This window comes from Urocitellus parryii, chromosome 5 (assembly GCF_045843805.1).
Source record: "Urocitellus parryii isolate mUroPar1 chromosome 5, mUroPar1.hap1, whole genome shotgun sequence".
NCBI lineage: Eukaryota > Metazoa > Chordata > Mammalia > Rodentia > Sciuridae > Urocitellus > Urocitellus parryii.
In genome coordinates this window covers 189,159,058-189,231,146 of record NC_135535.1, presented here as the reverse complement: position 1 = coordinate 189,231,146, position 72,089 = coordinate 189,159,058, and the positions used below count along the sequence as shown (strand labels likewise).

Genomic DNA, 72,089 nt, shown 5'->3' with positions numbered 1-72,089 from the left:
TGAAATAATAACTACATAACAGAATAAGGTATAATAATTTCCAAAATAAGAAAATAGAGAAGGAAAGAAAACAAAGCAAACCTCACAAATTTAGAGGCGTCTTATAATTCTTGTCTAACTGGCCCACTATACATACATATGGATTGTTTTGAGCCCTCCATGAATGAAACTGTCTTTCCTGCTAATATTATGTGTATTTATTATAGGTATCAATAATTCACAGAAATCAACATGGAGAGAGAACTTAAAAGGGCAAGCTTAAGCAACAGTTGGGCTCTATTTTTATTGGGTGGTATCTGGTCTAAAGAGATTTCTTTCCTCCTCTATCATTTAATCTTTTGCCATGGCCATCCACTTCTCAGTTCCATTTTTATTTTTATCTCTATAAGAACGTTGAGGGTTTCTTTGACACCAAGAAGATGGCCAAAGGACTGGATATGTTTATTCACCCACCACTGTTCAGCCCCAGGGTTATACACTTCACTGTCAAAAACCACTTGCTCCTTTTGTGTCTGAGCTCTCCTCTGTGCAAACTGCTCCTCTGAACCTCTCAGAGGAAAAAGAAGAAAGGGCAATGAGAAGTATCATTCTGTGTATGAATTGCAATTTTTTTTTTTATTTCTTGCAACACACCAATGGGGAATATTGGCTCTTTGGTGTCCCAGAGGAGCCAGATTGAATCAGGAATACCTTCCAACATGAGGAAGGAAATAAGCTCTCAGTGGTTGGGGAAAGTTATTCCAGAGTGCTGACCTGAACTCACAAGAGTGTGTCCAATCCCACCCATGACATGCTGAAGCTGCTGTCTGAAAATTAGTATGGACATAAACAAAGCTTTTTTTTTTTTTTTTAAACAGTACTCAGTTGAACACCCTATTGCCTTTCCTTCCATGTGGCTTAATTGCAAATGGCATAGAATCATAATCATTTAAGTATTTTTCTGAGCAGTTCCTAGATGAAAATGTAAAGCAGTATGCTAGTGTCTCTAAGAGACACATTAAAGCTGAGTTTATGAGAAATGGATACTCTACATTGCTTGAGTCTCCTCTTCTTTTGTTCCCACTCTTGGCTCAAAAGGACATTTTATTTATTTTATTTTTTAAGTCTGTGTGCAACTGTGTCTCAATGTGCTTCCTTATAAATATCAAAGGCTGAGCACTATGTCTCATGTGCCAGACAGTATAATGCAGTTGGAAAACTGTGACTATGTCCAAACTGGTTTGGGTCATCTCCAAATGTTATGAAATTGAGTCTCAGATTGGCATTCCCTATCCTGGATGATGCACATTTTTTTAGAAAAACAATGCTCTCCCTGGACTTCTGGGCAGCAGACTGGCCTCCCCAGTGAGATGGACGATGTGACTGCCATAACTGAGTCTGTGGACACCCAGAGGATCATTCTGTTAGAAGGCAACGGCTTCTCATATTTCTATGCCTGGCTGCTTCTCTAAGGCAGCTACTTTGTCAAATTATCTCATTGTACTTCTTGGTTAGGTTTATGAGATGCATTCATTGTGATTGAAGAAGAATGCTATGGGAATTCACAGAAATCAACATGGAGAGAGAACTTACAAGGGCAAGCTTAGGCAACAGTTGGACTCTGTTTTTATTGGGTGGTATCTGATCTAAAGAGATTTCTTTCCTCCTCTATCATTTAATCTTCTGCCATGGCCATCCACTTCTCAGTTCATCTTCAATTTAGAAAGAAAAAAATCTCTGCTCTTTAGGATTGAAAAAGTTGTCAGGTATGGATACCACATTGTATTTTTCTGGGAATTGAAAATATCTTCTGAGACTCAACAGACAACAGATATTATTCAAGAAACTGTAGTTCAATTGATTTAGGAAGGATGGGTAAACTGTGACCTATGGGCCAGATCTAGCTTTCTACTTATTTTTGTAAATAAAATTTTATTGGGACATATCTTTGCCCAGCTGATTCTGTGTTGTCACTACTTTTGCACTATAACCAGAGACTTCACACTCTATTGCCCATAAATCCAAACTATTTAATGTCTGCTCCCTTTCAGAAGAAGTTTGCAGACCCTTGATTTAGGAATGTGATTCAAATTTGAAATTTCATAATTGTCTAAACGTGGAGAAATGTGATTAAAGCAGTTTGGCATGGTATATGAAAGGACAGTAGACAGTTTGTGGAAGTTGTAAAGTTTGTGTTCAGGATGTATCAAACAGTATATTTCTGTTTTCTCTCTTCTCCTCCTTGTGCTATAAGACTGACCTTGGAAATCTGCTTTTTCAGGGATTTAGAATTTCTTATCTCCTCTGTACAGTCTATGCTATAAACTGTACTTAGTTCTTTTGGGACTTCGATGATTTATTTTTTAGAAGAAAGATGCATAAGTAACTTCAATGTAAATCAAAAGCAATGGAGGCTAGAAAGACAGAATGTATTTCAGTAGAGATGAGTAAATAGTTGTAATACAGAGGGAGGTGTAACACAATGATTAAGAAACAATGGTTAAAAGAAAACGTGTTTTCTTGCTGCTATAACATAGAAAAATAAAATAAAAATAACCATTTGAAAATACCTCCAAGAACAGTTAAAGATCCCACTAGACTAGATACAGAAGTTTCTCAGAATCAGAATTCCAATCTCAAGAAGATCCCAGTAAACAAATCCACTTTGAGAAAGCTGAATACTATTCTGAAGTTCTTACCCTTTTCACCCCAAATGAAAGTGGTGTTCTTAACCAGTCCAGCAACAATTATCCCTTCGACCATGGCTTAATTTTGGAAGTAGTAGAAGCAGATTTGTCCTCTTCCATAAAGGAGCGGGAGATAGAATAGGAATCAGGAGTTAACAAAGCCATTTGATCAGTCCTAATATTTGCCATTGCATAGAAGCTCCACAGTAATTTTGGATGATGACAACACTCAGTTTAGAACAGAAGAGACCCTTGGAGACCATCTGTTTTCTAACCTTTCATAGATGAAATTATCATAGTATAACCTTTGGATTCCAATTTACCTGAATTAAAGTTGCCACTTATTTCACATAATCTTGGGGAAATGATACAGTCTTTCTGAACCCCAATCTTTTGATGTATAAGATATAGAAAATAATATAGCATTAAAGGCTAAGTAACAGAGACTTTTGGCATAACATCTTTCACAAAATAGTTTGTTAATGCATAGCAGCAATTTAATCCCATTCTTCTCCATCACTGTGTACATAATGGCAAGAGACCTGATGACACAGGCTAAGTAACTCACACCAGCAAATGAAGCTCATTAGTGACAGAACTAGAATCATAAACCAGGCTTTCTGATGCCAAGATGGCATTTTTTCTCCTCCAACATGATCCTTCTCTGGACCAAATCTTCAACAAAGTGCTCCTGTTCAACATATGAAAACATAAAAGAAATCAGGAATGTTTCAGAGAACATTAGGAATAAGGCATCTTTGCCTGTGACATCCAAATAAAGGGCAAGTCAGCAGAGGAGTTTTCATTATTTAAAATAAAGGTAAAACCAGAGTGATCTAATTCTCATGCCATAATTCAAGTACTTTTAGTGATGCTTGATAATTAAACATGAATATGAAAAGGACACATCTCTGTGTGGACGTACTTTACCCTTGATCAGATTCCTTCCATTTCATTTGCAAGTTCAGATGGAAAGCACTGTGCCTGATGTCTGATGTCTGTCTGTTTGTTTGTTTGTTTGTTTGTTTATTTATTTATTTCAGATTCTGCTTTAAGTGCCAATCTCAGGCACAAAGGCAGACTGCAAAGATCCACAAGGAACAAGGATAACCAGGGTTAACAGCAATTCATAGCATCCATCACTTTTATTGCCCCCAAGGCAGAGTTTCCATTATTTATGCTGCTGGGTGATCTGCTGTATTTATGATACAGCTAGTTGTCATGACTTTAAAAATATGATGGATTCCTAAATTAATCCTATATTCCTTGTCTTAGGCTTGAAGCATGGGCAGTCACAAAGCATACAGAGGTATCTATAATCACAAAGTTAATTGCCCATGGGTCATGATGAAGAAAAGACTCACCATGATGTCCTCAATGGGCTTATGTCAACAATGCTAAAAGCAGTGTACTTATGCTTACAGACCAGCACCATAAATTATTTTATGGATATTTTTTAGTGCATATACCCAAGTTCTTTGGGGGAATTTAAACCATGAATAACACATATTTCTCCCCATCTGTTTTGAGTTATAATTAATATTTGATAGCATAGGATCTGTCTTACAAAAAGCAAAAAATAGAACGCTGAGAATTTTGAAAAAGCAAGAGGTCATTTATTGCTAAGATCAAGAGTCACGGAAAAGATTGAGGCATTTGGGGCTATTTGAAGAATGGATAGGGTGTTGAAAGAAGATGGGGGAAAAATCATGTTTGGGAATGGTAGAAGCAAAGACATAGAATTTGGAGAAAACAATTGAAAGGACTATAGGAAATAAATAAGTTGAAAAGGACCTAGAAGCCAGGACCTAGAAGATTAAAAGTCTTACAAGGAAAACTCCTAGGTAAGGAAATTTGCCCTCAGAGTTAGTATGAAGTAGAATGAACAGGATATAAATCAGGGAGTTATTGCAAGGATGTAAGAAGGAGTAGGGCACACTGGAAGGTTTTAAGTCCTGGTAAAAGGAATGAAAATGGGAAGTGTAGAGAGAATGGACAGTAAAATTTCATCCAAATTTGACCAGATATCAGGTAGCCCAACTCCCTACTACAGCCCACAATGGCCTACATGATCGGGGTTTCTATTATTTTAACAAAGCCGGCACCCTAAGCTTTTCCCACCTGCACACTCCACACTAGATGCATATTTACAATTCTTTCAATGTGGCAAGCACACTTCACCTCAAGGCTTTGCACAAGAAAGGAGAAAGCTCATCCCCAAGATAAACATATTATTCATTCCCAGATCGCTTCTGAGTCATTGCTAAAATGTCTCCTCTCAGAGAAGGTTACCTGACATCCTACATAATATTGCAACCCACCCGACTCGTCTCCCACCTCATAATCAGCACTCTGCATCCTCCTACTTTATAGCATCTCTCATTTTCTTATGTGCAAATGATAAAGTAGATTTATTTATTTGCTACCTCTTTACAAATGAACTCTGTGAGGACAATAATTGTCTTGCACTGTGTATACTGTTGTGTGCAAAGTGCCTAGAAACGTACCTAACATGAAATAGGAAATTAGTAAATGCTTGTTGAAACTGACAAACCAGCATAGCTTATTTGCAACAGTATTCTTCCCCCTTGGGTATTCTTACATTCCAAGGACCCTCAGCAGTTAACTTTGACACAACGTGTGGGGCCTTATTGGCTTTCTGAATTTTGACAGCATTTCCAAATTTGACTTTGGTGGAATCGCAGATGGCATGAAGGCATCTGAGACCATTTTTTTTTAAAAAGACCTCTTTTTCCATTCTCTTGGAATCTTACTTTTTCCTCAATACCTCATGGGCTGTTCCAAAGGAATTCTGTGATACCTCACCATTCAAGTCTTACATTATATTTAGGATATTTTGAAATTTTAATTAGGAAATCCCTTTGAATTTAGTCCTTTGTAATTAACAGCTGTGATTAGAAATTGTTTTTCATTTTCATGATATTTGCTTTAAATCAAGTTGAACATATTGGCAGAATTTTGGCAGAAACAAAGGAAGTGATATTTAATGTGATTTGCAGCTGCCCTGAATAATTTCCATCTTTCCTCTGGGGTCTTCTCTAGAAGTGCGAGCACCATTTAACTTGTCATCCAAGAACCTACTCAGTGCCAGCACATCAATAACCTAGACCAGTCAGAATTATGGTCATTTCTAAGTGGGCAGACGGTTGAGTTAAGAAATGAAAAAAAGTTGTGAATTATAGCCACTAAATACTTCAATGTGGACTTCCATTGATACCTAGCTGTGCATTTTTCTCTGGGCATGTACTAAGCCATAGGTCTGTGTCTGTGTTTGAGACATAAACTTCTGTAAGTATATAAAATCAAATAAGCAAACCATATATGTTGCTGATTTCCAGTGGATACATGGTGTGCTTAACTTCCTTTCATATAACCTGTGTGGAAATTCACTGAAGACAAAATCAATCAACCTGTGGGTCATGTACTCAGGTACCCTTCATGTTCCTAAAAAAAGATGCTAAGCAGTGTGGTCTTATAAAATGTCCCTCTAATAAGTACTTCTAGAGATATAAGCAAAATGTGACCAAAAAACAAGCAAATAAAGATTACAAAATCAGGCAAAAAGGCCAAATTTGGGGTATCTTTCATAATCTCATGAGTTGATTAATCCATTTGATGAGATAATAAAATTTGATTGCACTACTGAGATTAACTGTAGGCAGGTTGTATATGGCAGGAGAAAGTAGGTTCCTAGAGGCATAAACTTGAAGATTATATCTTGTCCCTTTTCCTCGCTCCTTCTCTGTCTCTCTGACTCTCTCTCTCTCTCTCTCTCTCTCTCTCTCTCTCTCTCTCTCTCTCTCTCTCTCTCTCTCCCCTTCATGGCTTCCAAGAGCTGAGCAACTTTCCTGGATCACATCCTTCCACCATGATGTTCTGACTCACTTCCGGCCTAGGAGCCCAAAATATAAGTTTATTCCTCTAAATTGTCCCCTCGCCCAGGTATTTTGGTCACAATGAAGGAATTAGACCCACACAGATGCTTTCTTCTGATTGGATTTTAGATATAAAGATTGTTTTAATGACTATAGAGCTGATGTTAAGAATACTATCATTATTTCATCATTACCAGTGAGAGTTTGCAGAGGATATCTCCACACTCATAGGAAATATACAGCTGAACATGTATAGTACACTTCTGGATACATCATCAGTAACAGTGTGTACCACTTAATGAGACCCTAATTCCCCTAGGGTTCACATTAGCCGCACTGGTCACATGCCTGGAAGCACATAAGAAATGAGAAAATTCAGGAAGAACTTTAGATTATTTGAGCAAGAATCTGAATTTTTATCAAGATCTATAGATGATTTCTTTGCACATAAAGTTTGATATATCAAGACTATTCATTAGAGGGAATGTTCAATAAGCCAGGGAGGTTTGAGAAGCTAAGAAAACCTCTCAGCATACCACAAAGCATTTCAATGCCAACAGTAAGCAAGTAGTAACTTCAAAGTGCAACACAACCAAAACAGGCTCATAGAGTACCTATTCACACTTTTGGAGACAACCTGTAAACATAAGCTTCAGAAAGAGGCCAATCGTTTACATATAAATTATGGATGACAAGATTAAATTTGAAAAGTCTACCCATTAATGTATTTTTTTTCCTGTGCCATTTGGGGAAATGTAGTCTAAAAACAAATTTAGACATTACTAAACAAAGATCTTCATTTGATGTTAGTTCATGTCAAGGCTGAAAAGTTGTTGGACTTCATGTTGAACACTTTAAAATTATGTACCAACTAGTATTAATTTCTATCAGAAGGAGAGAAAGAGAGAGAGAGAGAGAGAGAGAGAGAGAGAGAGAGAGAGAGAGAGAGAGAAAGAGTCAGTCCAATGGTTCAAAATCAAGTTAGAGAAACAAAGCTACTAGGGACAATCGTGAATATAATTCTTTATGATTTATGGGGTATGTAGGAAGAAAATATTGCAACTGTAGTTATTTTATCATATTTTGCATTTATGTTATTGTTTCTCCTGCATACGATGTATAATATTGGTAAAATGTATTTCTATAGTTGATAATAAACATAAGTACATTATTGAGAGGTTCATAATAGAAATGTTTTACTGATACCTGGGGATACACTGATCAAAAAATAATATTCACCAATTTAATACATTTATTATGTAATTATACATAATATGTTTGCATCACAGGCTTCCCCCAAAAGTTTGCCAATGCTTTACCACTTGATTAAGCTTATAAAATAGGACTGAATGATCTTTTTGTTTGCATTTGCATTTAGGATAAGCTGAATATCCTGGTGTGAGCAACTGTTTTTTCAAGAGATTCTTTTAGCAATTTTCACTAGTATATTATACCAATCAGCCTTGTTCTTATACAATATCACTTATAAGAACTCAGAATTACAATTTCACCAGACAAGAGATCGCACCCCAGCAAGTGAGAGCTCATACCAGCTATATTTGCATACTGTTTAGGCATAGTTGTCCCTAAATAAATATTAATTGATGGTCATTACTTAGGTAATTACTTGCCTCCCCAACATAATGAATAGTAGTAGAATTTTAATCAGTGTTTCTCAAAGTATGTTCTGCTGTTTGAGTGCATCAGATCCAACTGTATAAACCAAGGTGGGCCCAAGACTGTGCCTCCTTGATCAGAATCTCTGTAGATGAAATCCAGCAATTCATGAATGTACTCAGGTGATTCTCATGCTTAGTTTGAAAACCAATGAGATTTTCTTTGGAACTGAAAGTACAGCACAAAATTATTGCAAACTGTATTTTCTGGCTTTTTCGTGTTTTTCTAATGAAACTCTTATGGAAGGATACAGTGCACACACTGATCATTGACAGCTTGTTTGGGCAGTTTTCCAGTTAGCAAGATGTATTATAGAATGGGGTAAATATTGACCTCAGTATAGGCCCATCATTTATCCATTAACTGTGCTCATCTTCTTTGCTTCAGCAGGGGCCATCCCATGTGTCTTTAACTGTGGCCACACTTTAACCATTTACCTGATACACGTTAGAAGAATTGAAAAGCCACAGTATTGATGAGGAGACGAGTAGAAAAATATTGATTTATGTAACAAGATAAATGGTTAGCATTTTAAAACTCAAATGGCACCTACGAATTGGAAAACAGCTTGAATCACAAAACTCAGATGCAAAATAAAAAATAAAAAAATACTCCAAAATGAAAAACAAAACTTGCAAAAAATTATGAATGTAGGCACACTGTCTTTATAATGGAAATCTACTGATCTTCATGACAGAGGTCAGAGAATCTTATGGAGTGGGTGAATCCATTTTCAGAGGAAACGATATATGTTCATATTTTTACCAAATACAGGTTTTCTGGGAGGCAATGCTATAAGAAGAAACTTTAAAATAAAGAAAGGAAAACAATCATGGGTGATGGATGCCATGGCCTGCTGGCAGAGTTTCCCAGGGGGGAAAAATGGTTCTTTATTTCAAGAAAATCTAGGCAGAATGGCAGAAGGCTTCATGTGAGAACTAATCTAATGCTGGCTCTGAGGACTGAGTGGGACTGGAGTTGAAAAGGAGAGAGGTTGGATTTGTTGAGTGCAAAGCCCCAGATGTTCCTTACCCACCTGCAGACAAGGCCATTCCATCAGTTGTACGTAGCCCTCCATTCTGAAGACACAAAACCTACAGAGGTAATTTTTGTTTGCTTTTTGTTTTTGGTTTGTCTTTTGTTTTGCACTTTCTCCGCTGGTGATGTACGCAAGCCCTTTCTATATTACAGTGGGCAAGGCAGCCTTGGACAATCTATGAAAACTTCCTTTAACAGAGCATGCTCAAAAGCATATCCAAAATCCTACAAGGAGGGGTATTCCTTTTCATTTTTTGAAATAATGTCCCAATATCCAGTTGTGACAGCATGATTCAGCCTAATGGTTCCTGAGAGGCATTTGGGAAATCTGACTTCATCTCTGTGTGTAATTCCTACTAAGAAAGTTACCTGTATGTGACGTGGCAGAAAGACATTGGGCTCGAGGAAAGACTCCAGCTTCCGTGTCCTTCTGAGAGTTTCCCCAGTGGCATCTGGCTAGCTTTGGGTGAGCTGTTCCCAATTGTCGGCTTTTAAGAAGTATGTTCTTGGCTGTCAAGCCCCAACACTGCCTAACTTACACAGATAGGGAGTTCTAATAAGATACTTTAGAAAGTCACTTATGCCATAAGGTATTCACATTATCTCAAGACATTTCTATTCAGCTAATAGGAAATGAAAGTGTGGATTAATGCCTTTTGCATGCCATTAGAAGACTGAGAGGGAGAAGTCTCCTTTTGGCCACCAGAGGCCTCCTCCTTATTTCTGCTCTCTGCTGTCTCAGCTAATCATGTTCAGAGGTTTTAAAAGCAAAATATCAGTTTTGACTTTATAGAAAATGAGTTTAAACCAGGAGGTCCATGTGGCCTCCAAGCTTTGGATGATTGCCACGGCACGCTGCACTTCACCTTTGATTTAAAGATAGAGAACATGTGGCTTCCTAAAAATGAGAAACTCTTTTGCTTGATTCCCAAAAGGCTAATGCAAGCATCTGTTAAAGGAGAAATAAAAAGATACCAGAATTCCAAATAAGTAAAGCTTAGTAAAATTGGGTCACCAATCACCTCTCTGTAACCCTGAGGAGCCAGGATGGCAAAAACATCATTACTTGGCCCACAACCAGATGTATAATCATTGCGTTTTATTACAAGTATAAATTATAGAGAAATGTGAGCTTATTGAAATAATTAAAATAAAAATATTTATATTCTCAATAGCTAACACTTTTGAGTGATTAAGAACCAAGAATTGGGGCTGGGATTGTGGCTCAGCAGTAGAGCGCTTGCCTAGAATGTGTGAGGACCTGGGTTTGATCCTCAGCACCACATAAAAAATAAAATAAAATAATGATATTGTGTCCAGCATTGTGCAGTGTCTTAGATGAAATCCTGTCACACTCATGAGATAATAATTTGTACCATTATATATACAACTATAATGCACCAATAAAAAGTAGAAAATAAAAGAATTGGAAAATTGTTACTAATTTAAGTTTCCATTGCTATCAAAACAAGAGTAATTGGGGAAAAAACTTCTGATTCTTTAAGGCACACCTTCAATAATAAATAAATGTGATCAATAATTAATTTTCTTCAAGAGGTAATTCCTACCTGAGACAAATACTTCAAAATATTCTCAAATAAAGGATATCACAAATGCCCACCAAGGGACCTTAACTTTCTGGAGATAAACCTGTGAGTCCTAAGAAGCACTTTCTGTAAAGCAGATGGTCATGAAACAGCCCCCCTCTCAGCAGACCCCAGCTACCTGGAGATGAAGACAGAAAGTCTGTTTAATGACAGTAACACGCTCCTGCATGGTTATACATCATGTGGGTATGGGAAGTAAGAAGGAAGCCATTTATAGATGCCTGGGGGTGCGACTGTGCTACTCTTTTATGGGGGGTAGGGGTGGATTATTTCAGTTAACATGCAAGTCTTAACCTTCTTTTGCAACATAGCTTCTCTATTGATGGACTCCAGAGGCAAGTTTCACCATGTGAAAACTCATCCTGCTCCTCCCAGAACTTAAATTAATGCCTACTCCTTCCCACAGCCTTGTTTTATATACTCCAAAGGACTAGAGATTTGTAGACCATCTGCCATCGGGGAATTTATATTCCGCCAAGATCCACTTTCTTCAATTTCCCCTCCCCGGAGCCCTGTCTCCTTTCTGCAGCCATCCCCAACAAGATGGTACTGTCACAAGACTTCTCAGTGAAAGGGGAAGGGCTTGGAGTTAGGCTTTGAGGAGAAGCATGCCATAAAGTTACCAGCTTAATTAAGCCATTAGAGTTTTTAGGGGTTTTTAAATACAGGCAATTTGAATGTATAATTGAGTCTGAGCACAGTCTCATCCTGTGTTTCCCTTGGTCTGCTCAGAACCAGATTGTGAACGGAAAAACAGCTGGGATGACATCCTGTGGCGGCAGAGCCAGTCCCTTATTTTCCTTGCAGTCCCCACAGTGAGTTTGTGAATCACTTCTTCTCTTGGTGCAGCCCGTGAGTGAAGGGCTTGGGCCCTTGAAACGCCAGCTTCAGAGGCCACCTCCAGCGAGAGTGCTCTGTTTGACTGTGGGCCTGTCCCTGATGATCCCACAAATGATTAGCCCACACATTTCTTCCATAGAAAAGGCTACAGAATGTGCTCGGGGAATGTTCTCTTTGGAAAAATGATTCTGAACTTCAGCCCTGAGGTTAGAGAGTGAAAACGAGGAGGGAGATTGCAAGTCAATGTTCTTCAAGTTTGACTAGCAGAGGATAAGGTCAATTTCAATCTCCCCTGGGGGGAAAGCGTCCATTTGGGGAAAGGACCAAAAGCCAAGTACTACATATGCTGTGAACATAACTCAGCACTTTGTGGAATAGGCAATTTTACTAGTTGCTTTCTCCAACAGGGTTTAGTATTTCTCATTTAGAACACTGAGCACATGAATGTTTTGTATCTCAGACTAACTGTATTCCACAATACCCCCCACATACACACATGCAAACAAATATGCATATACACTGAGCTGCTAAAAGATATTTTGTTAGGTATGAAATGGTAATAACACAATTTGTGATGAGTCCCATGCCCATAATTTCAGCTATGGGCAATTGTATTTCCTCTCCTTAAAACCAGTTCAATGGGAAAGAAGTGATGTAGGGTGGGGGAAAAGGTTTGAAATGAGTTACAAGGAAAATGTCAGAATCAGTGTTGTAAGGATGATTTCTTTCAGTTCTAGTAATTTTTTTTATACAAGTACTGAGCCAGATCCCCAGTCCTATTTGGTATTTTATTTAGAGAGAGGGTCTAACCGAGTTGCTTAGCACCTTGATGTTGCTGAGGCTGCTTTGAACTCGCAATCCTCCTGTCTCAACCTCCTGAGCCACTGGGATTCCAAGTGTGCACCACCGTGCCTGGTTCTAGTAATTCTTTACATTAGTAGACTTTTTTTTAATGGTACTAGAGATTGAACCCAGGAGCACTCCACCACTGAGTTACATCCCCAAATCTTTTTATGTTTTATTTATGTTTTGGCTTTGAACTTATAATCCCTGTCTCAGTGTATGGAGTTGCTGGGATTCCAGGTAAGTGACTCCCTACCCAGCTATGTTGGCATACTTTTATAGTGAGGAAAGAATTTGGCATCGATAGAGCATCCTAATAATTCCAGGCTTGACTTGGAATTATGTGTCTAATTTATTGATGAAGAAATAAATCCAGAAAAGGAAACATTTATTGCTGTATTTACATACAATATTGTTTTATTTATATATAAATTACCTCATAGGTTATTCTTGTAATTAGAACACAAGTCCTCTACTTCCTATTACATGGCTAGGTTAACTTGAAATTAAACTTTACTTGTGTTTGCAGATAGGATTATGTGCTGGCTTTTCAAACTGTATTCTCCCAGAAAATGTCTCTGTAAACCCAAAACCATCTGCCCATCTGCCCTATCTCATTGCTTGTAAATGTCAACTTGAGTAACTCCTGCTTTATGTTATTTTGTCTGTATGAAAACTTAGATTTGTTAAACTGAAATGAAACATACACCATAAGTACTTTTCAAAAAGACTCTGAAATTTTTCTTTGAAGACTGAGTTCCTCTAATGAGTTTAAATGCTTGGATTAAAAGAAAACTAAGAAGAATGGCACAGTTTTCCAAGTAAATGCAGAATCCTGAATTATGAGTTGATAACTATGCAGGACCATGTAGTTGTTGCAGTAGGAATAGCGCCAAGTGCAGATGTTCATTCTTGCAAAGGAGGTTGACTTTCAGAATCCTTCCCTGAATGTATAGATATGCCATAGGTAAGTTCTTGGTGGTGTGTCTTAAAATTAAGCTAGTGCAGTTCTTTCTTTTTTCTTTTTGTATTTTTTTTGAGGTAGCTTGATTTATGTATGCCTTGTCCATAATTCCTTGCTTGTTTAGGAGAATTCTGAAAAGCAAAATCTGTGATAGAATGACACAAGTATCAGCTGAGTAGGGACTCTCAAATTTAAGAGGATGATGACTTCTGTGAAGCCCATTTCATCTTTTATCAGTCCCAGATTTGATCAATTCACATTCAGAAACTGTTAATTTCTCCATCTTCCTCAGGTCACATGGGCAGTGTGTATTTCAGTATGTTCAGAGACAGCTACCCAGGTCACTTCAAAGCTCAGTATCACTCTTTTGACATGAGGTCACCAAATCTCACAACTCCTGGGACCAGATTGAGGTTAGTGATTTGCTTCTTACTATTATATATTACTCCATGGTTTAAAGCCAGGGTGATTGATTCAATTACAAAGATTCAAACTCTAGAGACTCTCAGAATCACCCAAAGGGCTTGTTTAAAACACAGCTTGTTGGGCCCACCCACTGAGTTTCTGATTAAAGTCTCAGATAGCACCCAATAAAATCATTTCTAAAAAATTCCCAGGGAATACTGAATGTGAGGCTGCAAATCTAATTTAAGGACCACACATTGAGGATCTCTGACTTAGAGAGTCCAATTGCCTGTGACATGTACAGTGGCCATTCTAAACAAGTTTGTCAGCAAATGTCCCTGGTACTTCCCAACCTCAATGAGGATTTGAGTGGGTATAATAAGAAACATAGGTTATAAGCAAGAGGCAACAAGGTCAAGTGCATTAGATTTCTACTCCATCCATCTTCAAGCTCTAGGGCTGCACACTAGAGGTATTCTAGGTGCTTCGTGGGTTTCCAGGTTATTAAGCTTTTAAAGGGTGAACTCTGCCAGCTTGCAGTTTGAAGGCAAACAGCCAAAAACCTGTGAGAGGGAAAAAAAAAGAAAAAGATATGGCCTTAAGGTGCCTGCCCAGAAGCTTCGAATTTATCTGATATAACAAGGTCATGATTTGAGCAGGAAGAAATTCGCCTTGTTAAAATGATCAGTTACATTTCTCAACATTTGGGGAGAAGACCCTGGGGAAATCTGGTTTTCTTTAAACTCTACAGATTGGTATGTTGCTTCCCCTTATAAGTGTAGTCCTTGGAGACAGGATAATGATAATAAAAAATAATAATGGAAAAGTTTAGAAACATCTGCATAAGGAATTGGGATGATTGGAATGGGTCACACATCTGTCATGGAAGAACTGATGTTAGACATATGCAATCATAGCTTGATTTCCAAACTATCATGAATAGAAATAGAAATGGAACTAGAATATATTTAAAGAGTGATTTCTTGGCTGAGGTTGAAGGGCAGATGGAATGCAGGTGTTCCCAAATAGAGCTTTGCTGTTGCATTTATCTTGATACTCAAGTAATTTGGGAAAAAAAAAGCATTTCTCATAATATAGCCTCTCAGGAGGAATCAATTTTGTTATTCTTGTTGTTCTTCTCCTCCCATCCTCTTTGGATTTTGCAGATATAACCTGAGTCCCTACTATATGCAAGGCAGTGTAGTAGGCCCTTGGATACAAAAATAAGTGGAAGAAAGTCTCTACTCTCAAGAAGGAGGCTATAGTGCCTATCAAATTGCAAAGTATAGTGAAATGCCATACACATGGAGGAATGTATGTCGGTATCATCTAAGGGATCCAGGGAAGGTGCTATCCTGTTTTCCTCTTCAAATATCCTCAATTAACAGAATTACTTGGACTCCCCAAGGCCTTCAAAGAGGCTAGAACTATGTTGGTATCAATTTCATTAATGATGGACTTTTCATGTTGGCTCTATAATTAGTAGAAAAGCCAGGTTTGACCATGATTTATAAATAGAGAACTGGTTATTATTTGTACATTCCATTCCTTAAAATTAATCCCAATGACTTGGAACTTTAATTCACATAGGCATCCTAATGCCTTGGCAAACTTCTTCAGGGTACAGCCTGTTAGACTGCAATCTAATTCCTTAATACAGGTATCTGGGCTATGTGTATCCATTTAACTTGTTTTTGTCCTTCTGGTGAATGCAGAATCTCTTTATTGCTTTGTGCTCCCTGGCCAGGACATCTTCTCTACATTTTTTTCTTTGCAAAGGCCAGCTAATTATGTAGATTTTCTTTCTCTCAGAAACATAACTTTATTTTAATTGCTTGTTCATGAGAACTCAAATGTGCAATCCTAAATAAAGATGTTAGGGGATAATTGGAGTCCCCTTTCAATTTGGGACTATCTGGAGTCCCTGATGAGACAAGGATAGAGAATGCAAGTGATCACTTCAGCAAGCCTTGTAATTGTGTGTTCAAGGGAACTTAGAATTTTAAAAGATTTCAAGTGATTGGTGATATTTGAGATAGATTTAAAACAAATAGGAAATTAAATATTTGCATATGCAAATAGAATTGTGTGTAATGTTGAATGGAGGTTTCTGAAAGTTGAGAGTATTGTAATTAACTACTCTTATGTCATTGGCTACTTTAAGTGAACTGCCACCTCCTTCTAAGCCCCATGTTTCTGGCCTTGCTGCTTGAGATATTCACATTAACTCTTTGATCAATTTATTCTGTTTCCATTTCTCAATTAAAAAATAAAAAGGTCTCACTTTCTAGCATATTACATGTGTTTTTTGTTGGGTGCAGAGCAGGCTGAACTGTGTTGTCTGCAGGGCAGGCTGAACAGATGTTGGCTGCAAGATAGCCCATGCACTCAAACCCCCCCTCTATCTGGTCCTTTATCACCTGTTTGTGTCAAGTCCCGCTCAAGGCTGAGCACTCAACCCCCCTTGGGCCAACAAGGCAGCTTGCAGACCCAGAGGCCCCATTAGATTTGGGCTATAAAAACTCCCTCCTGCCAGGCCCCCCTCTCTCTTGCTCTCTTTCTCTTGCTCTTTCTCTCTTGCTCTCTCTCTCTCTTGCTCTTTATCTTTCTTGCGTGCGCTCTCTGTCTCTCTCTTGCTCTTGCTCTCTCCCTGTTCATCTCTTCTCTTTTCTCTCTCTTTCCTTCCTTCTTTTCTCTTTGTTGCACTGCTGCAATAAAGATCTTTTGGTCACTCCTGGTGTTGTGGTCACTTTCCTTTCATTTTTCATTTTCTTGCATTATGATGGGAATTGGACTAAATCATAGTTGATGGTTCATCTTTGTTTGGAATGGAGTTGGGATATCTAAAAAAGTCTTCTTCAGGAAAAGGATGGTAGAGAATGAGTGTACTCCTCAATTACATTGTTGTATTTGAGAAAAGAGGTCAATCCATTTTCATTAGTTGACTTGGTGACTCTGTTAGACGGCTGGGCAATTTATAGTAATTAAGGTTGTTGCCCGGGTATATCCTGATAATTAGCCACAAACATATCATCGGTGATCTCTCCAGTGAACATTTTGTTAGGGAATAATTGAAGATAGTCCCTGATCTTAGAATTAAACACATTAAATAACTTCTGTCCACCACTTAATATGTTACAGCATATTCTTATGTGACAAAGTATGTCATCCAATGGGCATAGTTATTGCAAGTTATGTGCCCTGGGTATGACCTTGAGAAATAAAGTTGAGGAGTAGGGACCCATATCCAGGAGGCCATCATCCCTGTCCCAGGCATACTCAGAGAATTTCATTTTGAGTTCTATCACACTCCATCCCTAGGATTCAAGAGCAAACCCCACTATTCACAGTAAGATTCTCCCTACCATCCCTAGACTCCAAGCTTCCATATGTACTAGTGGAAAGCTGGGACTCACATCTGGACCTCCCCACACCTGGGTAAACCTCCCCACAACACTCACCCTCACAGTGACTATCTGTCTTGAAAGGATCAAGTTAATCTCATCATTCCCCTTATCTCCATTCAAATCACTCATAAAGAACCCAACCTCCCTAGTTCCCACTGGGGTCCAAGCCAGTATCATTTCACCTGGCAGGGGTTTCTAATTGTTCTTCCTGTTTTCACCTTATACTCAGCATCCAGCATCCAGAGTGATCCTTTAAAAACTTCATAAGCTCTCCTCAAAACCTCCTGTGATTTTTCCTCTACTTGAATGTGTGATCCATAAAGCATGGATTTGTTTTTTTTTTTTTTTTCTTTGTTCATTGCTAGCTCCACAATGCCTAGATCAGCCCCTGGCACATAGTGAGCATTCAGAAAATGTTTACGAGATAAATGAATAAATGGATAGGTATGAGGAAAACCTCTTCTCAAGGCCTTCATTCTTTGTATCATACTTGGCTTATTTTTCTATTTTTAGCATTACACAGAGTGCATACACATTATTCTATAAAAACTGGAAAATATATATAAAGAGGAAAATAAAAACTTTCAAAGTGAATTTTTTAAAAAAGTAAGTTTTCAAAGTTAATTTACTGCCTCAACAAGTTATCACAACCTGATGACTTAAAACAGAAATTCATTCCCTCAAAATCTGAAGTACAGAACTCTGGAAGCAAGGTATTGGAATGCCCCAATCTCTCTGGGGTTCTAGGGGAGACTCTGTTATGGCTTGGATGTGAGCTATTTCCCAAAGGCTCAGGTGTGAGATAACGCAAGAAGGTTCAGAGAAGAAATGATTGGGTTAGGAGAGCCTTAACCTAGTCAGTGAATCAGTCCCCTGATAAGGATTAATTTAGTAGTAACCACAGGCAGGTGAGGTGAAGCTGGAGCAGGTTGGACAGACACCCAGGCCCGGGCCTGGCTTCCTTTCTGGTAAGTGGAGTCTGTCTGTCTTTCTGTCTGTCTGTCTCTCTCTCTCTCTCTCTCTCTCTCTCTCTCTCTCTCTCTCTCCTGATGATCATGTGAGCTGCTTCTCTCTGCCACACTCTTCTCCCATGTACAGCCTCATCTTGAGTGTGGAGGAATGTAGTCTACTGTCTATGGATTGAGACCTCTGAAACCATGAGCCCCCAAATAATCTTTTCTGCCTCTACAGTTGTTCTGGTTGGGTTTTTTGAGTCACATCAGGGGGAAAAAAAAAAAACCTGACTAAAACAGACTCCCTCCTCTGAATTTGTACTTTCTGTGGTTTCTTGCTCTCTGCTATGTCTTCAGATCAACTTTGTGTATGTGTGTGTTTGTGTCAGTTCTCCTCTGTGCATCTCTTTTTCCCCAGGTTTCCTGAGGTAGAATGACAAATACAATAGCATATACCTAAGGTACACAATACAATGATTTCATAAACCCATGCATTATGAAACAGTTTCTACAATCAAGTTAATTTATGTACCCACAATTTCACATAGTTACTGTCATTTTGTTTGTAGTGAAAACATTAAAATCAACTGTCTTGACAAATGTCAAATACACAATACAATATTATAATAATTATTATAAACATTAGGTTCTCAGAACTTAATGATTTTAGAACTGAAAGTCTAAACCCTTGTCTGTGTCTTACAATGGTAATTTTCATGGTATTTAGGTACCACCCTGATATTTTAGGATAAAATCTATCATCCTTAACAGTATCTGCAAAGACTCCAAATAAGATCACAGATTCCAGGAATTTAATGTAGATATATTTTTCTGGGGTCCTCATTCAATTCACTGCACTAGTTTTAATTCTGGAGATATGTCTGAGATATTGCCAGAGTGGAAACCCTTCAGGGGTTTCCTGTTGCCTAAGTAATCCAGACTCTCATGTGACCAAAAGAAAGTACGATCTGATCCTTGCCTAATCATCCAGGAAAACAGGATTTATAATGTGGACAATCCACCAAGGCCCCTTTATCCCTGTGATTTCTGAGAGAAGAGTTGGGGAGGAAGAATCCTTGGGAAAATGGTTTCCTGTTCATCAAGCAAGCACAGGCTCAGAATACTGGGTGAAAGTAACCATATAGATTCAGCAGTGGATCACAGAAATGTTTGTACCTGTGCATTTCATAATGGGAGACAATGCTTGGCACTAACAAGTGACAAATATGCTTCAATGAAAGGAGTGAATGGATACAAGAATTGAATTTATAGCTCAAAATCTCAAGCTCTCCTTTTCCCATTCAGTGTTTGCCTTTCTTGCTGTCCCTCTTGCAGAAGTCCTTTTCCATACAGCTGCTTTTGAAACTCCCTCTTAGAAGAATTGTGCTTGCTTATGTCACATTCAATTAGTTTCCCTGAAAAGAAGCCCACGCCATACCTGCCTCTGTGCATTATTCAGAGGTTGTATCAGTGTACAATAAAACCATGCTTAGTGACAAAATGGGAGGTGTAAAATTTACACGCTATTTAGTCCTTTTCCTTTTCTCTGTCTCTTTTTCCTATTGCATTAACAATAATTATCTGAATTAAGCCTCTGCATTTGTTTACTCCTTTCTGATAGAACGAGCTGGGACAATTCAATCTCTGATTTATTGTTAATCTCATCACTTTCAGGTACACTTTTTTTTTCTTTTATTTACTTAAAAACTTTAAAATTGCTTACAGTCCTCCTCCATGGTTATTTGGTTTGACAAATTTACCAGGAAATGTAGAGAATGGCTTTGGAGTAGATCATATTAGTCCTGCTGTATTCATGACACTAGAACATCAAGTTTAAGTGGAATTGTTCTCCACCGGTGAGAGAGGAAGCCCTAGAAAGAAAGGAGCAGGGGTTAGGTAACTAAAAGTGAGTGAGTGGCGCAGTGTCTTCCCAGTGTAGACAGTAAGGGAGGCTGGAGAATTAAAAACAATAATAATGTCTGGAGATATGGCATTTTCCTAGCACGCCCAAGGCCCTGCATGCAGAATGATAACATTAAAAAGTAAATAATGTCATTCTACATTTGATTATCACTCTAAGCCAATAATTTCAAACACTGTCAGTGATAAAATACTCCCACTTAGAGAAAAAAAAGTCATCATTTTTATCTGAATTCTGAATAATTGCTACAGTTATTGCTATATTTAAAAATAAATGTATGATGCCCAAATTAGCTTTAAATACTTTAAGTTTATTAAAGTAAATATGGTGTTCTCTACATGGAAGGTAACTAGTGTAACCTATATATATGAGTTCTGTGGTTCTAATTTATCAGAACTACTTAACCGTGGTATAGGCATAATATATTTCTCACCCCTCTGGCACTAGAAATTCTTGAATTTAAAAAGTAGATTGAAAATAATGATAATGGAGTGTTTGTAAAGACTAAGAAAGAAGTTGAGTTATGTAATTCTACCATTTGAGAATTTTTTTGTTTGTGTTTAAAATTCTTTTCAGCAGAAAAAATATTTTAAGACTGACAAAACTGGCTAAGAAGAAAAAGACATGGAAATTATGGCAATTTCTAGAATTTATCATAAAATGGATTTTTTTATAATTCAAACATACTCATCCTGAAGTTTAAGACTTTTCCTTATCAGTTGTGTGTCTGCAGTTTCATGCAAAAAAAAGTTTTTAATATTAAAGCTAATAAAGTGTTCAACAATGAAGGCAGGCAGACTGAGATTCACAACTCTGGCTATGTCATCTACAAAACAAGAATATGTGAAAAGGACCAATTTTGTTGAGTTAATTTACTAATCTACAGAAGGCAAAATGTAAAACAAAGAAAGTTATATAATTTTATGTTCATCCCTTCCCCCAGAAATATACATGATGTACTTAAAGTGGCTGATCACTATGTTCTCAATTCTGTATTACTTTTAATATTTTAAATTAACATGTTTATGCATAATTTATACATATATATATATACACAAATTGTAATATAGGGGAAATCCAATTTGCATTTCCCCACACCCTGCTATAATTATTTCTGACTAATCTTTTTATTTCATGATTATTACTGAAATTATCTGATCTGCCAGACTACATACATACTTAAATAATGAAGTTAACTTGGTTGCTAGAAAGCTGGAAAATTACTGGTTTCAAGGCACATCAGGAAAGAAGGAGGGAGCTATTAGAACATCCCAATTTGAATCCAGTAAGAAAAGCCGGCAGTGGATACCTGTACAGAAATGGTTCTCTCAGCATCTTTCGTCTTAGATGGGGTCATAGCACTTCTTTCTGCTATACAAAACTTGGTGAATCTTGTGGTGGTGAAAACTGGTTTTAGGTGCTCACCCTCAGGTATATGGGTCCCTATTTTTTAAAAAATCACGGGTGTGATTTGGTAAACATAAAAGATTAATTCTGTGAACAGTGATATTCAAAATTAACAGAAGGTCTTGCTTTCAATCAAGCCTGAAGTTAAATTTCTAAAAAGTGAAAAGAAACTACTGTGGAAGATTTGTTTAAAACAATTTTAATTGTGCCCATGTTAACGGTAAGAAGTTTCTGTGTAAGGCAGAATTGGATCATACATTCCAGCAGGCTGGGGATGCTCTAAATGCCTCCTGCAAAGACCTGAAAGTGTTTCTAGGAAGGTCCATTATAGAGAGGGAGATGCTGCTGAGATCCAGCCCCTACCTCAGAGGTTACTGAGTTAACTTCAAAGATAATCCGAATGCATGGCTGGTTTCTTGAAGAGCCGATGAATATAAACAAACAGGCTTGTCAAGATCCAGGGAGGAAGCTGCTAAACCCATAAATCAAGCAAATCTTTACTTAAGTCTCAAACATGCCATTAATTAAACATTTTTGTTGTGTGGTTGATTTTATTTTAAGGAAAGAGAAAATAAACATCTTCCATTATGTGAGCAGGTCTTTAAATAATGAATGGATTATCCAATACCAGCTCAGTGCCAACAAATCTTAGCTGGATCCTGAGAGAGGTAATGCCCTTTTTACTCCCTGTGTTGAAAAGAAAAGGGCTTTAGCACTTTCCTGAAGGAGACAAATAAGGGAAGAGCATAGGTGCTAGAAAGGGTTGGCTAAAGGGCAAACCACTGAAGCATCTGAACTTGTGCCTGTTTGTTTCTCCCAGGTTTCAGGTACAGAGCTTGACTGTGTACCTTCATCAAGGTCGGCTCAGAGACTGCTCTAGGCACACTCCATCTGAGGTTAGGTTAGGTCAAGTAGTTCTCAGCCAGGTGCTCCATCACCTATCATTAGCACCACGGCTTGCCCAGGTCTATCTTGTTGCTCTTTACAGGTCATTAGCAAAAATTATAATAATCAATATATATTTATATCCACCATATACCATTCATTGAGCTGAGCATTTTAGATATTTTGCTTAATTTAGTTCTCATAAAAAATTATAAATTAGGATTATTGTGCCCCTTTGACCATCCACAAGAAATCATTGCTTTATAAATTTGTACCAATTGAGGTCATGTGTACATCTGGGCGGCTGACTCAGGATTCATAAACAGGCTTGTCTGACTCCAGAGATATCAATATTTTGTTTCCATGTAGTATATGTGAATCAGTTAATATTTCTCTAATATTCCCTAATGGCTACTCCAGCTGTTCATAACTGCTTACAATGATCTTTTCCTTGAGTGAGTTCTTCCATGTTTTCCCTTCTTCTAGAATCCAGGGGGAAACATCCTTATCCATAACCTAAAACTTGAAATTACCTATCAAAAGTCAGTCCAAGGCCATCAGAAAAATAAATCTCTAACATCTGTGAATTCCTCCTAGCCTATGGGGTATTCTGGTACCAAAAGTTCTAAAAAAGTAAACACTTGGGGTTGGTCCTCACAGATGGCATTTCTCTTCATTGCAGATTCTTTTAGGCAATAAATTGAATTACTTAAGACAACTTCATGAGGATTACTTAATGTAACATGGAATTCCAAGTTGTTCTATGTCTGAAGAGTTTTTACTCATTTACTTCAGAGTTAATATTATTAGAAAACACTAATATGTTTTATTGGAATCTAACATTGTCATAAATCTTCCTATATGTTAACAAGAACTTCACATTTAAATCATCTAATCCTTGGTCCTATTACCCTAGATGTTAAATAACCTAAATAAGTGAGACCCAGCAGCAAGGCCAGGAGGCAGTGAATGAGGCAGTGGATACCTTCAGGAATGAGATACTCCTTCTGTTAGCCATTGGGAGTGTTAGTCTCTGACTGTTCACAACTGAGTGCCTCCCTGCACAGTGTCCTCTGCATAGAAGTTGCCCAGCCCAAAGCTATGACCCTTCTTACTGATGGCCTCCAGTCAATACCTTGTGGATGGAAGAGCTGTATAAGTTTGGCCATTTTACTTTAAGAGACACAATTTTGATGAAACATCCCAGCTCCCGAGCTCTCAGTCCCATTGGCTGAAGCTTTCATTGTAAATGCATCATAATGCACCTTTTCTTCCTGTCCAGACTGCTGCCTTCACACTCTGTAGGTGTTGCTCCTGGGGTCTCTAGGAAACTTTGTGCACTCAGTTATCCTTTGTAAAGTCTATTTTCTATAAGTAAATCTAAAAGAGCTGTTACCAGATTCGATCCCCAAAAGAATACTTGTAAGTTTTAGAATTGGATTATTTATCTTGGTCACAATAAATGCTCTGGTATTAGGTGAAGAAATCAATCAATCCTAGCATGATAGAGCGGTTAAACATTCTAAGTCATGAACTTGGACTTGAAACTTGTGGATGGGAGCCTTGTGCAAGAGGCAATATGAGAAGAAGTAGCCAATACTAACTGTAAAGATAAGGTAATCCAGTAGCTTTTGCTTGCCCAGTATTAATGATGCATTTGAGAAAGACAAAGATTTAGTGTGGGTAATCACCAATTTGAAATGAAGTATGAAAGACAAGGGACCTCATTGGCAGCACATTGGGAGACTTTATCTACTGAACCTGAAAGCAGAAAAAGTTGAGGTTCATATTTATAACTTAAATTTTAAGAGGAACAGAACTCCAGAGAAGGTTGAGTTATCAGCCATAGCTAGTTGCAGTGCAAAGGTAGGAGGTTTACTTAGAAAAATAGGACCCTGAGACTAGGCATAGGGATATCTGGGTCTATGCCTACAACATCTTGAAGTCTCAGGTCTCTCTGAACTCTCTTTGGGAAGAACTAGCCCATTGATTCCCTAGAGTGAGTCCCTAGAGCTTTCCTCTAACCCCTCTAACTTAAAATTTAGAGGCCACTGCTTTACAGAATCTATATACACCTATCTTCTTGGCCATCACACCAAGAATAAAGGTCACATTATTACATAATAATGGCCAAGGAAGTGTTCAGTCTTCTAAGGGAAGAAAGAAGAGATTAAACCTTGAGGGAGCAGTAGGAGATAACTAATATGTATCAAGAACCAGGAGAGCAATGGTGGGGTTGGATTCTGGTCCATGAAGGCAGAACGTAGATGATAGATAATGGAGAAATCACTTATGTATGAATACTCTCCTATGAAATTGGATTTAATTCCTATAAGGATCCTAAATGATGTTGCTAACATATGCTAGAATGGCTTCTGGAAGCTTTTAGAAAATAAAGGAAGAATTGGTGGCAGAATAAAGAGCAAAAGAAAAATCTGGAAATAGCTGTGGGGGAAGCCAATGAATAAAAAATTCCCCCTGCCAAAAAAAAAAGAAAAAAAGAGGGAAAGAGCATAATATGATATAAGGTAGAGGCTGGAAATTATACCACTTAAGTATTACACATCATTAGTCATTATGAGCCCTGTCAATCTTAATATACAAGTGACATATCTCAGTGTACAAGTAAGCTACACAAAGTGGGTAGCTCTGATTTCATATCAACCACCACTGTTACATGAGTTCCTGTCTTCAGTTCACCCTGTGGCCACATGGCAGAGTAGTCACTCATGACCAGCTGAGAAAGAACAAAGCCAGGTTACATTCATGGAAGGTTTCTCTCCAAAGGTGCATCAAGCCAAACGATGTGGACCACTGGTACACTACAATCACAGGAGAGTGCAGATGTGCTTCTTCCAGGTGGAGGGGGTGGGGGGAAAAGCAGAATTACTCATCTCCTGTCTGAGCTCCTGCTAATCTTCAACTTTCATCCTCATACATTTATGTATCCCCTGGCTCTGTTTCTTTAGGCCTTTTCCAAACACCTTGGAAAACAAAAACAAAATCCTTCTTTAGGATCCCAGCTCCGTGGTGTTCTTGCTATTTTAATTTATGGTTAGACATTATTCCCTCCCCCATCTTTCTGTGTGTTGAGAGAATGCAAAATATTTGCCTCTTTCCTTGTCTTTTTGTCTGCATTTCTGTTCTCCTGCACCTTTGATTTCCTGAGAAGAGGGTGGACCAGACATGTTCCATTCCTTATTTTATTTCTCCAACCCCATTCAATCATAGGATCTCCAAATTCTGGAGCTGCTGGCACAATTTAGCATTGGAGCAATGAACAGTTTGGTTAATAACTACCAGAAGGGAAAGGTAGAAGTGGGCAAGTTGTTTTGTCACAGTAAATATGGCTGGTTCATATGTATTTAAGAGTACATTTGTTCATTAGCCACCCAATCTCATCTCTCTTCCGACCTGCTCCCACCATCTATTCATAAACTCGGACTTCCTTTCTCCTGTTCTTTCTCTTGCTCTAAATACTAGTCTAGAAAGGTACTCAGATGTTAATAAACCCATAAGTCAGGAATGCATTTAGCTTACTTCTTCCCCGCTTGGAGGCATAACACAATTACCAACTTACTAAAGCTAATGGGTGATTCTTCCCATGAGGAAGAGATGTAATGAAAATTCCTAGCTCACAGATTTTCTCTGCCAGGTGGAAATGAGCATCTACAGTGCCTTATTCCCCAAACCACACAGAACCATCACCGTGCAGATGCATTGTGATGCTAGTGTATAAGTGACAGCCAAGGGCAGGCCAGGACTTCTAAGCCACATCTGTTTGACTTCAAAGCCCCTGACCTGTTTTTGAACATCAGTCTCCCCACCAGCTTCTGAAATTGCTGAAAGTTAGGTCCATGGATGCTTTTGCTCATTGTTTTGTCCCCAGCAGTGACTTCAGTGCCTGACACCCAGGACATCTATTCAGTGGATGGACTGAACATACAAGTCTTCCCCTGAGGGGTCCTCAGTGACTCTCCATTGTGAGTGACCACCATAATAATCCACAGTACCTGTGCCTTTATATGTAGTGAATACATAACAGAGAAACATTGCTTTGGATGTGGATTAAACTTCAGGGGTTACCTAATCCTCACCTTCATAAACGACTCATCAGAAGCCTCTCGAATAAAGAATGACAGGGGCAGGATTGGACTCCTATATCCTCAATGATTTTCAGAATAGTTTTCCTCTCAAAAGCCACAGCCAGCAGCAGAGGTGACATTCAACATTTGTAACCAGGGCTGGGGTTGTGGCTCCGTGGTAGAGTGCTTGCCTCACATGTGTGAGGCACTGGGTTCAATTCTCAGCCACCACATATAAATAAATGAATAAAATAAAGGTTCAAAAAAATTTTGTAACCAACCCCATGGCAAAGACATTAACCAATCAGAATGCATGTTAGCCAGTATGTGATAGTGTAATGCTGCTTAGAGAAAACATACCAGGCTTACCTTATGAGACATGTGTCTGTTTACTTCCCTTTTTCCTGCTCCTCTTCTCTTGGGTTGATGAGTTCATCTCTGTTGCCAGAGTTATTAACCTCTACTTGCTCCTCTCCCAGCATCTCATGTAATCAAGTGTAAAGGCTGTGTCTGAATGTCACATGGGAAAAAAAAGTCAGGTTGTGTGGCTAATGAAGTCAGGTTGGCCTAGGGTGGGATGCTGAGAGGCCAGTAGCATAAGGAGATGCAGCCTTCTTACAGTATCACAACAGGGCAAAAGGCATCACATGGCTTGGTGAGGGGGCAGGAGCATGCCAGCTCAAGTGTCTCTTCCTATTTTTACAAATCCCATCTCAGGAGCCCCAATCACCTAGGACCTTATCTAACCCTCATTTCCTCTCAAAAACCTGCCATCCAAATACAATCAACATATGATTCCATGAGTTAAGTTTCTAACATATAAACTTTTGGGAGAACACATTGAAATCATAGTATGGGGAATCATGACCCTATATTCTGATTTCATTGTACTCAGTGACCTCATGCGCCTCATCTCCCCTTACTATCTGTGGGCGATGGAAGACTCATGAAAATGAACTGGGCTTTTAGGACCACATATGGGAACTAAACGTAGTAATGTGTGTCAACTCACTTTGAGAAGCATAAGGAGTTAAGAAAATCCAGGGGGGGAAGAGTGAAAGCTGTTTTGAAAAATTAAAGATCTCATTTTGTGATCCTCCAGAGGGAGCCACGTCCAGGAGGTGATTAACAGGCATGCATAATATTGGCTTGCTAATGAATTATCACTAATGAGAAGTCAGATAATTAAATGGCTTGTTAGCATCATTTTGGAGCTGCCTTCAAACTGAAATCTAAAAGATATATCAAAACCTCCCTAATTTCCATACTCTTTTATTATTTTTCTTCATCTTCCTTTCTTCTCCTCGAAGCATGACTCATTTTCAACTGCACAGATAGGATTTTCCCCCCATGTTACTTGAGATTTAACCCATGGATGCTCTGCCCATTGAGAGCTACATTCCAGCAAATTTTTTTGAGACAAGGTCTCACTACATTGCTGAGGGTTTCACAAGTGGTTGAGGCTGGCTTTGAACTTGATCCTCTTGTCTCAGTCTCTCAAGTCTCTGAGATTATAGATGTGCACCATCACTCCAGGCAAGATTGTATAAATTTCTGTGTGAATGAGGTAAGAACTATGTGAATAAATTATCTAGCTACTGTAAACTGGACTCATTTGCTGGTGGAAGCAATGAACAACATCATGGCAAATAGATTTTCTCTAATTTAATACAGAGAGAAGACATTGGCCAATAAAATTGCAAAGAAAGGAGAAACATCATTTTTACTTATTCCTTAATTGGAAGTCCAAAGCATTGGTTCTAGGTGAAGCTAGTCTGTGTGATTCACACCCACGACGTCAAATTGGCACTGTATCTTCATTTTACCACGTGGAGGCTTTTATAAAGGAAACCTTTGCTCCCTCTGCCGGCCACATGGAGTATACCACATATGGTGGAAGACAAATCATTCTCAGTAGTATGAAGCAGCACAATTCACAATAGCTAGACTGTGGAACCAACCTAGATGCCCTTCAATAGATGAATGGATTTTAAAAAATGTGGCATTTATACACAATGGAGTATTACTCGGCACTAAAAAATGACAAAATCATGGCATTTGCAGGGAAATGGATGGCATTAGAGCAGATTATGCTAAGTGAAGCTAGCCAATCCCTAAAAAACAAATGCCAAATGTCTTCTTTGATATAAGGAGAGCAACTAAGAACAGAGCAGGGAGGAAGAGCATGAGAAAAAGATTAACATTAAACAGGGACAAGAGGTGGGAGGGAAAGGGAGAGAGAAGGGAAATTGCATGGAAATGGAAGGAGACCCTCAGGGTTATACAAAATTACATATAAGAGGATGTGAGGGGAAAGGGAAAAAAAACAAGGGAGAAAAATGAATTACAGTAGATGGGGTAGAGAGAGAAGATGGGAGAGGAGGGGAGGGTGATAGTAGAGGATAGGAAAGGCAGCAGAATACAACAGTCACTAGTATGGCAATATGTAAAAATGTGGATGTGTAACCGATGTGATTCTGCAATCTGTATATGGGGTAAAAATGGGAGTTCATAACCCACTTGAATCAAATGTATGAAATATGATATATCAAGAGTTTTGTAATGTTTTGAACAACCAATAATGAAAAAAAAAAAGAAAATAGAAACCATGCTGGGTCTTTGGGATGCAAAACCTGTTTGGTTGAGAGGAAGAGAAGTCTCATACCAGCTGCCACAAATTAATGGCAGGATCTAATACTAATATGAATATAGTATTGACTAGTATTTGTTAAATCTGTGTTCCAGGTAAGATCTTAAACACTTTATATGCACTTTCCCATTGATTTTTCTCAATAGAGTACTATAATGTAAGATGGGGATATAGGGAGAGGGGGAACAAATTGCAAAAAAATAAATAAATAAATACAATGTTTTATTTGCCATCAATTTTAGGCCATTGCTTCAAAACAGGGTTTGTTTCAATTTTGAAGTGAAGATTCGGATAAGTACATCCTGAAAATCAAGTAGTGGTCCCTCAGGTTAAAAGTCATGCTGCAAGTGTAAAGAGTAGAGTTATTTAATTTGAGCTGTTGTTTGTTTTATATCATCTGGGAAGATCCTATAGACCCCACATTCAGTTTTATGAGCCCAGGCTGATGTTAAAATTGGTGTTTCAATCAAAACCCATCCAAGTTCTCAAAGTTCACATTGGAAAAGTTCCTAGACGGACCTCAGTGAGGAGAAACAGTCTGCTGTTTGTGTTTTGTTTTCCATCATCTTTTTAAAATGTGCTTCAATATGTAAAATGCTTTGGCAGGAGCCAGTGGCATCATGTTAATATGATTTTTGATGCATCATTGTTCTATTTTATAAATATTTTGAGGGCATTTTGAGTCTTATAATACTGTAGGGAGATGAAAAGATAGCAGATTTGGGAAATCAGGCATATGTGGTTTTGAATCTTCTGAAACAAAGGGATAACTGTAATATGTAGTGCTGTTGAAAACACTGCAGATAAAGGTGGTTGACTCAGCTCCTAGAATTTAGTAGGTGTCTCCCTTAGAGTTCAAGTGGAGTAAATAGATAAATGATCGTGATTATGATGATAAAGATGATAGATATTGCACAAGGATTTGGCCTTGGCCAACTGTGGGAACTGGCTAAGCAATCTCTGTAAAGTTATTGTCTGTAACACTAATGCTGGTATTCAAATGATGGGATTTGACGTCCAAAAGGCAGGTAGTTGGGAAAAGACAGATGCAGACTGGAGGAGAACAAGAATAAGCTGGAACCCCAAGTAAGAGCTGGAAATCGGTAGGACAAATCAAATTCTGTGTCAGTTCCTAGTGGCTGTCACCCTGAAATTGTGTGTCATACAAAATTTAGGGCCCTTGGTCTCAAAGTTAAATATGTACATCAAGCCCAATAGTTCAGTGAGCTTAAGGAGGACCCAGGGAAGGTTGGAACCAGTACAGTTTTAGCATCTGCCTGGTGCCAGTGAGGAAGCTGGCAGACAGACACCAATGTATGTTTGCCATTGAATAGTTCTGCTGCACTTCCTCCCTCCAAATCTCACAACAGAATCTTACATTTGGTTCACCCAAATCAGAAACCTATAGAAAAAGTAATCAGCCCAGGCAAGTTGACACATTACATAACCACTACTGGGAACATATTAACTAATAGTTGTTGGCCTGATTCATGGTGAACTACTCCCTTTCTTTTTAAAGATTCACTCAGGGTTAACATTATTTATCTATGGAACTCTATTAGGTGTCTAGTAATGGGGAGATAGGATCTATTCATGACAATGAAACAGCAGCCTATGATAAGTGGCAAATGCAGCTGGAATATAGATTTCTTCTTGAATTCCAATTAATTGAGAGTCCTGGACAATATACTGTTCCTGGCTATGAAGGATACTAAAGTACATTCATTCAGTAAGATTTTTATTGAGTACCTACTATACATGTGAGGCAACATTCTAAATCCTGGAGATATGCTTTGAATAACAAAAATCAAATATATCTGCTTTTCATTCTAGTGGGGAACACAGTCAAGAAGCAGATAAACAAGCACAATATTTAAAAGATATCTGAGCTCAGAAGAAAGGATGCTGTGATCCATGAGTGACATCTGGGGTTGGGAATGGCATCTCATTTGTGTAATATTTTTCCTCTGGTTTAGATGAAATGGAAGATAGTAATGCTACTTGGGAGTATTTGAAAAAAAAATTGAGACATTTGTCCATTGAAATGCAATCTATATTTTATGTCTAAATTGAAAGTTTCTTTCCCCTTCTCAGAAATTTCTGCTCTGAGAAATAAATATGGTATTCTTACGTTGCAGTACATGTTTAGGGTGGTTGAAGGATTGTATCTATGGGACAGGTGTAAGACATGTGACTGAAAAAGAAGACCAGGGTCATGTTGAAAAGCACTTCATATAAGGCCTATTACATAATTTTTTTTGTTTTATGTTTTTTAACTTTATTTATTTTTATATGTGGTGCTAAAGATCAAACCCAGGGCCTTGCACGTGTGAGGCATGTGCTCTACTCCTGAGCCATTACCCCAGCCACATAATGTTTTTATAAGGTTGTGCAGTATAGATTTTTCCAGAAGCTCATGAAGACAGCAGAGTTAGGACTCATGTTGGAGTCCAATCTCCCCTCTTTATGTGAAGCTGATTGTGAAGATGGAAATCAATAGGCAATAAAGGTGGTTCTTGTTAAAACTAAATTGGAATGATTGATTTTCCTCTGGATCATTTAGATTCCAAAAATCTGTGGACCTCATTATAGAAAGAGAAATATTTACTCTTCACTTGAAGTTTTACTGCATAGAGGTGAAAAAAAATAAACAGATAAAATCCAAATATCACTGGGAAAAATGCAAGAAAACCAGGTCTTTATATGGTTATTTAAAGTAATAATGTGTCCCATAAATAAGAGTTAATGTGCCCTGGACGTTCTGAGAACAAATTTCATTGTCAAAATAAAATCTCAGACACTGGTAAACTTGGGGATCTGTTATGACCTATATAATAGTCTTTAAAAGAAAGTCTAAAAAGATGTCCCTCTTCATTCCCAGAAGTCTCTACTCTGAGACATGAAAAGTGTTTTGTACATCAGATTGCTGGTGGGTTTATGTGGGACAAACAGATGTGACTGGCTATATCCATCAATCACTAGGGGACATGTGGAGATTTTCTGGGCTATGCAATATATAATGCAGAGTTCCTCTAATGCAATACAAATACCACCATTAGCAGAAAGGAAAGATGATGCTCAGAATCAATGATTTTCAGGCCAGGTGCTCAGTGACTCCTCACTAGGGTGGAATCACTTTGGAGAAATTAGACTGGCTTAGGAGGGAAAGGAAAGTTAAACACCAAAAGTCATATAGAAATTTGAAGTTCTAAAGTTCTTTAAGATTGGAATTCTGATTTCTGAAACATGAAGGCCAATGAAAGTGTTTTATCTGACACTTTTTAAAGCTAGGTAATGAATTTTCCATCTATTATAATCCAAGTGAAGATTCTAGGTAACACTTTCTGTTCAATCTTTCTCATTCTGGTCTTAGATTTGGCACCAGGATTCAAGGTATTCTGTTTTCAGAGTTGTGAATAAAGTCACAAACACACACCTGTCATTCATACAGAGCTTCTGGAGCCTGTGATTATTGCGTTAGCAGATGACATAAACACTTATTTGTACTAATATTGATGCATGCTGAGTTTATCTGGAATAGTATTTCAATGAGACTTTTAGAAAAGGTAAATTACATATTCTGTGCTGCAAATGTTTATATAATTTTACTCCTGGGCAACATATCCTAATGAATTTCCTAATCAATTTTTGGAAGGGGAAATAGAAACACAGATCCCTGCTGGTTATCAAGAAAGCCTGGTGCTCTTGTTAACTCAGTATCTCTTTCCTCTTCTGACCTCAGCACCTCAACTTTGACTTAGGGAACCCATTCTCTCCACATGATGCCATTCCTTGGCTTCAGAAATAAAAATGGATGAAGGTCTAGGTTTGGCTATTCAAAGTAACCGTATCCCTTTAGCCATAGTGATGGTTCTATCAACAGACAGCTGGCTCAGAGCCTTTTCCTGCAATGTTTTCCTCGAAGTTAACAGTGTTAGGTCTCCTGTTTCCACAAGATGACCAAGCAGATTAGATACAAGCTTGGAGCTATTTTGGCTGCCTCACTTCTCTGAGAATAAGGCAACACAGAGAAAAAGACAGTGGAGATAAAGTAAAAGACTAATTTGTAACGTCACTGAATGAGATTCTGAATAAAATATGTGAGACAGTAAATTCTGTTTGTAGTTTAAGAAGTGTGGATTATTTTAGATACAAACAGCAGAAACCTAATCCAATTAATGTACATGTAGAAATTTCGAATACAGTAAAAAATATTCCCAGTTATCATTCTTCTAAAAATAAAACTGACATGATATTTTCCAGGTTATCTTACAAATAAAGATTTGAGACACAAAATGTTTGTTTAATTGATTTACCCAAAACTTTGTAACAACTAATACTCTGGCCAGGAATATAACTAACTCACCTCTTTGGCAGACAATTTTTCAAAGTCCAGAAAAACATATATATTTTTCACATTACCTTTAGTACTTCCTAAAAAAGTGTAAATCATTTTATAGCTCATCTCGTAGAAGCACAATATAATCTATGTGCTATATTTCAAACAATAATGGTTAAATTAAGTTATTCCTCATATCAATATCCCACTTTAACCAGCCAGCTGCCCACAACTGTCTTGAAAAGCCTTTAATTTCAAAGTACAGTTTTGAGTGAATTATCACACTTCAAAGCCAAAGATAATTGCATTCACTTAAAAAATGAAAGATACTGTCAAATTGAAGGTCCAAAAAAATTTAAAAGTGTTAAATCTATTTCTTTATGATATATGGGATATTCAAAATCTGAACATTGTCATGCAATTAAAAAGGTTGAAAGAGAAGATGATCAGTTTAATTTTTCTGTACAATTTAGGTATCAAACATATTATTGGAAATCACTGGTTTTTGATATAGTAACTGTGTACAGCATGAATTTAGAATGTGCTTTCCCACCATGAAGTTGTGAATTGGTTCACCACCTTATCATTTTAAGTGTTTTCAAAACCCCAGACATGGTACAATAAATGTCCAAAAATGTTTCTCCTGTTTTAGTAACTGAAAATGCAAATTCCACAAATAAAATTGAAAAGCAAATAGAAAACTGGAAAGCAGCTGCAAGAAACTATATTTAAAAAGTCAAATATAATTGATGGGCAAATAATTCCTACTCTTTTATAATGATGCAGTAATAAGAAAAACCCAAATACTCCAATTTTTAAAAGGGAAAAAGAAATCAATAGACAATTCAAGGAAATACAAATGAATAGATGTTGGAAAAAAAATGTTAAAATAAGAAATATGCAAAGTTAAAACAGCAATAATGGGTCATGTTTATTTTTTTCTATTGGATGAACCAAAGAAGTTAAAAAAAAATACATTAGACTTTTAAAAAAATCAAGTAAGATTTCTGGTAGGATGAATATCAATTCACCTTCTGTCTGTCTCATAAACACACTTAGAATCTTTTCTTTATTGATGGCATGTTGCTCCTGTCTACTCATTGTATTGTGCTAAATAATTTTTAAATGTTTTTTTTTTTTCTATTAAGTGGCTTGGGTTAAGGAAATTAAGCAATATACACGAACGAAGCAACAAATACTTTCACTTTAATGATTACTGATTTATTTTATATTTGTATTTATGTATTTGTCCCTCTGTATCCACAGGTTCTACACCCAAGGATTCCACTAACTATAGATCACAAGTATACCCCACAAGACTAAATTCTCCCTTTGTATCCATGAGGGATTTTTCTAGCACCCATCTAGCAGATGGGAATATTCACCAGACTGAAAATCCAAGAGCATTTATATAAAGAAAATATGGGGGAAGAAAGCATAAATTGTTTATGTTGAAATTACATTGGCTACAGATAATAGAGGCAGGATAATTGTGAAGAGGAGAGAGTTTGGGTATAGGAAAAGAAATCTATTAGGAGATGTGCTTGTTGCTGCTGGATTGGTTGGAATTTGTAGTCCGGAGTGTTTAGACATAAACAGGAGATCGTGGCACCTGGAAGTTGGCCACCAGGGATTTTAAGTCAAGGTTTTAACATAAATTCCAAAATGTGGATCAACTTTTTCTTGGTTGTGACCTGCTGTTAACTGAGTAACTTCCCTTATGTCTCCCCATTCCCCTCTCTGTCCTTTGTAATTTTACCTCTAGGATATGTCAGACTTTTTTTTTTTTTTTTTTTTTTTTTTTACCATTATAAATTTGTATCCCTTTCTCCTGGTAATTTGCCCACTTTCAGTTTGTTTCATAAACTCAATTAGAGAATCCTCAGAGAGCAGAGGAAATTGCCCCCTACCTCCTCCCAGTATGGACATTTTCTTAGTGACTGCCAAGGGGTAGTGGGCATTAAGAGGGGCCCTCATGACACCGAAATCTGACTTCACAAAATTTTCAGTGCTGCTCATTCACATAAAATCAACACTAAATATGCACTGACGGATGGGTGCTTACAAGAGTCTTTATCAAAATATTAGAGCCATATATCTTTTTAATCTTTCTTTCTTTCTTTCTTTCTAGTGCTAAGCATCAAACCCAGTACTACTTTAATCGGGCTATTCAGGCTCTTTACCCCTGAGCTCACACCTCCAACCCTATTGCTTCCTTTTAAAGGGTAAGAAAAGGCAGAGTTCCAGCTGTCCTGTACAGGAAGGACCTAGTTCAGACATGGATTCCAATCCAGTTGGAGGGACTGTGACATCATCTCCCACAGCAGTCTTGCTCCTCCTCACATACCCTTCCCAGTGCTCTCTGCCTTCATCCCAACCAATCTTGATGCTGGCTTGGGAGACACAGAATTCCATTCAGTAATGTTTTTAATCCACAGACATTTCAAGTAAAATGACTGAGATGATTAATTTAGGTGGAGATGCATGGAAAGTTGTGAAGGCATTATTTCCAGGTGTGTCTGAGAGGGTGTGTATGTGGGTGTTTGCTGTGTGAGCCTATGGACTGAGTGGGGAAGGTCTGCCCTTAAGTGACTACCACAAGAGCAGCTGGACCCTGACAAACAAAAAGACAGTAATCAAAGACAGCTCTCTCCTAGAGTGGACATTGCACTTATATATTGGAAATTCAGATGTTCCAGCCTTTGTACCCTGGGACTTCCAACAGCATCATCCTGGATTCTCAGCCCTTTGACCTTGAACTAAGTGTTAAACCCTCTACTTCCCTGGTTCTGAGAATTTGACTTCCTTGGTTCTCCAGCTTGTAAATAGCATATTGTGGGATTTCTCAATAACTTCTCCATAATCATATGAGCCAGTTCTCCTGATAAATCTGCTCTGATTAATCTATCTTTATCTACATTGATATCCTACTGTTTTCATCTCTCTGGAGAACCTAATACTTTGACCTAATATCCCTTTAAACCTCAACTTCTTAAAACATATAAGTTGGGTTGTCTACCAATTTGTAAATGTTCATGGCCTTTTTTATTATTTAATTTGTTCTATGATAGGGCAAGACTCTATCTAATAAGTCCAAATTACCCAGTTCTCATAACACACCACAGTCCAGAAGAGAAAAATGTTAAAGTTGGAACACTTTAATGTGTTTAAAATAAAGACCCACTCATGGGTTCATTTTCTTAGTATATACTTCAATAACAAAAATCCTGACGAACTCTTTGGTATTAGTATGGATGCCATTCAAGAGTACTTGTATAGAATTTTTGACTTGAATTCAACTGTAATTTACTAGACCATTAATTTGAAGTGTAAAGGCACAAGATAATAAAATATCTGTTCATGTGTAAAAGACATTTTAGTTATCTATGAAGACAAAAGATTGCCTCACACAATTGCTATATAATTTGTCTCAGTCACAGACAGAGACAACATCACCACAAAAGAAGTTTGAATACAGCTCTCAGAGCAAATGGTTCTGCCTTTAGTTTGGTGCAATGTGTACAGACATTCCACCTGCATTTAATGAGCAGGAAATATTATTATAATTATTAATGATATTTCTTCTTTTAAGCCTGGGCCAAAATAACCATGGCTTCTTATTGGCTTAGTGGATAAAGAGAAAAGGTAAAGAAGTGCACACACTTACTAAATAACCAATAAGGCAATAGATAACATATCAATAGTTTATAGAGATTCCCATACTTTCTCAAGAGTTTAACAAATCAACTACAGATATAAAGATCTAGAAAAATATTTAAGGTGTTAAATGCCTGTATTTTCTGTCCCTCTATCAGCAAGCTTAAGTATAATAGCTTCACCACCCCCTCCATCAAACTTAAAATTGTGAAAATATTTTTAAAATAAGGAATTACAAATTTTGATCTTTAACACTATTTTCTTCTTAAAAAATGCCTCCACAATAAGCTGCAGTTAAGGTGAGCCCTGTCTTCTTACTCTTAATGCTCCACATACCATTGCTATTGTACATTAGTCCTCTACCTACTTTTCTGCAAATTCAGTATAACAATCCCCTCTGAATCTTTTCCAAATACTTTATATCTCTCCACATTTCTTGGGCACTATAATTATGAATTATAGTGATCTTTTGCAAGCCTAAAACACAAATCCCTTTATCAGTATTTAGTGTGATAAGGCTTATGCTAGCTTTTCCTCTTACACATAATTTATTTTTACTCTTTCCTAAAGAGTTGTTTAGTCTATGTTTAAATTAGTATGCACTGATAGGAATATACCATTTTCATGTTTGTATACATACCATATTGGTATTCAACAGAAGTTAAAACAATGAAGAAAAATATTGAAAATGCAGTTAGCATCAAACACAAAAAAATAAATAAAAAGAAAAAGATAGTGCACTAAGACATAGATAGAGCACTAAGTCTAAATGTCAGACATCTCCAATTTAGAGGCAATGTTTTTAATCTCCAAAGTCAGAGTAGGAAGCAATAGAAAGACAGACATAAAGGCACATGACACAAAGTCCATTCTCACCCAAGACAATATTGAGGATCTCCAGTATGTATCTTCATGTGTGGAGAGCATTGACTGAGATTGGGGATCCCTGATTACTTCACGGTTGTGGTGCACCTGCTGCAAGGGCACAGAATGTCCAGTTGCTATGGTGATGCAACTCTTACCCAAAGAGGCTCTGTACAAGTGTCTTACCAGTTTCAACCTTGATCACAGGCTCCTGGCAATAGAGGAATTCTGAGCACAGCAAGGTTTCACCAGGGCTGTAATAATCAAGCCTCCCAGTCAGTAGAAACATTGGACAATGGGCTTCCCGGATGCCACAGGAAGCTCCTAGCATTGCAACAGTGAAATAGCTACAAGAATATTTCTATCCTTGTAACTTTCTAGTGCACAAAATACAATGCCTCTAAAGTTAACTTCCTGATTATGAGACCCTATATAATAAACTTGCTGGTCCAGTTCTGGGTCACTGTTTTCTCCATCAGAATGCAGGGTTCCACCTGATCCCAGCTTTCTCTCAATATATGTGTCTGTGTTTTCTTTAATCCCCAATTGCCCCTTGCTGGTTTCTTGGGTTTATCCACACAGGTCACAGCAGCTGGTGGCCTATATGGGTAAACAGACACGGAGGAATTTCAATGATATAGATGAGGGGAAGCTCCTGAGGATGCACGTCAAAGAAAAGGTGAGGAGCACAAGTATATAGTCAGATGTAAAATATGGGACAGCCAGGATCCCAGAATAGGGACCTCTATGTTGCTTTGCGTAAGACTATACTTAAATCAAAGAAGGCACAGTTGTTGCAGTTTTTAGAATTTGTCATTGAAACTTGTCCCTAGTTCCCTAAAAAGGGAGGGGTAAATTTAAAGACCTGGACAATTGGCACCCTGCTTGAAGTAATGGTTAAAGCTCAAGGAACAAAAAAGAAAAAAAGGTGCTCTCCAGAGAAAACATGAACTATAAGGCTACATCACTCTTTAAGAGAATAGTTTTACAAAAGAAAAAAAAATGGTTATGGCACTTTTCTTAGTTTCTTCTAGTGCTCAATCTCTCCTAGGCTTGTTTAAGGTGTGAATTACAGAGCCTGTAGGATTTACAAGGCTTATGGAAAACCAGTTAAGAAAAGAGGAAAAAGTGTCCATTTTAAACCCAAGTGCTTCTGGCTTGGTGGACTCTTATCTGCTTTCACACTCTACCAGCTTGCTTTCTTAACTAGTTCCTCCCTAATGATACAACACAAAAAGAGAAAAAAAAATGAAAATATTTCAAATGTAAAAACTTTCTTTTTCTTAAAAACCTTTTTCTGAGGACTTCATAGGCTCTCAAATTCTTTAAATATTTGCTATTTAAAATTTGGTAAATAGAAAAAAGTTTAAGAATGCTTTGTTTCTGTGTCTAACCTTTAAAAACAAGGTTACTGAGTTAAGATGCTATCAGGTATAATTCTATATACAAAGGGTACAAAAGGGTTCAGTTGGGTTTCAATTAAAGTACTATAAAAAAACAAAGTATTTCATCTTATTAAAGTGGAGCAATTAGTCTAAATTCAGAAATTTTATAAATATTATTTCAAAATGTGAATTTGGAAAGGGGTTAAGAGCTAGAAAAGAGATATAATAATGTTCTAGGTATGAAAATATGGAAGTAGAATGAAAACAAGAAATGTTTATGGATAAGAAAGGCTTTTGTGTTCTAAAAGAAAACAGTTGTAGGATGTCTAAGTAAGTTGCAGAAGGTTTGTAGAGGATTTTTCCTAAGGTCAAAGGCCTTTTCCTAAGGCCAAAGTTTAAACCTTTATGTGATAAAGTAACAAAAATTTCTCAAAAATATTAATCTGCTCTTATCCAATAACGGAATTTCTTATATCTGCTAAATTTTATTCTTTTAGAGAAACTAGTCTTAATGGAATTAGGTTTGCACAGCTCTAGTTAAACAACTGTAGTTTCAGAGTATTATACTACAGGTTCTGAATTTTTCTTTAAAAATTGAACTTTATTAATATAAGAATGTCAGTGTAACTGTGGTGCTGTTACTGGCTTCTTTGTATTCATATCTTTCACGTGTAAAAGTCTTTAAAATACAAGGTTTATTACATTCTACCAACCTGGTGTTCTTTAAAGTTTGAAGTAAAGATTTATCATTATGGAAAATTATATTTCTTGTTCATAGCTATTATATAAATTCAGTATGTTTTTACTCTTGCTAATTTCAATTTGTATTTTTCTTGTAAATTTTAAAACTATTGCCTCCTAGTGCCTTACAAAGTGCAACGTCTAATATAACAACCAGAGTTAATTTGAGATAATAGGCCATCACCCATAAGACAGACATGATATGAGGCTGACTTCCAGTACTAACACTGGTCCCAACTCAAAGAAAGGGGGAAAGAACTGTGAGGTTATAGACATTAAAGTTGAAGCCCAGTACTCTTATTTTAAGATGGTGAAACTGGCTTTGTATGTTTAAAATGAAAACTTAGAGACAAAAGGAAAAGAAGTAAAAGGGCCAAGAATAAAATAGCCAATATTTGGCTCTTGCCCTCTGAGATCTGGGAAATATGAGCTCCCAATCAGGGGGATCAGTTAAATCCTAGAGAAGAGAAAGCAAACCAGTGTACACGCTACAAAGAGGAGGGTTATCAGAGAGGGAAATGTCTCTAATATTTCCAAGGGAAGCCACGTGGTCAAAAGTCCTGACCTATCCTGTCAGATGGTACCAGAGGAGCTAAAAAGCTTTCCCAAGTTTCCAAGAGTGACCCTCTGAGGAAACTCAGCTGACTCTTAACAGTAGAAAACAATAAGATCAATTTGAACAATTTGGTCTTAAACACCTGACTAGAGCTTATAACCAAAATACAGCCATGCCTGGGCACTTAAAAGGAAAGATAATAGGGTCTTTTAGTGTAACTTAAGATGTACCTTTGTATCAGCCCCACCAAGAGTAAGTAAGACTGGAGGTTATGAAAAATTCTTAGGAGTTCCTTATAACTATCAAAAGAGTCAGAAGCTTTTTTTACTCAATTGAAGACTTACAGATTTTCCTAAAGTCCTAGATGGGCAGACTTGATCCGTTTGAATTAAGAATGATTACTTAGCCCTCAGTGACAGAAATAAACTCTACTAAACACAGAGGTTATGCCAATAAAAAAATTACAAAATAAAATGGCATTAGATAACTTAATCTTATGGGTACATCCATGACATTATAAAAAACTTCTCTGGGGCTAACAGTTCTAGGGTCTAAGTTCCTCGATGGCTGACTCCATTGCTCTGCCCAAGGGAAGGTGGTCCCTCATGGGGTAAGGACCCAGTGGAGGAAAGCTGCTTGGTTCAGGACAGCAACAAAGCAGAAACCTTCAGAGTGGATGTAATGAGGTCTTTTAAAGCCACAGTTTTGTGTTCCCTTAAAATACCTAATTACTCCAAGTTGCTCTAGGACTCAGTAAGATGGAAAAACTCTATATGAATTTCCTTCTTGGAGAATTCCCATCACTGTTTAGACTATCAGCATTTTCCCAACTGAGTATTTGTCATCATGTGAAACCACTAGATATTTAGTAGTACCAATGTTTGGGATACTTGGTACTTCAGTTCAGGATTGTTATGTTGATTCAGAGAGAATGCATATCCTTTCTAGTGCATAAAACATAGTAAGCACTCATAAAAGGCACAGTGGTTATTATGAAGCCAAGGTCTTGGCACCCACCCACCTTATTTTCTAAAGATGACTGATGAGGCTAAGGAAGAGTCTCTCTCAAGAGTTCTTTAGCCCCAAACAACATGTACCAAACAATTTGAGTCCACAAAACTGTGAAACTCTGGAAGAAGCATGAGGCCAGTGGATGAGATCCTAAGGAGAAGGAGTGCTGTGGGGTAGATGGAGGTTTGGTGTGGGTCACTGATCTCAGCATACTTGCCCAGTGGCGGCCTGTTATTCTGTGCCCAACTGCTTTGCCTGAAGAGAGCTTGGGTTCTGTGATGTTCAGAACTTTCTGCAGGTTCCCTGCCACTGGTCCAGCCAGTACCAAGGATTCCTCTCTCAAAATTGATTAAGCCATGATAAGAACTGAATTCAGGAGAGGAGGTAGAGTTTTCTTGCCACCTTGTTGCCAACACATTCCAGGGATGATGGGCTGGCTAGAGATCTGATTTCTTACAGAAAAGATGGATGATACATGTCACTCCTGGATGGCCCTTCCCTGACCTTTGGTCTTTTTCTGCCTTTTATTCATGTAGCCTTGAGAATAAAGGAAACCTTAAACCTTCTGGGGCTAACAGTTCCAGAGGTCTCAGTTCCTTAATGGCTGACTCTATAAGGGGCAAGGCACCCCCATTACCAGGGGCACCAGCTCTGGGTTTCTCTGGAGGGGTCTTTCTGTCTCTAGAGATCAGGATGGGGCTCTTGGTTCAGTGTGGTTTGTGTCATAAATGGAGATCAGGGTGGGGTCTTGGTTCAGCCTGGTTTGTGCCCTTTTAAGGAGATCAGGGTGGGGCCCTGGATCACCTTGACTTGTGCCCTTATAAGGAGATCATGAAGGGGCCCCGGTTTAGAATGGCACATGTCCTTATAAGGAGATCAGGACAAGGCCTTTGGTTTGCTGTGGCTTTTGTCCTTATAAGGACAAAAGGATGGACCCTTGGGTCAGCATGTCTTGTGTCCTTATAAGAAGAACATCACAAGCTTTTATTTAATATGCCTTGCTTCTTTATTTGATTATCTTTCCTCCTATTTAGTTCATGATAGTGGTGAAGCATTTCAATTCCCTAACCTCTCATGTTGGGTATGCTCTACAAGGACTTCCTTGTGTTTCCCATGGGGGTTCCATTTAACATGAGAAAGAGATGCCACTCTGGTGTGAATCTTTAGCAACATGACTTCAGTAGTATACAGATGAGGCTTCTGTACCTCTTCTACACCTCTCCCTCATGCATTCATGTTAGTGTTATATATGCTATTTATTTGATACTATAGAAGAAAACTGGGGTGCTTTTATATTATTCTCTTATGTCTTGTAGAAAACAAAAATAGCACTAGCTTTTTTTTTAAATAATTGTCACAAATTTATTTTACCAGGTTTCTTTCTGTCTCCATCAAGATGTGAGTTCCTATCTAATATTAGTCCTTCAGTGCAACATGAAGGACTCCCCTCACACAGGACACATCTAGTGGGGACCAATTCCATGGGTTCTGGTTTATCATGTGCTCTGGTTTGAATGTAGGAATCCCTCCAAAATTCCTGTATTCAGTTCAGCCTCAATGTAACAGGATTGAGAGCTGGTTAGGCCAGAAAGCCCCAACCCCAGGGATGGGATGTGCACATTACAAGAGCTTCTCCAGTATGTGCAAGAACCTGGTTCACTTCCCAGAACTGCACAAGTGTGGGCACACACACACACACACACACACACACACACAATTTCATTCATCAAGCTGTGCAGTGATGTATGGCTGTGTTTTAATTATCTCTCTTGTCTCTTTGACCAAAATATCCAACAAGAACAACTTGGAGGAGAAGATTCTGTGGGGCTAACAGTTCCAGAGGTCTCAGTTTCTAGATGGCTGACTCCATTGCTCTGCCCAAGGACAGGTAGTCCTTCATGGAGTAAGGGCCCAGTGGAGGAAAGATGCTCAGTCCAGAGCAATAAAAAGCAGAAATCTTGAGCATAGATAGAATGAGGCCATGCAAAGCCACAAAGTGAATACAGATTTTCAGACTCAAAATGAAAAGACCACTGAATATCGTACAAATTTTAAATTCTAAACCAGTAAATATCAGTCTCCAAAACCCACTGAAGCAAAAGACCTTCCAGGGTCCTTTCTTGTTCTATTATGAAAGTTGGAAAGTTATTATGAAAGTTGGAAAGGTCCTGGAGGCCCAAAAGTGAGATGACCCCTGGGGGTTATGCCTGGGTGTGCCCGACTCATTTCTGGCTCTGACCTCACAGGAGCCACTGTGAGGCGATCTCAAACTGCGGGTATATAAGAGAGTGGCCGTGGCTGGGTTTTTTGTCCATAAGTACAGGAAGCTCTTGGTGGTGACCTGTCGGACTCCCAGATAGTTAGAGCGTTTGGTGGCGGTTGGTGGTTGGTGATTGGTGGCTGGTTGTGGTCTTTGGATATTGGGTTTTTTGATTTGGGTTTCTTTTTCTCCCTTTTATTTTCTTTGCTTTCATTTTCTGGTTTTTTGTTTTAGTTTTTTGTTTTGGTTTATTATATTTTTTTTAGTTTATCTAGCATCCTTGTTCCTGTTTAGGATGACAGATCAGTGTAGTCAGAGCAGAGTAGAGCTGCAGGAGCAGAGCTCTTGCTCTGAGCCTGCCTTCACGGACCATTATATGGTCCTGCAGGACATTGGGGAAGGGGGCTTCGCCCAGTTGAAACTTGCCCGCCATCTTCTTACTGGGACACAGGTTGCAGTGAAGGTCTTGGCCAAAGGAGCCACGAAATTCACCTTGCAATCTGAACCAGAGATGATGGCAGAATTGGACCACCCAAATGTGATCCACCTCTTTCAGGTCATGGAGACCCAGAAATACCTCTACCTCATCATGGAGCACGCAGGTGGGGGAGAGCTTTGGGATTTCATCCCAACAACTGGCATGGAGGAGGAGGAGGCCCGCAGAATGTTTAGGCAGATCGGGCAGGCTGTGCAGTACTGCCACCAGAAGGGCATCGTGCACCTGGACCTGAAGCCGGAGAACGTGATGGTGGATGACGAACGCAATGTGAAGCTCATTGACTTTGGCCTGAGCACCAGAGTCACAGCTGGAAAGAAGCTGAACAAATTCTTTGGCACTCTCCTCTATGTTCCCCCAGAAATTATCTGTCATCAAGAATATGAGGGCCCCCCGGCAGACATCTGGAGCTTGGGTGTGGTCCTCTATTCAATGCTCACAGGGATATGGCCGTTTGAGGCAAGCACCGATAGCAAGCTGAAGAAACTCATCAGGTTGGGCAGGTACATCATTCCTTCACATGTCTCCAAGGAAGCCAAGAGCCTCATCCGAGAGATACTCAAAGTGGACCCCAAGCAGAGGCCCACCATAGACCAGGTAATGGGGCACCCGTGGCTGACCCAGGGGGAGGAAGCTTCACCCAGTTCTCCTTGTGAGGTACTCCCCAAACTCCCGGACCTCACAATCTTGAAAACTATGATCAACATGGGTTATGACCACTATAACACCTGGGTGTCCGTGGTGAGAAGGAAATTCAATGATGCAATGGCCACTTACCGCATCCTCCAGCACCAGAGCACCCAAGGGGAGGCCTCCACAGCCCAGGTGAAGCCCAAGCATTACCCAGGCCCTAAGGATCCTCCCTGGGTCTGCCACAAGAAGTTTCCCAGTGAGCCTGCCCTTCCCTTGCCCTGTGAGCAGCAGCAGCAGCCTGCTAGAAGTGCCAGCATGCCCACCATCACACGCCGCTTCCTCAAGGACACACTGCCTCCCAGCCTAGCCTCCCAGCCTGACCCAGTGCCCAGCCCCTCACCCTCCCAAGAGACCTCCACAAGGCAACCCCCAGACAGAATCCCGGGTTGGAAGAGGGTGAGGAGGAGGATTGCCAAATGCCTCAGGCAGCTATGCTGCATACCCTGCTTCCGAGGGCCACTCTCCAGAAAGAGAGTGGTTCCCGTGGAAACACCCAACCCAGACAGACAGAACTGATGGACAGCAGGAAGATGCTAAGCTGTGCGGCTGCTGACATCATAGTGTGTAAGTGAGGTGTGCCGACGGGCTCAGGCTTCTCCACCCAGATCCAGGCAGGAGCGCATCTGCATCCACCAGAAGACTCCTCTGCCCCCACCTGCGAAGACACATCCTAAGAGACTTTTCTCTGTGGAACACATCATAGAGACTTTTCCTGGGACACTTCCTTCCCCCTGTCCTGCTCTTTGTCCTTTCTTCCATGCTTTGGGAGAAATTTATTTTCATTTTCTTTTTTTTTTTTAACATTGTATAATAAATTGTTTTAACATTGTATAATAAATTGTTTTAACATTGTATAATAAATTGTTTCAAAGATTTAAAAAATTGCACGTTTTGTTTTTTTTTAGAGAAAGACCTAAGGACTAGAGCCAGAGCCCAGTAGCTATCCTCTCCCTCTACTACTCACTATATAGTCGCTCAACTTGAGCCAGGGTAGATGGGGAGTCACTTGCCTTAAACCAATATAAATGGGGACTTGCTTCCCTTGACAGTGTAGACTTGATTCACTTTGTTTTCCTCGTCTTAGAGTGGGGACAGTGGGTTGCAGCTGTTTGAGAAGAAGTCTGGAGATGATCATCTCCATAATCCCATGTGCAGTAAAGCCCGCCTGTCGCAGTGGCTGGGTGCCTTACCACTGCCCTGCAGCCTCCTCACCTGACAATCCCTCCTGGTGGCATCTGAAGGTCATGGAGAGTGAATGCCTGGGATTTGGGGAGTGGAGATGGGTGCACTTTGCCTTTATGTAAATACATCCCTGAGATTTCACATATCCTTGAGTTCTGAGTTCTGTGGACACTCACTCTGTGGACACTCACACAAAATGTAAGAAATGCTCAAGTTAGCACAGGAAGCTTCCCCAACCTTCCAGCCCTGCCATCTCTGTAGTTCTGGCAGCTTCTTCCTGCCCTTACCTTTAGTGGTCAGAAATTGGTACTCTATCATGCTGTAGTATTCTATCATGCTGTTTTAACCATGTTATTATTTGTAAGCCTCAGATCAAAGAATTACCATATTATCGTATTTGAATAAAATAAATATCGTAATATAACATTTTTCTCCAACCAAGTTTATCCAGAAACTTGCTTTCAAGGTGCCAAATATAGCTGTGAGAATTTTATTTTGTTAAAGCTTCGTCCCAGGGCTTCATCCCAGGGTTTCATACACTGACTTCCAGACCACTCACATATAATCGAATCAAGCCTTTATTGAAGCACACCGGTGGCGGCTGACCAGAACAATTGCAAGGGCATTCCTTATAAGCCTGAAAACCGCAAAGGGGATGTTCAGCGGGTCTAGCCAATGCAAGCAAGCCAGGTTACAGAAGCAGGACAGTGCAGTCAAGCGGAGGGAAGCCTAACCAATCACAGCCCAGTCACCCCTAGTTACAGAAACAATGTCCCATTAGGTAGTTCCTTGTTCTTAAAGATTTCTATAGCAAAAGGAAAAGAACATCTTGCCCCAGTCATGACTCTTCTACTTGGCATGGTTGTTTTACAGGATGAAGTCATAAACCAAAATTGAGTGACATTTGCTTCTACTATCACAATTTTGGGGGATGGGAGCATTTAAAATAACTCCAAGTTTCATAGTTCAATTTTTAAAAACTTTAGTCTTATAATAACCTGGCTCCATTAACAAATTTTGTCCAGAGTGAAATGGAAATTCCAAGGATGTCCTGAAGAGTTGGTCAGAAAGCAGCCCTAGCATGGACCAATTACTATTTCAGTTGAGAATGTTGTTTGCTTATGGAGACCATGGTCATACAAATGACAATTTTACTAGTAAAAGGTTTGTTTGTTGAGAATTTCTTGTTAACACTGAAGACTCTGGAAGCCAGGCTGTGTGAGCTATAATTCCTGATTTAACCTCCTGTGCTTCACTTTCACAAATGTGAATATGAGCTGTAGCAGGTCCTCAGAGAGGGCTAAAGTTTCAACTTTTAAGATGTAAGTTGGATAATGCTCAGACCCAGGCTTGCCACCATCCCATACATGTTTATGAATATATAATTTAATGAATACATAATAATTTATAACATGATTACACCATTTTCAAAATAAGGCCCAGCTTTAGGATAGTGTTGTATTTAACTAAGGCAACCTTTACACTATGATAAGAAAGTTCCTTCCTGATCTGTCCCAAGTCCTAAACATATGGTCAATTTTAATCTGATCAGAATCAAAAGAGAGTGAAATATTTTAATCACAAATGGAAGTTCTTCAAAGCTGTTGGGTGAAATGAATATGAAGTTGTATAAAAGATGTGTAAATGTGACTGAAGTATTTTGATGATATAAGAAGGAGAAAAGGCAAGAAGGGTGTCTTTAGGATGCAAATTTAGAAAAACAGAACAAGGTTTGGGTTGCAGCTTGTATGGATTCTGGAGTATCAATATGCCTAGTGGCTTTGGTCCTTGGCCCCATGCAGTGTTGCACTCTGGAAAGAGCCTTTCAAATTCTTGGAGAATGTGGACACAGCAGAGGGGCAGCCTGGGAACCTCCCAGTGGTTTGGCATCTTTCTACTTTGCACATGTGACTTGGAGTGAGAAGCAGATGAAGCTCCTTGCTCATATGATATCATCACAGCCTTCTTTGGAGAGTTTTAAAGTAGATGCCACTCTTATGAGAATAAACAGAGCTACCTTAAGAAATCATTGGCCATCCTGTATATCATGAGTTTCCATTTTCAAAGCTAGTGGCATGAGTTCCACCATGACATATTGTCTGTTGACTCACTTAAATACCATCTCCTCAAGCTTTAATTTTGTGTTCCTTAAAATACCCAGTTACTCCAAGTTGCCCTAGGACTAAGGTTGGAAAATTTTACATGGATTCCATTTTTGGAGAATTTCCATTTATATCACTGAATTGATGATCAGCATTTTTCAAACTTATTTGTCACTGCATAAAACCAATGAATAATATTTAGCAGTACTAATGTTTGGGATACTTGATACTTAAGTTTGGGATTGTTATGTTGTTTCAAATAGAGAATGCATATCCTTTCTAGTGTGTAAGACATAATAAGGGCTCAAAAAAGTACAATGATTATTACGAAGCTTAGTTGAAGGTCCTGCTGTATCCTGAGAAATGAACACTTAAAGAAGACTACAGCTGGATCTCCCAGCGGCTGCTGGGTGACACTATGGGAGGGAAGATGCTTGTTTCATCCTTTTCTTCTTACATGGTAGGACATTTGGGGCCAGTGGATGAGGTGATGTGAATCCAGATGCTGACTGGCTACAGCTGACAGCCTACAGGATACTCAGGCTCACCAGTTTCTGGCAGGGCAGGCAGGATGCACCAACTCTGGTACTCAGTCCCAGGTGTGTACACCAGCTGAACCAGGACACAACTCTGGTTTACTCCGAGTTGCTTTGATGTCCTGCTGGACAGGATATGGGGTACCATTAGAATCCTGTCATCCTACACTGTGACTTCTTCAACTCCCAAGTGCCAGCGGATCTCATGTCCAAAGATCTCTGAGCCCTGACTCAAGGTCTTGGCACCCACACACCTTATTTTCTAAAGAAGCCTGGTCAGGCTAAGAAAGAGACTCTCACAGAAGTTTCATTTAACATGAGAAATAGATGCCACTCTGGCCTGAATCCATAGCAATGTACAGACATAGCTCTCCAACCCTTCTTCCTCAGTTACTAATGTTACAGTGTTACATATGGCATTTATTCAATACCATGAAATAAAATTGGGGTGTTCTGATACGCTATTCTCACCCTTGCAGAAAAGAAAAGTAGCGCTAGCTTTTATAATTGTCATGAATTTGCTTTACCAGGGATCTTTCTGCCTTTATCAAGATCTTAGTCCCTATCTAATGTTCTTCAATGCAACATGGACCACTCCCCTCACACAGGGCACATCTAGTGGGGGCCAACTCACTGGGCTCTTATTATGCTCTGTGGTTCCTAGATGGCTGACTCCATTGCTCTGCCCAAGGACAGGTAGTCCATCATGGGGTAAGGGTCCAGGGGAGGAAAGCTGCTCAGTTCAGAGCAGTAAAGAAGCAGAAACTTGAGTGTAGACATGATGAGATTTTTCAAAGCCACAAAGTGATTACAGATTTTCAGACTCAAAATGAAAAGACCACTGAAGTATCCTACAGATTTTAAATTCTAAAAAAGAAAATATCAGTCTCCAAAACCCACTGAAACAAAAGCCCTTTCAGAGTTCTTTCTTATTCATATTATGAAAGTGAGAAAGGCCCTGGAGGCCCATAATGAGATAACCACTGGGTGGTTGTCTGGCTCTGACCTCACAAAGAGCCATTGTGACATTGTGAGGTTTGGGTTTTTTGGTTTTTTTTTTTTTTTTTGGATCAGGGATTGAATTCAGCTGCACTCAACCCCTGAGCCACATCCCCAGCCCTTCATTGTATTTAGGGACAGAATCTCACTGTACTGAGGCTGGCTTTGAACTCATGATCCTCCTGTCTCAGCCTCCCGAATCGCTGGGATGACAGGCTTGTGAGGGAATTTCAAACTGCAGGTATATAAGAGCATGGCCACATCTAGTGTTTTGTCAATAAGTACAGGAAGCTCTTGGTTGTAACCTATCAGATTCCCAGATTGTTAGCACGTTTGTTGGTGGCTAGTGACTGGTGGTTGTGGTCTTTGAATATTGTAGGTTTTTTTTATTTGTATTCATTTATTTTTTGCTTTTGTTTTTTGGCTTTAGTTTAGTAGAAACTTAGGACAATGTGCTTTCTTAGTGCCATAGTAAGCTCCTAGCATTGCAATAGTGAAATAGCTACAAGAATGTTTCTGTCCCTGTAAGTTTCCAAGACACAAAAAACAATGCCTCTATCGTCATTAACTTCCTGATTATGAGGACCTACATAATAAACTTCCTGTTCCATCTCTGGGTCATCCTTTTCTCCATCAGAATGCAGTGTTCCACCTGATGCCAGCTTTCTCTCAATATCTATGTGTTTGTCTTTTTTTTTTTTAATTCAACCATTGCCCCTCACTAGTTTCTCAGGTTTAGCAGTGCAGGTCTTTGTATTCATGTACATGGAAACTTTTCCACTGATACAATGTTACTAATGTAATATAAATCTATTTTCAAATACCTTAGTACTATGGAGGACATTTCAAGCAGTTTCCATGCACTGCAGGGAGCAGTGTAGCATTTCCTGTTATTTGATGGTGGTTTTATGTAGTAGATGAAAGACACTCTGCCCTTTCTACCTGTGAATAAACATAGTTTTACAAGCTTGATGAAATTACAGGACACACATTTTCCCACATCTTAATTTAAGAGGATTTAATAATACATAGTAATTAAGAGTTTGGTCCAGTACAGTGGAAGGCTAAGGAGAAAATCTACTTTCAAAAATGGAAGGTCAGGACAATTCACAAGCCCTCAGAAATGTAATGGAGAGTTAGAATCTATAAATTGGGGAGTTTTGCTGTCTTTAGAGTATTCTAAGAACAAAAAGCTTTTAGATTTCTAGGTTAGGTTGTGAGAATAGAGAGGCAGTTCCCATATTATTAGTGCTAAGTTTCAATCAACTGCCTTCTGAGCCCAACTTTCTTAACAAATGACCCTGTTACATAGTACACTGTAGAACTGGGCAGTTTTTAAAGGCTGAACATATCCTCTGAAGAACTCCTCTGAAGAGTCAGATGCAACCATAAATCTCTCTACTGAAGGAACGAACATGTTGAACTCCTACTATGTACTGTGAGTGCTCTGTATGAATAACTGAGTTTTACAGAGTTGAAGTAGTTTGTCAAGGTCACACATCAACCCAGGTTCTTAACAATCATCTGTTCAGGTAGATACTTGATAAAATATACCTTAAGCAAAGCACAGTTTTATTACTCTCAGGAGATAGAGAATTTGAGTGTCAGAAGTTGAGAGGTTCTAGCTATAGCATATACATTCACTCTTGCATTCATTAATATGCTGTCAGATATTATGGAGAGATGCCTATGTACCAAGCACTGTGCTAATGTTAATTATGAGCTCAAATCTGCTAGATTTTGTCTTTCTAACATGTCATTGGGAAGAAGAGGCTCTGGGTTTCTCTGGAGGGGTCTTCCTGTCTCTAGAGATCAGGATGGGGCTCTTGGTTCAGTGTGGTTTGTGTCATAAATGGAGATCAGGGTGGGGTCTTGGTTCAGCTTGGTTTGTGCCCTTTTAAGGAGATCAGGGTGGGGCCCTGGATCACCTTGACTTGTGCCCTTATAAGGAGATCATGAAGGGGCCCCGGTTTAGAATGGCACATGTCCTTATAAGGAGATCAGGACAAGGCCTTTGGTTTGCTGTGGCTTTTGTCCTTATAAGGACAAAAGGATGGACCTTTGGGTCAGCATGTCTTGTGTCCTTATAAGAAGAACATCACAAGCTTTTATTTAATATGCCTTGCTTCTTTATTTGATTATCTTTCCTCCTATTTAGTTCATGATAGTGGTGAAGCATTTCAATTCCCTAACCTCTCATGTTGGGTATGCTCTACAAGGACTTCCTTGTGTTTCCCATGGGGGTTCCATTTAACATGAGAAAGAGATGCCACTCTGGTGTGAATCTTTAGCAACATGACTTCAGTAGTATACAGATGAGGCTTCTGTACCTCTTCTACACCTCTCCCTCATTCATTCATGTTACAGTGTTATATATGCTATTTATTTGATACTATAGAAGAAAACTGGGGTGCTTTTATATTATTCTCTTATGTCTTGTAGAAAACAAAAATAGCACTAGCTTTTTTTTTAAATAATTGTCACAAATTTATTTTACCAGGTTTCTTTCTGTCTCCATCAAGATGTGAGTTCCTATCTAATATTAGTCCTTCAGTGCAACATGAAGGACTCCCCTCACACAGGACACATCTAGTGGGGACCAATTCCATGGGTTCTGGTTTATCATGTGCTCTGGTTTGAATGTAGGAATCCCTCCAAAATTCCTGTATTCAGTTCAGCCTCAATGTAACAGGATTGAGAGCTGGTTAGGCCAGAAAGCCCCAACCCCAGGGATGGGATGTGCACATTACAAGAGCTTCTCCAGTATGTGCAAGAACCTGGTTCACTTCCCAGAACTGCACAAGTGTGGGCACACACACACACACACACACACACACACACAATTTCATTCATCAAGCTGTGCAGTGATGTATGGCTGTGTTTTAATTATCTCTCTTGTCTCTTTGACCAAAATATCCAACAAGAACAACTTGGAGGAGAAGATTCTGTGGGGCTAACAGTTCCAGAGGTCTTAGTTTCTAGATGGCTGACTCCATTGCTCTGCCCAAGGACAGGTAGTCCTTCATGGAGTAAGGGCCCAGTGGAGGAAAGATGCTCAGTCCAGAGCAATAAAAAGCAGAAATCTTGAGCATAGATAGAATGAGGCCATGCAAAGCCACAAAGTGAATACAGATTTTCAGACTCAAAATGAAAAGACCACTGAATATCGTACAAATTTTAAATTCTAAACCAGTAAATATCAGTCTCCAAAACCCACTGAAGCAAAAGACCTTCCAGGGTCCTTTCTTGTTCTATTATGAAAGTTGGAAAGTTATTATGAAAGTTGGAAAGGTCCTGGAGGCCCAAAAGTGAGATGACCCCTGGGGGTTATGCCTGGGTGTGCCCGACTCATTTCTGGCTCTGACCTCACAGGAGCCACTGTGAGGCGATCTCAAACTGCGGGTATATAAGAGAGTGGCCGTGGCTGGGTTTTTTGTCCATAAGTACAGGAAGCTCTTGGTGGTGACCTGTCGGACTCCCAGATAGTTAGAGCGTTTGGTGGCGGTTGGTGGTTGGTGATTGGTGGCTGGTTGTGGTCTTTGGATATTGGGTTTTTTGATTTGGGTTTCTTTTTCTCCCTTTTATTTTCTTTGCTTTCATTTTCTGGTTTTTTGTTTTAGTTTTTTGTTTTGGTTTATTATATTTTTTTTAGTTTATCTAGCATCCTTGTTCCTGTTTAGGATGACAGATCAGTGTAGTCAGAGCAGAGTAGAGCTGCAGGAGCAGAGCTCTTGCTCTGAGCCTGCCTTCACGGACCATTATATGGTCCTGCAGGACATTGGGGAAGGGGGCTTCGCCCAGTTGAAACTTGCCCGCCATCTTCTTACTGGGACACAGGTTGCAGTGAAGGTCTTGGCCAAAGGAGCCACGAAATTCACCTTGCAATCTGAACCAGAGATGATGGCAGAATTGGACCACCCAAATGTGATCCACCTCTTTCAGGTCATGGAGACCCAGAAATACCTCTACCTCATCATGGAGCACGCAGGTGGGGGAGAGCTTTGGGATTTCATCCCAACAACTGGCATGGAGGAGGAGGAGGCCCGCAGAATGTTTAGGCAGATCGGGCAGGCTGTGCAGTACTGCCACCAGAAGGGCATCGTGCACCTGGACCTGAAGCCGGAGAACGTGATGGTGGATGACGAACGCAATGTGAAGCTCATTGACTTTGGCCTGAGCACCAGAGTCACAGCTGGAAAGAAGCTGAACAAATTCTTTGGCACTCTCCTCTATGTTCCCCCAGAAATTATCTGTCATCAAGAATATGAGGGCCCCCCGGCAGACATCTGGAGCTTGGGTGTGGTCCTCTATTCAATGCTCACAGGGATATGGCCGTTTGAGGCAAGCACCGATAGCAAGCTGAAGAAACTCATCAGGTTGGGCAGGTACATCATTCCTTCACATGTCTCCAAGGAAGCCAAGAGCCTCATCCGAGAGATACTCAAAGTGGACCCCAAGCAGAGGCCCACCATAGACCAGGTAATGGGGCACCCGTGGCTGACCCAGGGGGAGGAAGCTTCACCCAGTTCTCCTTGTGAGGTACTCCCCAAACTCCCGGACCTCACAATCTTGAAAACTATGATCAACATGGGTTATGACCACTATAACACCTGGGTGTCCGTGGTGAGAAGGAAATTCAATGATGCAATGGCCACTTACCGCATCCTCCAGCACCAGAGCACCCAAGGGGAGGCCTCCACAGCCCAGGTGAAGCCCAAGCATTACCCAGGCCCTAAGGATCCTCCCTGGGTCTGCCACAAGAAGTTTCCCAGTGAGCCTGCCCTTCCCTTGCCCTGTGAGCAGCAGCAGCAGCCTGCTAGAAGTGCCAGCATGCCCACCATCACACGCCGCTTCCTCAAGGACACACTGCCTCCCAGCCTAGCCTCCCAGCCTGACCCAGTGCCCAGCCCCTCACCCTCCCAAGAGACCTCCACAAGGCAACCCCCAGACAGAATCCCGGGTTGGAAGAGGGTGAGGAGGAGGATTGCCAAATGCCTCAGGCAGCTATGCTGCATACCCTGCTTCCGAGGGCCACTCTCCAGAAAGAGAGTGGTTCCCGTGGAAACACCCAACCCAGACAGACAGAACTGATGGACAGCAGGAAGATGCTAAGCTGTGCGGCTGCTGACATCATAGTGTGTAAGTGAGGTGTGCCGACGGGCTCAGGCTTCTCCACCCAGATCCAGGCAGGAGCGCATCTGCATCCACCAGAAGACTCCTCTGCCCCCACCTGCGAAGACACATCCTAAGAGACTTTTCTCTGTGGAACACATCATAGAGACTTTTCCTGGGACACTTCCTTCCCCCTGTCCTGCTCTTTGTCCTTTCTTCCATGCTTTGGGAGAAATTTATTTTCATTTTCTTTTTTTTTTTAACATTGTATAATAAATTGTTTTAACATTGTATAATAAATTGTTTTAACATTGTATAATAAATTGTTTCAAAGATTTAAAAAATTGCACGTTTTGTTTTTTTTTAGAGAAAGACCTAAGGACTAGAGCCAGAGCCCAGTAGCTATCCTCTCCCTCTACTACTCACTATATAGTCGCTCAACTTGAGCCAGGGTAGATGGGGAGTCACTTGCCTTAAGCCAATGTAAATTTGGACTTGCTTCCCTTGATGGAGTATAGATGGAGATGCTCCCCTTGAGACAGTGTAGACTTGATTTCACTTTGAGCTGGTCACTTTGACCATATCTTTTCCTCTTTTTCATGCTCTGTATGAATAACTGAGTTTTACATAGGTGAAGTAGTTTGTCAAGGTCACACATCAACCCAGGTTCTTGACAATCATCTGCTCAGGTAGATACTTGATACTTCCTAGGAGGCTTCTCCTAGGAAGTTATAATCCAGGGCAGGATGGTGTGATTTAGTTGCGCATAGATAAGGTATAAACACGTCAAAGAATGTCTATTGGGGATGTATGAGAATGTTTCATTTCAAGGGCCACACAACATTTATACACATCTATCCAAACATACATAAAGGAAAAGATTTGAACAGGAGAAGAGTACAAAGGACAAATAAATTTCAAGAAAACCACTTCTTGTGCTTCTTTAAGTAGCAGTTTTGAGTATATTTGGGTTATGGATAATATGAACTCAGGAAGCATTCTTAAGTAGTGGGAAATTGAGATAAAGAAGAGAATCCAGTGAGGGTGCATTTGTGAGTAGTTTTCTGCTGATGGCAACTAGAATTCAATCTGCTAGGCATTTAGTGGGGACAGTGGGCATCATGCATAAGAGTCATGGCCCTTTTACTCCAGAGGGAGGAAGCTGGAGTATATATTCCCTAAATGTCATCTACTATGCCTGCAGGATCCCCTTCCCCATATTCATTTCTCTTTGCCTTCAAATTATTCCATATATAATATTGGAAAAAGTAAGAAACTGAATTCTAGGCATTAGCCGAAGAGCATGGCCAAGCTTGTACAGGAAAAATAAAAGCTAAGTGGGATTGGAAGAGCATTGACAGTGTCTTCTAGGACCCCTACCTCCTACCTTCCAGCCCACACTGAGAAAACCACTGTCATCATTCTGGTGAACTTTCTCCTTCCCATTTGTACATCAATACTGTGGCTTGAATGTGTCCTCCAAAAGTTCAGGTATTTAAAATTTAATACTCAAATTCATGAATTGATGGTACATTGGAGGTTGGGCTTTTGGGAGGTAATTATTGTTAGTTAAGGTCATGAGAGTAGAAGACCCAATAAGGACAATACTGGCATAATACAAAGAGGAAGAGAGCAGAGCTCACACAGGCTCACTTATCATGCCATGCCTTCTGTCATGTGACACAGTGAAAAGGCCCTTAAAACATGCTGGCACCACGTTCTTGGATATCCCAGCCTCAGATTAGGACTGCAATAAATAGTCTGTGGCATTCTGTTAGAACAGCACAAAATGGCCTAAGACAATCAATAAATGAATTTGACCATTGTTTTCCATAATATGATGTTTATTAATCACTCAAAAATATTTCTAGACACTTGTTTGAATAAAAGAATATGATTTTAAGCAACTGCATGATGTTTCATCTCTATGGTTATAATTAATTTGTTTAATCTTCTTAGTGATGCACAAATTGTTTCCAGTTTTTATTATAATAGACATTAATGCCATTAACATATATTTGCACATTTTTTTGCATTTTTTAAGAATCAATGGGTTAATGTGTATGTGCATTTAAATAAAAATGTTAAAGCAATTTATGTAGTTACTACAAGTAAACAAATATGCCAATTTCAAATAATCTTCAGCAATAGTGAGCCTAAGCAGTCTTGTTAATATTCAGTATCTTATAACTTATTTGTAAAACTAAAAAATTCACTTATTATATTTAAAATCTCCTTTCACATGTTTTGTTTTCCCCATTGAAATGCTTTGGAAAACACCATTCTGCCCTTGATTTCTTTCAGTTCTACTTTTTAAGATTCCACATTTGAGTGAGATCATGTGATAATTTGTCTTTCTGTGCCTAACTTATTTCATTTAATATAATGCCTTCCAATTGCACCTACCTTATCCCAAATGGCAGGATTTCCTTATTTTTTTTTTGAGAGAGAGAGAGAGAGAATTTTTTTAATATTTATTATGTTTTTTAGTTTTCGGTGGACACAACATCTTCATTTTATATTTGTATATGGTGCTGAGGATCGAACCCAGCGCCCCATGCATGCCAGGAGGGCGCGCTATCACTTGAGCCACATCCCCAGCCCCTTTCCTTATTTTTAAGGAAATTGATTGTGTATTTAATTTTTTCCCCATGCATCCACTGATGGAAACTTAAGGTGATTCCATGAAGTGTGCTGCATGCTCAAAATAGTTATATTAGAATACAGAATAGTTACATGCTAGCAGTATAGTTTTCTCTCGTTGTTAAAGAAAGAGAAATGTTTGACAAAGAGAGAGAAAAATCATACTGCATGGTGTTAGTCTTGGAAAAGATCAAAATTCAAGATGTGGATTTTACTTAGTCTAAATTCCTTTCACACCATAGAAAAAGTAAAAATAATTATAAAATGTAGTAAGTTGAACCAATATACATTAAGAACCATCTGTTTTGGAAAAGATTTAAATGTTTATCTTTCTTGAATTTTGCCTAATAAACATAGGAGTAATATGATCATTGTTATTAGTATAAATAAATTTGAGCTCAATGTAACTCTAGTATAAAAATTGTTCATCTTATTTGGTATTTAGATATGAGAAATCTGTATTGTATCTTTTTATGCAAAATACAATTTTTAACGTGTAATTTTTCTTTCTTTTTTCCTTTTGTAATTAGTATTCTTGTAATTTTGTAGTTAGTAATACTTCTAACTCAGGCAGACCGTTGGGTTATTTGAAATTATTACTCTTGAGTGTTTTGGCATATTGTACTTCCTACAGAATGTAAGAGTCAACTATAAATCTTTTGGGAGTACCCTCTCTTGCCAAGTGTTACCACTTTGGTTTATGCTTATTTCATGGAGAGAAAAAAAAAATAAAGGCGAATTGATGTTAATGTTGCCATACGAACAATGAAAAACACAAAGTAATACCCAGGAAGTCTCAGGAAAACAGCTTTTAAGTTGTTGAATTTTAACAGATGGAAGCTGACTTGAAACAATTGATGGGGGATCACCTGCTACTCAGACAAATGAAGTGGGTTGGCTTCCTGGGAGGGAAACACTGAAAAGTATCAAAAAATAATCACAAAGTAAGAAATCTCCTGACAGTCATTTGTAAAGGAAGTATTGAGAAGAAACATTTTACTAAAAATAAGTAGCATTGAAACTGAAATAGGATTTAAATATTTTAAGACAATTATTACAAAGTTAAGTGATTTTAAAATGATATATAAAATTGTATCCACAAGTTAAATTCTATTTAATGTGTAACTTTTCATGATGCAGTATTAGTGGCAGAAAAGTCCTGGACTTATGGCTCATTTCTTTTGTTCAAATCAATCATTAAAGAAAATTGGAAATATCTTACATTTAATCTGTATAAGAAAAGTTGATTTTGCATGTCATTTAATTTAATAAATTATGCAAACTACAGAATTTTATACAACTTTTCCAGGAATATCCTTGGATGTTAAATGAAAGGAGGAAATAACTTTAGGCATTAGGATCATAGGTTTAATAATACACACTTTCTGTTTATGTAACATATATAGATATAATAAAATATATATTGGCAAGATAGGTCAATGAAAAACTATGCAAAGGAATCTAAAGTTTCTATGTGAGCTGCAAGTAAATCATATTTAGAAGGAAGGTTTGGGTTGAGGGTGTGGCTCACTGTTAGAGCACTTACCTAGCATACATGAGGCCCTGGGATTGATTCCCTCACTGTAAAAATAATTTAAAGTGAAGTTTTCCTTCACTGGCTTTCCTGTCTCTTAAGAAAGACAAGTGATTCTAGGAGGATGAAAGTTTCTGAAAAGCTTTGGCCAGGCTCTTGTGGCTGTTCTAAACTCAACTTTCACACATCACAAATAGAATCAATTTCTCTGAAATCCTTTCATCGCTAGGAAAGAAGTTTCTATCTGTTCTGAGACCATGCCTTAAGGGGAAAAATATTTATATGCATATGTATTTGTATGTGTGTATATTTCCCAGGTCTAAAATTAGCAATGAATAACAAATACATTTTACAGGAAAAGGTAAATTTAGTTTAAGATAAATAATAATTAGAGTATCTGAGATGTTTGCATTAGACATATCTTTATTCTTCCCAGCAATAGGATAATTTGCACTTAATACAAGGAGTAGTGCCACATATACAGTCATCTTCCAAGGGCATCCATGTATTATAGATTGTCCCTAGAGCATTAGAGCATTATGGCACTTTACCAAATATGCCAAAGAAGTGACGTCATTTACAAATTTAACTGATTTGGCTCATAGCTACCTATGGTGTGTGTGTGTGTGTGTGTGTGTGTGTGTGTGTGTGTGTGTGTGTAAGTGGTGCTAATGATTGAACCCAGGGCCTCATACATATTAAGCACACACCCTACCACAGGAAAGTGGTGGTGGTGGGGGGGAGAAGTTAGAGAAACAAATCCAACAATTAGGAATAAGGAAATTCCACTCTTTAGGTCTATATAAATTTCTTTTAATAAAAAGGATAATTATAATGGTCAACGTTCCTCTTACTGATTCAGGTAAAGGGACTTATAATGAAGAAAGAATCATTACCTTTGCTGTATTCTTCTCTCATTTGCCAGATGTTTTACTTGTATGTTCTCCTTTAGTGCTCATAACATTAGGCCGAATTCCTATGAAACTATCCCAGTGTTAGTGTGAAAACTGATATCTAGGAAAATTAAGTAAGCTGCTCAAGTTAAGTTGGCCTAGCTCAAAAGTGGTGGGACTAGAACTGAAGCCAGATTTCTCTGCCTCCAGATCCAAATTCTTAATGGTGATACCATGTTCCCTCTTTGGAAATCCAGGAGGAGACAAAAGAGTATTCAGGTTTTATTTCTTGATAATATGGTTTATTTGTTCAACCACAAGTGTTTCTTCCATAAGATTTTAACCGGCTCCTGCTTTATATGGAGAAATAATTCTACCAGAACATAAGCTCCATGAGGCTGGCAGGGAACCAAATTGGATTCTTAGCATGAAATTGTCTGACACATATTTGGTCCTCAATAAATATTTGTTAAAGGAATGAATTGAGGATCCAGGTGAGAGAGGATAACGTTTTCAGATCATGGAATAGTGAGTGGCACAGGAATTGATGATGGTTTACTGAGGTCTCTCTGATAGATATAGGAAGTTGGTCTTGGAGTAATGGAAGGTGATGGAGAAGAAACTGCAGATTCTGCCTCTTTAAGTGCTTGAAGACTCTGTACTGAACATGGAGAAAAAGAATGTGTTTTCAGAGTTTGAGCTCATTTGCCCTTGTCTTTGACTTTCATTTATGGTTTGTGGAAAGCAGCCCCCTCTCAGTCTCCAGGCTGCCCTCTGCCAGGAGGTGAAATAATTCTTCCAGATTTCTCAGAACTGCTCCCAGGGATGTATGGATATATTTACAGCGTGGGGAGCGTTACTTTCCATGAGCATTTCACAGAACACACAACTTCATGTTCAGCAATGAATTTCTAATTGGAGAATTTTAGATGTCGGGAAACTTGATTGAACTATACTCAGGATGGGAAAAGCAAAGGCTGAAGATTATGGGGGAGATGACTTCCATGTGCCTCAATGGATCCCTCCTGTTAAATCAACCCTTTCAGGATGTCTAAATATGGCACCTCTCCAGCCACTTATTCTCAGCTTTTCTTCCACTAGAACTCTATCAATTATTTGTTCATTCATTCATCAAGTCATCATTGTCAGGGCCACGCACTGAGGATATAAGAATAAGCAAAACAGACACAATCCTTGTCCCCAGGAAACTTCTAGTCAGCTCAGGAGACAAGTCAATAAAAACCAATACAGATAAAATGCTATTGGAGCAACAGTAGGTATGCAGTGGATTTGAGAGTACATCCTAGACAAACCCCGTCTAAGAGAACCAGAACAACTTTCCTGTCATTTGTGATTTCTAAATATGATCTGAAGGATAAGCAGATCCTCATCAGACCAAAATGCACAGAGAGGACCCTTCCCTCTTCAAACAAAAGTCAGACTGACTGAGGTGTTAGGAATAAGGTGGCAAATGATGAAAGGTGAGTCTAGAAAAGCACGTTAGGACTTCACTGTTATGTTAAAGAATCTGAAACTTAACTCTGTGAAGTCCACCCTGGGTTTATAGCAGAAGATTGACAGGATCAGTTGGGTGTCCTGAAGGGATACCTCTGTGTTCAGTGCCGCAGGTAGGAATGGATAAGGCAAGGTAGATTCAAAAGACCCATTGAGGAGGCTTCTGGATGCCTGCTGAGAAGATGGTGGTCTAAGAGAAACAGCCCAGAATTCCAAAAAGGCACATCAAGTGCAAAAACCTCATGATAGATTAAAATTGCTTTGATCAGTTAACCAGTCCTTCTAAGCTCATCCCACACGTTATATCACAAAAGCGCTTATTGCCAAATGAATTTGACCCTATTTGCCTACTTTTAACTAGGTTTCTTAGATTTTGTTCCTCCATATAAGATGCTCCCTTTCCATAGGGAAAAGAATTTATTTTAATAGCCAGTTCTTTAAAAAATAATCTGGGAAATATAATACCCAGTTGTTATAGTAATGGAATTTCTTCTCTGAATTTAGAAACTTGAGCCAGAGCAGAGAATTCCTTTCTAGGCCTCAGAACTCTCCTTCCCTAGGGTGAGAATGGAAGAGAAAATTATAAAAATCACTGTATTATCATAATAATAAAAAAAAGGCTGTGGAAATATAATGCCATGTGTCCACATCTCTCATGTAGAGCATGAAGCAAGCGGAATTCTTAGCATTTCATGAGTGAAAGACATAATTTACCCTTCTGGGCCCTGGTTATTATTATTTTTTTTTCTTCCTTTCAGGAGGAGGTCATTTGCTAAATAGAACCCAGCTGCTTTAAAAGGGATAGAGACTTTAAAAAAGGGAGCAATTCATTCTTTTCTTAATCCCTTATTATTGCTGCTTTTTAACTTCCTCTAGTGATTAACACTACTCCTTGGCTTAGTGTTCAATTCATGGGGCTGTATGTGGCCTTTAATATTTAGGAGGCCCTGTGTGCTTTGTGGCAAGAGGAGGGACATGTCATCGTATGTTTATGTGAGTAAATGTATGAATGAAAGAGGAAGGCACTTCTTGAAGGTGGTTGAACAACACAACCAGAGAAGTACCCTTCTGATTTAACTACCAGCTGTTTCTCTGAATTTCTTCCCTCATGAGCTTTCAAAATCGATAGAGACTCTGGCTGTGAGCTAACCTGCAAAAGGAGATCTGATCTCCTGTGGATAAAAATGTGCAAAGCTGCTTGCAAGAAATTAAAAAAAAAATCCTTATAAGAAATATTTAATGTAGAGCTGGTCCTAGCAGCTCCAAATGGGTCCCATCAAAGAGGTTTCCAAAACCCAGAGAGCAACTTATTTTAACGATAGCTTTGGTGCCTCCCAAATTGACTAGCTATTTTAAATATTAACCTAGAGAAAGAGAAATGCTGGTAAGGCTGAAACTCTTGATTTAAAAAGTTGTTTTCAAAGGATGAAAATGGTAGAATGGATTACAGTCTTGCCTTGTTATCTTGCAACACCTACTTTGGGGACCAATTTGAATGCTTGAGTCAAATTGATGTTATATCTGCATGTGATGGTGGTTGCTATTTAAATGGCAGTGTTTGCTGACAGGAGCAGTTAGGTAGGGACTCGCTTTAAGGCATATGCGGTGAAACTTGCCACCTGCCGTGCGCTCCTGGGATGCTCTGCAGTTCTCTGATTGATGGACTTGCTCTCCGCTGTGCTTGAAAGATGGTAAAATAGGGTGGAGAGAATGGGGGAGAGGGAGTAGCTTAATCCACTTCCAAATTTTCACTGAAATTGGCCCTTGTGGTATTTTTAGTTCACATCTGGAGGAAAAGAAATGTGGCCACAATTATTAACGCATTCTGAAAGAAAGAAGTCAAGAGCTGCTTAGACAGCACAGGTGTCTGTTATCAAAATCTCAGCAGAGGGGTGTTAATATGGTGTGTGCTATTTTAGACTCCACAGGTGGGCTGCAGCTAAGAGCAGTAGAGAGGAGCATTAAGGAGATACTTAAATGCAAAATGTTAATTTTTCAAGAAAGGGAATCAGTGAATGAAATTAGAGGAATTCTTTGGTAAGTGAATTGAGAGACTTCAAAGAGGATACAGGAAAACCACAAATGAATCACCACTTTACCCAGAAGCAACCTCCAAGGAGATTTTCTGTAGCAGAGAACAATGTCTTCCTGCTTTTTGCTTCAGGACAGCCTGAGGCTGATCCATCCCCTTCCAGACAGACCTTTACTCTGGACTAATTTGTGTATGCTTAATTAAATCACATCACTTTGAGTAAAAAAATATATATATATATTTACTGAAAAACTTACAGCACAATTATTTTTTTTACTTTGATATTATTAGAATATTTTTTAAAACCATGCCTTTCTGAGGCTTCCCATCTAGAATCAAGAAGCCTGAGAATCAGTTTTATAGGCCTCAGATTGGGACATAATACAATACAGGAGTTGACTAACATTAGAACCATACAATTTTCAAGTGGAAGAACTCTCATCTTGCAGAATAGTGTAGAATGTGAATGAAAAGATAGTATGAGACAGATTGTGACTTGCCAAAAGCTATGGTACTAACCAGTGTCAGGTTTGAAGGACACACACACACACACACACACACACTCATATTTTTTTTGGGGGGTGGGCAGTGCAGGAAATTGAACCTAGGATATTTTATGACTAGATTTACATCCCAGCCCCCTTTATTATTTATTTATTTGTTTGTTTGTTTGTTTATTTTGAGCAGGGTCTTGCTAAACTGTTTAAGGTTTCACTAAATTGCTGAGGAGGACTGGACTTGAAGTTGCAATCCTCCTGCCTCAGCCTCTCAAACCGCTTGGGTTGTAGACATGCTATCACCATGTCTAGCTCAGCCAGGTCCCATGTATTTTTCATCATACACAGACATAAAACCTTGACATTTTATACATTAAATTTATATTACATTAAATCTTGAATTTGGAGGGCAACAAGGATTCTAGTTTGCCCATGTAAGAAATTATAATCTAGACATGATAAGATGTTGGAGTTTGTAGTTAAGTATGACCTGTATTTTTTAGTGAGAGTGTGTGTGTGTGTGTGTGTGTGTGTGTGTGTGTGTGTGATCAAGGGGAGTACAAAAGGGTAGGTAGAAGTTTCTTAAATATTGATACATGTCATTGAGTGTAGATGACTTCACCAGGATTGATAAAGCCTTTTCTATGGCAACCAAAATCTCATTTGAAATTATTGTTTCATTTCTGGTTACTGTAGCTCTGGTTTAAGAAGGGATTAATAGCTTTAGGTTAATCTGCTCTTTCTAGAAAGGAAGTATTTCAATCTCCTGGTCAAATACTTGGCGTTGTCACTTCCTAGCCCGCATGTAGGACGGCGAATAAAGGGTTCACAGCAAAACAAGTGCAGTGGAACCAGAGCAATAACCTTGCAGGAAACGGACAGCCAGTGGCTCTACCATGTAATTTGGGTTGGGACTTATTCACAAAGAATCCCAAATCATCGTGGATTTCTTAGATGAATTTCAATACCCATGAGGGTCTCCTTTCTTCCACTGCAGACCAAGTAGGGGAGACTTACAAACTTCAGAGGAGGAAGGGACCTTGAGGTAGAGATGCCACCACCACCCCTCAGAATCTGCCCCTCAGAATTGGATGTCACCTAGGAAGGGTGCAGCCCAGTTAAGAATGAAGCTGCTTTTTAAAGAGTTTTAATTTTTGTCTTACATGTGGATCACTATTGTCTGCTAAAGAAGTATCTTCTCCCTACGGGGATTTTAAAAAATGCTATTCTGTTTCTTCCACTGACCAGGAGAAATAATATAACCATATATGCTGGAAGCAAAATATGTAAAATTATTCCCACAGGATAGGATATGTATTATAGTAACTAATAATAAGGAAATAAAAGGAGAATCTTCCATCAAATAAGCATTATCATGGGGGGGGGGCACAAAGATGTAATTAATGGAGTCAATTTGATAGAAGAGGAAAAGCAATATTAAAGGTTTTCAGTAGCCCACTAAACTAAGTAAAATAATCTAATCGATGTGATATAACTTCAGTGGTAGGGGTAGAAGAATAACACGTGTCATGGTTATCTTTAATAATAGTTTTATTGAGATACGTAACAGATATACTAAAAATTTACTCATTTGAAGCACATAATTTAGTGCTTTCTACTATAGTTACAGAGTTGTGCAAGTCTCAGCATTATTTTATCATGGCTATTTTTTAAACTATTTTATTATATTATTATTATTGCTATTATTATTATTATTATTATTATTATTATTATTGAGCACAGGCTTCATATAAGCACATTGGTCAAGTTGCTTCATCTTTCTGGGCTATTTTTTCTTATATGTATAACAGAAATGCCAAGTCTTTGTTGCCACTATGTAAAGAGTTTGCAGCAATGGGTAGCACTAGGTAGAGTGGATACTTGGTTATGTGAACTAGGTTTCCCTGAGGAACTGCAGTTTGGCTGGAAACTGAATGGTGCAAAAGAGAGAGACTAGTAAACAGCTGGGAGTAGTTTTTCAGGCAGAGAGTAGAGCAACTGCAAAGATATAAGGTCAGACTAAATTTACTGCACTGAAGGTCTCAAAGAAGCCCTGAAATGGAGCAGTGGGGAGAGAGGTTACAAAAGAAAATCTAAGAGGTTACCTAGGGCTGGATCATGTAGGTAGGACCTTATAATAGACTTGGATTCTAACCTAAGTTCAATAGAGAGGTATTAACTGGTTCTAAACAAGAAAGTCTTAAGTTGATGTTTTTAATAGATGACTTCTATGTAAAAAAAAAAATGGGTTTTAATGAGACCAGAAAAGAAGCAGGAAAATAATATGGGAAGCTACTGTATTATTCCAGACAACTTGTGATGCTTGATTTTGGGTGGTAGCATTGGAGTTGATGATGTGTAATTCCTATAGTTAATTGTATAATTTCTATAGTTTTAACAACATCCAAATAAGTAAACAGGGGAATATATTTATTTTTAAAAGTTTTAACATATGTCAAGATAATGCAGCAAGATTTTTTTCTAAATATTTTATTAGCAGGGTGTGATATCACATGCGTAAGCCCTGTGGCTCAGGAGGCTGAGGCAAGAGGATTGCCAATTCAAGGCTAGTATCAGCAATTTAGCAAGACTCTAAGCAACTTAGTGAGACACTGTTTCAAAATCAAAAGGGCTAGGGATGGAATGTAGCTTAGTGGTAAAGTGTTTCTGGGTTTAATAGAGAGAGAGAGAGAGAGAGAGAGAGAGAGAGAGAGAGAGAGAGAGAGAGAGAGAGAGAGAGAGAGAGAGAGAAAAGAAGGAAGGAAGGAAGGAAGGAAGGAAGGAAGGAAGGGAGGGAGGGTGAGTGGGAGGGAGGGGGAGAGAGAGAGGGAGGAAGAAAGGGAAGGATAGAAATAATTTAAATCTTTCCAGCAAATTATGATATTGGTATTAAATTATATAAATTCCTTATATATTTTTGGATATTAGCCACTTATCATATACATGGTTTATAATTATTTTCCCACATTTTAGATTCCTGTTTCATTTGCTATGCAGAAGCTTTTAGAGTTGATATAATTCAATTTATTTATTGTTGTCTTTGTTGCCTATACTCTTAGGGGTCTTACTAATAAAAAAAACATTGTCTATACCAATGTCAAGGAACTTTTATCCTATGTACAAGGACAAGTACTTTTTTAATACAAGTTTTATGATTTCAGATCTTACATTTAAGTCTTTTAGTGCATTTTAATTTATTTTTGTGTATAATGTAAGATCTATTTTCATTCTTTTGTACTTGGATATCCAGCTTTCCAAGTATCATTTACTGAATAATCTAAGCTTTCCCTGTAGTATATTCTTGGCACTCTTCTTAAAAACGAATTGATCCTATATGTGTGAGTTTATTTCTGGACTATTTATTTGGTTCATTAGCATATGCATCTGTTTTATGCTATTTTCATATTGTTATGATTATTTTAGTTTTACTATATAGTTTGAAAGCATCCTTTAGCTTTCTTCAGTTTACAAAGATAACTATTTGCAGTGTCTTGTGGTTCCATGTGGATTTTGGCATGTTTTTTTTATTTCAGTGAAAAGTGTCACTAGGATTTTGATAGTGATTGCTCTTATTCTTTAAGTCACTTTGTATAGTATGGACATTTTTACAATATTAATTCTTGTAATTCATGAAAAAAACTATATCCTTTTCTTTACATCTTTAATATTTCATCAATGTCTTATAATTTTCAGTGTACATGTCTTTCACCTCCCTGATTAAATTTATTCCTATTTTTTGATGCTGTAGTAAATGAGGTTATTTTTCTTGTTTTAGACAGTTTATTGTAGTTTATGGAAACATAGCTGGTTGTTATATATTGATTTTGTGTGATGCAACACAAATTCATGCACTACTTCAAGTAGATTTTGGGTGGAGTCCTCAAAGTTTTCTACACATAAGGTCTTTTCATATGAAAGTAGAGACAAGGTAACTTTATCTATTCCAGTTTGAAGGTCTTTTGCCTCTTTCTTGTCTAATTGCACTGACAAGGACTTCCAGAGTTATGTTGAATAGAAATAGTGAGAAGGGGAGCCCATGTCTTATTCCTGATCTTGGCAGAAAAGCTTTTAGCTTTCCACCATTGAATATGATGAATTGATACTTTGCAATGATGAAGAGTCTTCAGTGAGCTACGAAATGACACACTCTGCTCTCTAAGCTCAGAGTCTAGTGGGGTGAGAAGCATAAGTTCGAGGAGTTCAGTAATAATAGTAATAATGATGATAACTAATACCTATTGAGATCTCACTAGGCCAAGTATTATTCCAGACATTCTGTTAAATATTGCATATAATCCTTTAAAACACCTTATAAGTTGGGCAATATAAACAGCTCCATTTTGGTAGGTCCAATTTTCAAATGATTCATGTAATAAGTGGTTAAAAAAATAGGCCTCCAAAACACAGAGCCAGTTAGTTAGATCCTTTGTTTTTCATTGTAGAGCTGTGTCCCCTCCACAAGAATCTCTAATTTCTTCCAAATCTGTGAAAACTGAATGAAGCTTTAACCTAAATATTTTTTGTCAATCCATTGCATACTTGTTGACCAAGATAAAAAGAGATTTATTAATTTAGTCTAGTATTAAGAGAAACCAGAGAGTTAAGAAAAAAGTGGAATTGGTTGCCAGAGAAGGTCTCACTTACTTCTGCTCCTTATTCTCTAGAATTCAGAAATTGTTACATTATTCTGGGTGGCGTAGATATCTCACTGGGTGTACCAGGCGGTGTACTTACTATTCAGTCCTTTTCCAGCCCAAATAGAGGTCATATTTTATTTGAAAGTCATGAAATGTTTTGACTTTACTAACTCATTTGGAAAGGATAACATTTTTTAAATGAAGAAAGTATTGTCTGGAGTGGATAATTGACTTGTTCAAGGTCAAACAACAAGTTTGCATCTAAACTGTGTCTAGAATTGGATTTTTCTGACCCCTGCCATTTAGAACTGTATCCATATATTCATTAACTCAATCATTTACTTTAATCTGTTTATTCAATGATTAATTTCTTCATTAAATTTTTATTGAGCACTTAGTATGTACCACATCCCACCCTAAGTCCAGAGTTAGAGTAGGGAATAAAGCAGAGAAGACCCTGCTCCCATGGAGCTCATGTTCTAATGAGTGAAATAGGCAATAAACAAAATACCCAAGTAAACATATATATTAGATACCAACAGATTTTAAGGGTAAAATTAAATAATTGAATATAATATGATCTCTTCCTACTGGGAACATGATATTTTGGCTAGAGTGGCCAGGAATACATCACTGAGAATATGACTTTCAAAAAAGGTCCTGAAAGGAGTCATAGGAATGGTCCTTATGGCTAGAGAAATATAAGTGGGTACAACAGCATGAGCTACAACATGGGGCACACATGTGATTGGATCATGTCGAGGACAGTAAGGAGCCCAACCCATCAGCAGTAGGGTGAGCAAGGATGGAGGTCATGGGAGGAAATATCAGACAGGACAGTGGACCCATAGCACGTGCTGCTTTGAAGGGAAACATGAGGATTTGGGATTTTTGTGTTTGTGAGAGAGTTGGCCATGGACAGCAGCTTCACGTCTCATTTATACTAAGCCATGATGTTGTGAGTGGCTTTGTCTCCTTATAGGTCAACAAGACAGCATTAGCTCAGTTACAGAAAATAATGAAGTACAGGGCCTTTCACTTTATGAACTGATAGTTCTGTGAATGACAACAAGGAACATTAAATAGAAAACACACAACTAGAATTAATTTTATTTTTTTATTTTTTATTTTTTTCATATTTTTTAGTTGTCAATGGACCTTTATTTATTTATTTATTTTTTACTTACTTACTTACTTACTTATTTATTTGTGGTGCTGAGAATTGAACCCAGTGCCTCACACAGGACAGGCAGGCACTCTACCACTGAGCCATAATCTCAGCCCAAGGGTTAATTTTAAATCTATGTCAAGGCTTCAAAAGAAGGGGCCATGCGGCTTCTTTGAGAGAGGCACAAAGCAACATTTCTGAAAGTGGTAAAATAAATAACATTAAGAATGTATCTTGAATGATTGAAAAGTTCAAAACAAGTTGTATTTAAATCTTAAATTCTCCTGCCTGAGTACAAACCTCTCCCCCCCCCCCCCCCCCCACACACACACACACACACACAAATACTGAAGGGCTTAGTTCACATTATGTTCCAACAAAATGAAACATGGCATTTTAATGAGAAATGTCATTTTCCTGGGAGATAAAGGACAACAAAACGATAAAGCCAGTCAACATCACTAAGACTCCCCCACTTCCCACATACCCAGTATTTCATTTTGATATACTCGTCAAGCCCTTTGGTTTCCTTTGGGAAGAAAGAGCTATATTATGGTGAAATATTACTCAAAACTTATTTATGGCTGTCAGTGTTTTCCATATTGAACTGCACGTAGGATGAATTTTCTCTTTGTGTCTGCTGTTCTTAATCAAGATCTTTAATAATAAACTTTACATATTTTTTTTCTTTGGGGATCCTAGAAGCCCTTTATAAATATTAGTTAGTCAAGCTTTATTGTTCTCTGGAGAGGGTGGTTTGTGCTGGATATAACTCTATTTTATTGGTGAGTAAATTGAGAAACCAAGACAGAACCAGGAAGGAGAGCTTCCGTGAACTCCCTCACAGATCTTGCTTTAGTGTGCAGCATACTTTCCAAGTGGTGTGACAATCCAGAGAGGATAGATGAAATTGATAAACAATAACCAATTTGGGATCACATGGGGTAGTTCATCTATATCAGAGATTGAATAATCTAGCCCATTAGAGTCCTAGGGTAATACAGTCTAATCCACTACCTGGGAAATTTTATTTTTGCCTATATCACAACGAGCTATCTAGCTAAGGAACATAAAATTGTCTCACAGGGCTTCACTTTTATCCAAAATGTATGGAGATCATAAGAAATTTTTTTAGCATTTCATAATTTCATAATTTCAGTCCTCTACCAAAATTAACAGCAACATACCCACCCCACATAAAGGCCACTAGTAGCAGGTGTGGATAAATGGACGAAGCATTTATCAAGAGAGCGTATTTTATGTTTCATATCAAAATCAGCTTTTAACTCTGGAAAACCAATGTAAATATTTGACCTCTTATGTTCCTCAGCATCTGTCCATAAAACACAGATGATTCTAGTTGAGAAATCACATATTCAAATGCCATGGACAAGACACATCTACCAGGAGAATCATGAAATATTCTAAGACAATAGAGGGACAGACTGTCAGGCTGTGGCTGTGTTTGATAGATAATGAGACATGGGCTAGAGTGCCACACAATTACTTTATGCAAAAGGACAGAGAGTTGACAGATAGTTTGTACCAACTATGATTCCAGATCTCTGCTGCTTGAGAGGGAAATCCGAATTACATAACAAGAATCCTGATGGATTATTTCAATTTTCCATGTTTGGTTCTGAGATTCTGATTTTTTGACAACATCAAGTTCATTAAATCTAGCTCTCCCCTTTTAGAGATCTAGAGCAGTCACATCTCATAAGTGTTTGGTGGGTGACCTAATCAAACTAGATAAATGTTCATGTCACAGTTGTGCACACAGACATGCATACTTCCTCTGAACTGTATGCATTTCTTTTAGCAAATATCTAACGTATACCAAGTACTGTATACATATTGCCTGTTCCCTATCCAGTTACTGTCTATTCATTTTACAAATCTCAGCTGCAGCATTAATGTCTCCAGGCCCCTCCTACCCTCCAGTGTGATTCAGCAGTTCCTCTGTTACCAGATCACAAATGCAAGTCTTTAT

At 38.6% G+C, this 72,089-nt stretch overlaps 2 protein-coding genes across 2 annotated transcripts; both read left to right on the top strand.

Annotated features, from left to right (window-relative positions):
* The first annotated feature begins 44,352 nt into the window (after positions 1–44,352).
* Positions 44,353–45,762, top strand: LOC144255095 (sperm motility kinase-like). Its single transcript, XM_077799116.1, has one exon. The coding sequence runs from the start codon at positions 44,353–44,355 to the stop codon at positions 45,760–45,762; it is 1,410 nt and encodes a 469-aa protein (XP_077655242.1).
* Positions 45,763–53,746: 7,984 nt separating this feature from the next.
* LOC144255094 (sperm motility kinase-like) lies at positions 53,747–55,156 on the top strand. Its single transcript, XM_077799115.1, has one exon. The coding sequence runs from the start codon at positions 53,747–53,749 to the stop codon at positions 55,154–55,156; it is 1,410 nt and encodes a 469-aa protein (XP_077655241.1).
* The last annotated feature ends 16,933 nt before the right edge of the window (positions 55,157–72,089 follow it).

Coding starts and splice junctions, on each gene's coding strand:
- LOC144255095 (XM_077799116.1), top strand. CDS start 44,353: ATGACAGATCAGTGTAGTCAGAGCAGAGTAGAGCTGCAGGAGCAGAGC.
- LOC144255094 (XM_077799115.1), top strand. CDS start 53,747: ATGACAGATCAGTGTAGTCAGAGCAGAGTAGAGCTGCAGGAGCAGAGC.